Here is a 68,942-nt window from a genome sequence, read left to right as displayed (position 1 = left end):
ACATATGTCCAAGCATTTTTTTTTTGAAAACCAGTTTTTCAACAAAGCTTCACATACTTGTTTTTTTGCCCAGTACCATGGAGAAAACTTGTGGTTGAAAATGTTGTACAAGGAGTAAATGCTTCTAGGTCATGGAGTACTAGGGTTTCCAAAGTCTGGCTTGGGAAATTCAAGATGCGGGGATGGAGCCTGGGGAGAACGGGGTTTGAGGGAGGGGAAGGACATAAATGAGATACAGTTCCATACAGTCCACCTTCTAAAGCTGCCATCTTCTCCTGGGGAAATGATCACTGTTCTCTGGAGATCAGTTGCAATTTTGGGAGATCTCCACGTTCCTACCCTAGGTAGTCCGAGAAGTGGATTATAAATGGATATAACTTGGGACATCTCAGTTGTAAGAAGGTTAGAATGTTTGGGTTGGTATTTTGGAATGGAAAAAACCTGGTCTTGGATTCCAAATGAGTCACAGATGACAGGGTCTAATAGTAATTCTAAACAGAATTATGCTCCTTCAGAGTCTATTGAAGCTTGTAATAACTACATAAAATGGCTCTGTTATGCAACAAGTAGTAGGTGTGGGGAGAGGGCAGCTTCCCTGTCCACATCTTCTTTTCCCCCCTACAACTCTGCGTTATGTAGCCGTCTCACAGAGTTTAAATCGGGGCCATAAAACTGTCACTGGAGAAAATGGCTGCTTTGGAAGATACTCTATGGCAGAGGTGGCCAAACTTTGGCTCTCCAGCAGATGTCCATGGACTACAATTCCCATGAGTCCCTGCCAGCACATGCTGGCAGGGGCTCATGGGAATTGTAGTCCATGGACATCTGCTGGAGAGCCACAGTTTGGCCACTCCTGCTTGATGGCATTATACCTTACTGAAGACCCTTCCCTCCCCAAACCCCCCTCAGGCTTCATCCCCCAAATTTCCAGGTATTTCCCAGTCTGGAGTTGTTATGCCCCCCCCTCAACCAAACATCTTTAATTACTTATCAATATGGTTATTTTGCCATGATCACAACAACTATTTTAAAACTTTTAATAGAGTCTGGTCTGTACATGAAATGTAAAAACGTGACTTAAAGATAGCTGTCTCTTACACTAGATTCCTCAAATAGTATTTGTGACCTGCTAAAATGTCCTGCAATATTCTTTGCTGTGCATACTGATATGCCCAATTTTCTCCTCTCCCTCTTTGGGGGTAAGTAGGGAAATGAAATCATCTTACTTGAATTCATTTTGCAATACTTTTTAGCATTATGCTGAATCACTTTCTGCTACAAAGTCTGAAAACAAACAAATACCCCCCCCTGAAAAAAACAACAAAATTGCAATTCGTAAAAATTTCTGTTGGGTCTTATGTCACCACTTTATCCAGCTTCTGTCCCAAAATATTTTGGAGATAATCAGGCAAGCAGTTATGTAAAGGCCCCTTAGAACAATGTGGTCTTTGTGAAGAAGGCTGGGAAACAATAACTAGGCAGAAAATAATTCCAGCCTCGCCTGTCAGATTTTAAAACTAAGTAGGTTCAGGTCAGGTCAGAATATGGGTTAGAGTGTCTTATGTATAGGTATTGCAGAAAAAACAGCCCAGAATTTGACTCTTCACACATTACGGAGTACACAGGTTGGGTATGGGGTCTTCACCCTTTGTTAGATGTCACAATTACATATCATAGAATCATAGAGTTGGAAGGGACCTCCTGGGTCATCTAGTCCAACCCCCTGCACTATGCAAGACACTCATCGCTCATCCACTGTAACCTACCACCCCCTTGAGCCTTCACAGAATCAGCCTCTCCGTCAGATGGCTATCTAGCCTCTGTTTAAAGATTTCCAAAGATGGAGAACCCACCACCTCCCGAGGAAGTCTGTTCCACTGAGAAACCGCTCTAACTGTCAGGAACTTCTTCCGGATGTTTAGATAGAATTTCTTTTGAATTAATTTCATCCCATTGCTTCTGGTCCCAATGTGAGCTCCATGTTCTCTTCAATTCCCATTGATGCACTGCCTACTTGTACCACTTTCTCAACCTGAAACAGTTACAGTGGGTTGTTTTTTTGAAGAAACAAAACTGTTCCTGGGGAGGCACATGGGTTTCCCGGAGAGGCCCAATAGCACCCCTTTCTGATATTTTTTGGGACACAGGCTTGCCAACTCCAGGCTGGAAATTCCTCAAAACTTTGGAGGTGGAGTTCTGGGGTATGGAGGGACCTCTGTAGGGAAGAATGCCACACAACCTTTATATCCTACCTTATTTCTTCAGACTTAAGGCAGCCAATACAATATCAAGTACTGCCAAGATATAAAAACTCCTCTCTCCCCCCCCCAAAGAAAACTTAGTAAAAATGCCCTGTTAAAAATGAGGCCAAATCTGCAAAAGTAGCAGATTTTGCAAAAGGATTCCTTTCGTGTTTTTATCTCCATGATGCTCTAAAATGCCTTCATTGTATGAAGAATTATTTTCATTTCTGCTGTCCCCTTTAAATACTACAAAACCCACAATTCATTCATTCATTCATTCATTCATTCATTCATTCATTCATTCATTCATTCATTCATTCAGCATATATCCCGCCACTCCCAGCAAATTGGCATGTGGTGGGTCACAAACACAACCCCAGTAAAAACATACAATATAATCCCATTAAAACACACATTAAAAATCCCTATGGCAGCATCAGTTCAATACACTGCTACTGTGACAAAAATAGACTTATACTAGCACATTTGTGGCTTGAAGTTATTATGGTGATATAAAGTGCAAATCCTAAGAGTTACACCTAAATCCATTGAACTCAATGGTCTTAGAAGGGTGTAGCTGTGTTTAGAACTGCACTGATAACGCCAGCACAAAGCAAGTACACTGAAATTAAAATAAGGGGAGGGGGGAGCAGAGTTGTTTTTTTTGTTGACCCAGAAGGTTGTACAATAACCAACGGGTTGAAATTAAGACAAAGAAATTTTTATCGAAACATTATGAATAACTTCCTGACAGTGAGACGGGTTCCTTACCTCGGTGGAACAGGCTTCCTCAGGAGATGGTGGGTTCTCCTTTGGAGGTTTTTAAGGACAGGCTTTATGGCCATCTGTCAGCAGTTTAAGGACAGCCTATTTAAGGACAGCTTTCTGAAATTGGGTGATACTCCCAGAGGCACTGGGGGGGAGGGGCGGGCTTGAAGAGATGGTCTTTAAACTTTCTTTGCCTCCGGTTTTTGAGTATTGAGAGTGGTTGGGATTTTAACATTTCTATTTTATGTGGGGGTTTTATCTTTGATAGCAGCAGGTCATCAATCCAAACAATAAATAAATAAACAAACAAACCCTGCTGATTCTATGAATTCAGGCAGATTAAGAGAAGATGGACAGGAAGGGACGAGCCAGCGCTTGGCTCTCGTGGCCCTTTCTTCATTCCCCAGGGTAATGCTGACTCCCACTTTAGGAAATTTTCCTCCAGATCAGATTGGCCAAGGGATATGATTTTTTTTTGCCTTAAGCATATAAGCATGGGCGTGTGTGTGTATGTATGAGAGAGAATTTCCTGTATTGTTCAGATGGTTGGACTAGATGACCCTTTGAGTCCTTTTTAGTTCAATGTTTCTGTGAAGAGATTTTATGCTCAAATCCTTTGCTCCCAGAACATACTTAAAATGGAATTCCTCTTGCAGTTTGGAAATAATTCCACACCAAGTTCCAATGATCACCCTTAAGCAGTGCTCATTCAAAATGAGCTTCCTGGGTCCATTTTGTCTTCAAAGCTAGGCACCCACAGGATTGTTACAACAAGTTAGAAAGTTACAATCAACAAGAATTTAATAAAATCATTGTGCCGCTCCAGTTCACATGATGTTTTTCTCCCCAAGGCTTTGAATTTACTTTAATAGGCAATCTTCTACCAAATGTAATTTATTTATTCTAGCAAAAACTATTTATTACAGGATAAAACAGAAATGCCTGTCAGAATGAAATAAGAACGCTAAATGCCTGATAGAATGAAATAAAACCCACTGTAAGTTAGAAATCAGGAAACAGTATTGAATATTTCATAAGCATAGAGCAAAAATATTTGAGTAGCTCACATACAGTCTGAACATCTGTAGGCTTTAAAATCTGATGTTTAAATAACTGCTGGAAATATCCCATAAGAGAATCCGTGACATATTAATTCAAGAGTTGTTACAGCAGATACTGATTCAATCTGTATATTAACCTGCTTTTCTCTGAGTCAGACCACTCGTTCATCTATTAGGGGTAGTCAAACTGCGGCCTTCCAGATGTCCATGGACTACAATTCCCATGAGTCCAGCTGGCAGGGGCTCATGGGAATTGTAGTCCATGGACATCTGGAGGGCCGCAGTTTGACTATCCCTCCACACTCTTTACTTTAACCAGCAGGGGCTCTCCAGGATTTCATTTCCACCACATATTACTGGAGATCCCTCAGCTAGGTATGGTAGGGATTGAACCTGAGACCTTTTGAGTACAGAGTGAGCGCTGTAATGCTGAGACTAAAAACTCCTGGCACGGTTTAGTCTACTTATTGTAATGATTCTTTCTCTTGCATTAAGAGTTTTCTGTCCTGAAATTTACATTTGTGCATTAGCCCTGTGCCCATAGGATAGAAAAACATAATTTGCAATGAAACATAAGCCAAGTATGAGTGAGAACTGTCCTGCTCGGTTAGACCAAAGGTCCATGACTGTCAATATTGTTTCTTAAGGGTGGGGGTAGGGCAGGGGTAGTCAAATTGGGTCCTCCAGATGTCCATAGACTTCAATTCCCATGACCCCCTGCCAGCATTCACTGGCAGGGGCTCATGGGAATTGTAGTCCATGGACATCTGGAGGGCCGCAGTTTGACTACCCCTGGGGTAGGGGGATGGTTTCTAGATTGTTCTTGGGGCTAATTATGGTTCTCTCTGGATCAGCCATGAAGGATCTTAGATACTGTGTTACAAGTCCATCATTAGATACACAATTTCAAGGCACAGAGACCTAGTTTGGGTCAGGACCATGGCACATGTAGGAGAGGGCTGATGGGTCCTGAGTGACACTTTTTGATGTGATTGGCTACCAAGACTCATGTGAAGACTGGTCAAGGTCAATATTGGGATGCAGTAATCTGTCACTGTCTATAGATCCGCTTCCTGATGGTTTCAGGCAAGAAGCTGACTTGGTCCAGACATAGAGACTGGTCCAGACAACAATTGCATGTACACATTTATTTGCTGTTTTCATCTCTTTATTTGATCACTACACTGTTTTTAATCTTGGTTCTTGAGGTCTGACTTACTTCACAAAAAACCCACAATCCTGTTTTTAAGGTCTTCCTTTCTTTTCAGCAACGTGCATAATTTAATTGGAATGCATTTATGCAAACACCTGGGGACAGTATTTCACAAATGCAATGTTAATTAAAAGGGACAACACTTAAAATGCATTGCAGTGTGTGTGGTAGTATATGGATGCACCCTTCCTGTTTCTCCTGCTTGCCACAGCACTGATAAAGCTGTTCTGACCGAGCAGTGATATCAGGGCTCTCTTGGCCTCACCTACCTCACAAGGTGTCTGTTGCAGGGAAAGGAAAGGGAAGGTGACTGTAATCCACTTTGTGACTCCTTCGGGTAGAGAAAAGCAGCATATAAGAAGCAACTCTTCTTCTTCAATGCAGGAATGAATGGTTTCCTGCCATTTTTCCTTGTCACCAATCTAGTATTGCCCTCTAGTGTTCCTACTGATGTATATTACCAGAACACAGTTTTTCACCATCTGTCACTGAAGCATGTTTGTACAATTGTCTGTGTTTTCTTATGGTGGCCTGACTTCTGCTGGCAATTTTCCTGGCAAACCAGAAGCTAGTGTAATGTAGTAGCTAAGACAACAAGTTGTGGTCCAGGATGGCCTCAGTACAACTAGGTAAACTTCTTAGCCTGACCTCCTCACCTGTGGAACAGGGATAATAATAATCTTCATTTTTATATCCTGCTCTTCCAGGCAGTTCAGGGTGAGTTACCATATGTTAAAACAATCCATTCTAAAAAACAGCATAAATATTATTAAATATTTAAAACATTTGTAATTTACAGGAAGCCTCCTTTCTATACAACTTGGGGGATTCCATTGCTTTCCTTGGGAGAGAGGTTTATCTGTTTTTGCCAGCGAGGTCTGCTCTTCGTGATGTTATATCTGATGTTTTGTCTGGCCTCAGCTATAGGCCTGGTGGAGTAGCTCTTACAGTTCCACAGGGCCCCGATCTCCTGTGGCAGAGCAGTCCGCCAGGCCAGGGCCAAGGCCAAGGCCAAAAAGGTCCAGGCCATGGTGAAGGCCAGTTTCACCTTTTTTGGGCTGGGGATCCATTAAGCATGTTTTGGTCAGGTGACCTCAATGCTCTTGGTGATCGGCAGTCCTGCAGAAATGCTGGTCCCATACTCAACTGGGTAGCCATGTTGGTCTGAAGTAGCACAACAAAATCAGAGTCCAATAGCACCTTTAAGACCAACAAAGATTTATTCATTGTGAAAGCTCACGCCTTGAATAAATCTTTGTTGGTTTTAAAGGTGCTATTGGACTCTGATTTTGTGGTCCCAGACTGTTTAGGGCTTTAAAGGTTAATAGCAAAACCTTGAACCAGATCCAGTCTTCAATATGCAGCCAGTGCAGCTGGGATATCACGAGTGTCATATGTGCTCTTCACTCTTCTTACATCAGAAGAACTGTGAAGATGTTGAATAGGCTATGAAGATGTGTTGTGATGGCAAAGTGGGGATTTGAACCAGCTTTTCCTACATCCTAGTCCAACACTCTATTTATTAATTGCATTCATATTCTGCCATTCCCAGCGCTGTTGGCTCATGGCTGAAGACAACATGAATATACCAAATAAAACAATTTAAAACCACCCTCCCACATCGGCCCCAGCATGTTCAGCCCACCCCCCTCTGCCCCACCACATCACACTAAGATAATGAATGTTAAGTGCTTGGAAGCATTTGTGCTTTCCAAATGCTGAGTATTAAATGAATCTGCAAATGATTCCTGCATTTGTAAAGTACTCATTGTTTCTCTTTTGTTTATACACCAACATTTTCTGCACTGGGAACCCAAAGCTGCATACCTCATGGTTCTTCCAACTACTCCAGTTTGGTGTAGTGGTTAGGAGTGCGGACTTGTAATCTGGTATGCCGGGTTTGATTCTGTGCTCCCCCACATGCAACTAGCTGGGTGACCTTGGGCTCGCCACGGCACTGATAAAACTGTTCTGACCAAGCAGTAATATCAGGGCTCTCTCAGCCTCACCCACCTCACAGGGTGTCTGTTGTGGGGAGAGGAAAGGGAAGGCCACTGTAAGCCGCCTTGAGCTTCCTTCAGGTAGAGAAAAGTGGCATATAAGAACCAACTCTTCTTCTTCTTTTTATTCCTGAAAGATTTTATATTAAGAAATTTTCTACGATTAAAAGGGGGTAAAAGTACATAAATGGGCAAGGGGGGGGGGAACGCAAAAAGCAGACATGTCAACTTCCATCATATTTATCCCTTAAATCTTATATGAGGCCAAAGATATATCATGTTGTGGCAACTGTCCTAAATTGTCAGATATCTAGATGAATTAACAGGATTCCATTTCTCACTTACTTATTCCTATAGGACTGTTTTTATATTTAGTTTTCAAGGGATCTGGGAAGTTTTATGTTTATGGATTGTGAATGATATCTGTTCTTGGTTGAGCTAGTTCGTAAGTATGCTATTCAGCCTCATTCAGTTCAAATATTAGTCTAATATTAGTCTCCCCCCCTGCAAATTAGTGGAATGATATATCTCTGCCATTTTAAAATAAATTTTGCAACTATGGCTGCCATGATTGGCAACACTAATAACTATGGATATATCCTTTGCATTTCCACCCCCCCACTCCATTTCCTTCCCTGTGTTAAAATTTAGACTGAGTCACTGGAAAGGACAATAACGCTAGAAAATGTTAGAGGCAGAAGGAAAAGAGGAATAGTTCTTGGAGTAACCATAATGAGCCTCTGAATTGCTCTTTGGTAAAGATTACAGAAACAAAAGCAGGTGCCATTTTATCACAGTGAAGGTGGTAACACCAGTTTGACATACTGCAGTCACAGATTATGACTGCTATGGCAGTGGGGAAGGCAACAGAAGGCTTTGAAGGGAAAAGTGTGCTCAGGTCTCCCACAAATTATGCAAAACCGGACTATTCAAAAGAAGAAGAGCTGGTTCTTATATGCCACTTTTCTCTACCCGAAGGAGTCTCAAAGCGGCTTACAGTCGCCTTCCCTTCCCTTTCCCCACAACAGACACCCTGTGAGGTGGGTAAGGCTGAGAGAGCCCTGATATCACTGCTCGATCAGAACAGCTTCATCAGTGCTGTGGTGAGCCCAAGGTCATCCAGCTGGTTGTATCTGGGGGAGGGCAGAATCGAACCTGGCTCGCCAGATTAGAAGTCTGCACTCCTAACCACTACACCAGTGGTCCCCAACCCGCGGGCCGTGGCCCGGTGCCGGGCTGCGAAGGCCTCGGCGCCGGGCCGCGGCTCCTTCTTCCCTCCCCCCCCCGAAGCGAGAAGCTCGCCAGGCCGTGAGCAAATCGGCCGCCAAAGCGGCTGATTAGCTCACGGCCCGGCAAGCTTCTCGCTTTGGGAGGGGAGGGAAGAGAAGCTTGCCGAGCTGCAAGCTAATCAGCTGCTTTAGCCGGGCACAAATGGCCGTGTGCGGCCGCCTGCGCATGCGCGTTTGCGCTGGGGCTGCCGCGTGTGCGCGGGGCCCCGGGCCGCCCTCTCCCCCCACTACGCCACAGCAGTCCGCAGCAAGCGAAAGCTTGTGGACCGCTGCACTACACTACACCAAAAGTAAACTGAGTTGCAACTGTGCAAAATGTTCCAGAAACTTACTTGGATAAATGAGTAGAAACTGTAGTCTATACTAAAGTGCATTCATTACTTTAAGGAGAATCATATTGTGGAATTTTTCTGTACCACTTAATGTGCCCTGTGAATACTTAAGCTTGTTTCTGTTTCCTTCTGGTAGTTCCAGACTTCTAAAATCCTAATGTCATGGTGACTGAATGTCCCATTTTGTTGACTATACAGACTCACTAAGCGTAATCTGCCCTGGGAAACTATAAATAATGTAAACAAATAAATCAATCCAGGAGCACACAGAAAGCCAGTAGAGAGATTTACAATATGTGTTGTATTGTCAGAGAAATTATCTGAATGGTAGAGTACCAATACAGTATAAGGGAGCAGAGATGTCAACCATCAGATGGAAAATAGTAGGTCAAGTAGAAACCAGAAATTGGGAGGAGATAGAATAGAGGCCAGGTGAAGGTATGGGATTCAGTAGTTGGTTCGCCAAGATTTGGTGTGGTATAGTGTTGCCAGCAAGCCTGGAGAAAAACATCCTGCCCTCTTATCTACGATTTAATGCATGGAAGTAATCGGCTGAAGTTTTACATGGCATGAAGGAAAATACCAGGCAGATAGCAGCCTATTAAATGTTGACTAAAAGGGCAGGACTTTTTCTCTCTCTCCTAGCTGAGCTGTACAGTTTCAAGTGGGTAGCCGTGTAGGTCTGAAGCAGCAGAACAAACTTTTGAGTCCATTTTAAGACCAACAAATCTGTGTGTACTGTAAAACAAAACCAGAGTCCAGTGGCACCTTTAAGACCAACAAAGATTTATTCAAGGCGTGAGCTTTCGCGTGCAAGCGCTCTTCCTCAGACTACTGTGTTCTTGCAGTGAAAACGGTGTGTGTGTGGGGTGGAGATCCAACTGGATGGCTCCACTTCTGTTCCTGATTGAGGACCGAGACCAAAGTCTTGACTGCCGGAGGAGGCGCCGGAGTTGATGGGCCAGGCTGTTCGCGGGCGTCCAGGGGCGCAAAAAGGCGCCGAGGCGCGAAAAGCGGCGCAAACCCAGAGGCGCCGCATTGGAGCGACAGCAGAAACCTTCTCCATCACCGATTTCCTCTGCCTCGCCTGCTCCCTATCCCCCCCCCCCCCGCTCGCCCCTCTGTGTAACCTGACCTGAGCAAGCACACCAGCAGCTGCCGGCGGGCGGAGCTCCACTCCTGGCGCCGTACGCGGGCCGCGCTCCCCGGGGCCGCCCGCTGCCTGCCTGCGTGCCTGCCTTCCCCGGGGACGGGGCGGCATGGCCCCGCGCTGCGGCTCCGCCAGCGCCTTGCTCCTGCTTTTCGCCCTGAGCCGAGAGGCGCTCGCAGGTAGGGCTCGCCTCGACTCCCTGCTGCAGAAGCCAAGCGCAACAGGCAGGCGGGCGGGCGGGTGCGGACGGCGCCCTGGCCATCTTGCGCCTCCTCCCTGGCCGCCCTGGCTCCTCCCCGCCCGCAGGGGATTGGCCAGGCCCGGCTGCAGCTTGCAGGAATGCACCGCTTGGCGTGGCTTGGCATGGCTTGGCGGCGTCTCGTGCCAACTGTAGCCTGGCAGCCGCAGACAGCTGGCGCCGGGAGGGGGGGCACAATCATGGTGATCCGGGCATGCTTGTCGCGGCGGCAGTGCCCGTGCCAGGTGTGCGGTCTGGGGGAAGTGAACAAAATCAGAGTCCAGATTTAAGGAAGGGGCGAAAACCCCCAAAAGAATCTCTCTCCCCCTCCCATATGTTCGACCCCCGGTTTTTTTCTTGAGCAGCAAACCACGGGAAACCTTTTGCAAATGCGCTTGGGTGTCAGAGGGTGTCGAACTTAAGCGGGGCTGGGTGGATGGTTTACCTTTCTTTTAAAAGAGGCGTTTGGGAGTGGGGATCCCGAAATACTAGCCTTAAAAAAATTGAATCCCAGGAGGTTTGGGGTCACATTCAGTGTTTGGGGAAATGTGCAGGGGCACAGAGGCGTTCTTGAATACTGCCTCTTGTATTTAAGGGATTTGAAAACGGATTTTCAGACTAAGTGACCGCCTGGGCAGAAAAATTGGTACAAATTAAAGTCCGATTGAGTAACAGTTCAGAAGACGCTTGCTGATCCACAGCCTGAACCGATTAGCCAAGTTTGAGCAAATGTTTAAGGCATTATGGGTGCATGGCTATACAGTATTAAAGTTATCTTTATAATAATTGAGGGTAGTCCTTTAAGTCTAAGAAGCTTTCCTGGATGGAGTTAAACCCAACCAAGTCCACTGAAACCAACGAGATTGCATTGATACAATCCTAATTCCAGATGGGTAGCACTGTTATTCTGCAATAGCGTTAGCTCTCTGGCACTTCAAAGACTAACAGCATGCATTCCAACGTAAATTTAAACGAGTCAGAGTTCATTTCATGCAAGGTACTGTAGTATGAATACACCAGACCACTGTATATGCATAGTTTAATATTTATAGTCCCCTTTACCAAAGACTGAATCCATGTGCCCTTACATTATTGTATTTGTAGTTTAAGAGAAATAGGAAAAAAGAATGAATCTGAACAATTTTACAGTTCAGTAGACTGCTGGTAATTGCTGTTGCCAACATTCGGGTGGGGCCTAGAAATCTTCCACTATTACTGTTGATCTCTGGATCACTGGCAATCATCAAGCAGCGGTTGGACAGATCCTTATCCAGGATACTTTATGCTGATCCTGTATTGAACAGACGTTTGGATTAGATGGCTTGTGTAGCCCCTTCCAACTCTATGATTCTGTGATTCTATGACAGAGGGCAGTTCCCCATGAACATCCGGAGGACCACAGGTTGACAACCCTGCCCTAGGGTAACCAGCTCTGAGTTGGGAAGCACAGATATTTGGGGGGATGGACCCAGAGGAGGGCGAAGTTTGGGTAGGGAACAGATGTCATAGGAATCAACCTTCCAAAGTGGACATTTTTTTCCAGGTGAATTGATCTCTATCACCCAGAGATCAGTTGCAGTCCCCCAAGATCTCCAGCTGGACATTGGCAACCCTAAGTTCACCAAAAGGGACCAGGTAGTGTTCATGTCCTTGGGCTGCAACATTTTTTTTTATACACCACTTTTCACTGCCTAAAGGAGTCTCAAATTGGCTTACAGTCGCCTTCCCATCCTCTCCCCACAACAGACTTCTTGTGAGTTAGGTAAGGCTGAAAGAACGCTGACAGGACTGCTTGATCTGAACAGCGCTATCAGTGACTAACCCAAGGTCACCCAGCTGGTTGCATGTGGAGGAGCGGGGAATCAAACCCAGCTCACCAGATTAGAAGCTGCCACTCTTAACCACTACACCACATTGGCCACTACACCGAAAACACAGCACTGTCAATTGCCTGGTACAGCAGAAATCCGTTTTGTACATTGTGTTTTTTCAGTAGTTTTTGTGTTCTGGGAATAAAGTGTCCATTTGGTGCTTTGAATCTGAGCATAGTTCTTTCACTTACTACTTGATAGAGGGAGAATGGAGAATATAGGTAACATTTTCATGAAACAAGGCGAGATATTTCAACCTATCCCCCCCCCCCAGTTCATATCCTATTACTAAACAAGCTGCATTAGTGTGATAGAAGACAGAATTCTCCCTGAGGAAGAGTTAGAAGTATGCTAACCTCACTTGCACAGCGGGTCGTATCAAAGGCATCATTTGAACCAATTTGGCTCTTTCAATAAGATTGTCAAGTTGAAAAAGCAAGTACTTTCTTTGAGCCGGTCTGTGAATTGAGCTATTTTTGAGGCAGTTTTCCATTCTGAGCAAAGAATGTATCAGATCAGATTTCTAAGTAATGAGATTCTAAATTAAATCACGCTGTATATAGCCTTACGGTATCATAAATGACTCAATAACCTCTGGCTGTAGAGGATGGGATATCTGTTGCCACTTGCAGGCTAAGACGCAGAATGTAATTTAGTGCGCGTGCTGCCTTTGTTATACATAATTAAAAGACTTGGTAAGCAATCCAAATGTATTACAGTCACTGGTAGGGGTTTATTTTATCATTGGCCACAATGGGATTTGGATTGCACTCTTGGGCATGATTCAGAAGGGCAGCCCTACAGTCCACGGAAGTTGTTGGCAGTATTTTACTATTAACGTTTCCTCTCTCAAAGGCAACCCCAATTTGAAGTTTTCTTGTTTTAATCTGCTACATTTAAGGAGACCAGTGGAGTCTTCTGTCTGAAGAAGGAAACAGATTTATGTGTGTGTGGGATTTATTTGTTTGTTTCTTTGTTTGTTACATTTACATATACCACCTTCCCTTCTGGCTCAGGGCGGATACCAATAAACGTTTGCAGCTTGCACAGTTATGGTGTGCAGCTCATAGTACCTAGAACACAGAACACAATAACTGTTTGACCAGTTTGAATCTGTAACACTTTGAACATAACAGTCTAGAAAATATCAACAATTTCAGCTGATAACAATTCCGAAACTTAACCGCAATTTACCAGTTCATAATGTTCAGTGGCTGATCAGGCATTGCCCTATGTTGTCTCTTTCGGACATAACCGGTCATTAGGAGGGGGCTTCTGAGTTGTTGTTCTGCTGACCTCAACCAAAGGCTTGGTGGAAGAGCTCCATCTTGCAGGCTCTGCGGAACTGCTTTAGTTCCTGCATGGCTCTGATTTCGTCTGAGAGCTCATTCCACCAAGTGGGAGCCAGGGTGGAGAAGGCCCTGGTTCTGCTGGAGGCCAAGAATGCCTCTTTGGGGCCAGGGATCACCAATTTGTTGGTGCTCAAAGAGCATAGAGTTCTTGGGGGGGGGGATTGTGGAGAGGTGGTCCCTCAGGTACGCAGGGGCAAGACATTCCAGCTGTTCATACAGTCAGCCTCCAAACAGCTTCGTAGGCTTTAAAAACAGTTTAGGAGGGGCTTCACGGTAGGAAGAAGGAACAAGGTTGCTGATAGGAATAAAAAGGTTTGGTATATTACAGGGTAGCCAAACTGTGGCTCTCCAGATGTCCACGGACCACAATTACCACGAGTGCTTGCCACAGCTAGCAGGGGCTCATGGTAATTGTAGTCCATGGGCATTTGGAGAGCCACAGTTTGGCCACCCTTGGTGTATTACTTCTAGGGTTGCCAACCTCCAGGTGGTACCTGGTGATCTCCCACCATGACAGTTGATCTGCAGGTGACCCAGATCACCAGTCCCAGGGGGTTGTGGCATGCCCTATTCATACCACTGGTTCTTAAGAAAACACCAATGGTGGCTAAGCTAACTGGATGAGAGATGCGGCAACTATATTGAGTAAGTCTTCCTGTGATCTGATTTTCATGTTGCTTGCTGCCAAAAGTGAGCTCCAGTAGCTAATTCCTAGCATAGCTTGGCTCCCACTTGAGATATCAGCATTCCTGGCCATGTTTTGATTGTGAACACATGGCCAAGCTTCCTTAGCACCTTTCCAAGAAAACATTGCGACTGGCATCAATTCATATTTAAACCCAGTGTTACCTTTCTCCTGAGAAATCCCACTCCTTGGCTTATCCTGCTAACTGATTTAGAACAGATTTAACATTCAGAGAAAAATGTGGGACAGTCGCAGGAGCAGGCAGCTACAGGATGCGTGCCGGCAGGTATGCCGTGTCCTGTTTTTCTCATTGCCTCCAAGGTCTGCACAGCCGCCAGCCAAGTATAAGGTGAGTCTGTGAGATGCTGGTGGAGCTTCTAGGTGTGGCTTTCTGCACCTGCTCTCCCTCCTCTCCTTTGCTTGCTGACACAGCGAGATGTTGCTTTTGGATGAGGGGTACTTACTTTATGCGTGTTATATACATTTCTTAAACCTGCCAAAGCAGCGGTCCGCAACCTTTCGGCTGCCGTGGACCGCTGCTCCGGAGTGGAGGGAGAGGGCGGCCCGGGGGCCCGCGAATGCGCAGCAGGCCCCAGCGCAAACACACATGTGTGGACTGCCGCGCATGCGTGCTTGTGCCCGGCAGGGGTGCAAATGCGCGTGCGCGGCAGTCCGCGCATGCACGTTTGTGCCGCTGCCATGCCGGCGGCCGCGGCTCCCCCTCCCGGCCCCTCCGGGCCGCCAGCAAATTGGCCGCCAAAGCAGCCTATTAGCTTGCGGCTCGGCAAGCTTCTCTTCCCTCCCCTCCCGAAACAAGAAGCTTGCTTTGGCGGCCGATTTGCTCGCGGCCTGGCGAGCTTCTCGCTTCGGGGGGGAGGGAAGAAGGAGCCGCGGCCCGGCGCCAAGGCCTTTGCGGCCCGGCACCGGGCCACAGCCCGCGGGTTGGGGACCACTGTGCCGCGGGTTGGGGACCACTTTTAAGGTGATTCCTTCACATAATAAAAATGTAATATTGATGGAGTATGTGAATAAAAGTGCCCAGTGAAAATCTCTTGCTTATGGGGAACAGTGGTGGCAAACAGCGAATTCCGTTCTCAATGTCTACCTGGCATTCTTTCTGTCCACTGTTGTTGTTTTTTTTACGTGGGGACATGCAGATGACCAGTGTTTTAAAATGACAGACCTGGGAAGACAGTACCACACCCTTGAGCACCTGATCATGTAGTAATTGATGAAAGGAAGGATGAATCCATTGCCGGTAGTCCTTTGAATCTTGATGCAAAAGCTAAACGCTAAAATACTCACCTTTTGAGTGGACCAAGACAAGTATTTTGTCATTAGCCTGTTGATAAAAGGATGTTGCAAATCATCACTGACCATTGATGCTGATTCTCCTTGAATTATCTGAGACAAGAAATTCTGTATTTAGAATAGTAATTCTGGTAGACTAAGGGAGGAAACAAAGAATTAATGCTTACATGCAACACTAGGAAAGTGTGTTTTTTAAGCAAGCATTCTGTAAGTTCATCATTTGTTCTTTCCTTTCAGTGTCATTTTATGGTGCAAGTTATGTACACTTCGGCATTGCTGAATCGTCCTCCACAACATCACTTCAATTACGGTTTCGAACAAGTCGGCCAATTGGATTGCTTTTTCTTGCAGCGGGAACTGAAAGTTATTTTTTGGTGGAATTACGTTCTGGAAATATACAGGTAAGATAATAAGCAAATGAATTAAATGGCCATATTGTTGGCATTTCTGGTCTGCTGTCTATGGCTATCCAAGCTGGGCAGCCTCTGAGATCTTTTTAAAAGACATGCCAGGGACTATGTGCATGCAAAACCATTGGTCTAATACTGACCCCAGAGCTCTTCTCCATTAAAGTTGAAGGCTGCATTATTATGTGGTTGAAAAGCACTCTGCCACAAGCAGAACATAAGCCAAATATGCTCTGAACTGTTACAATTTCTGTAGACATGGAAAGCAATTCAATTCCATCCCTTTAATCTTTTAACTACATCCCCCCTACCTAACTATACTAGACCCTAACCTGGATGGCCCACGCTGGTCCAATCTCATCAGATCCCAGGGTCAGCCCCTGCAAGGAAGACCACCAAGGAAGTCAAGGGTTTCTCTGCACAGGCAAGCCATAGCAAATCACCTCTGAATGACTCTTGCCTTAAATACTTCACAGGGTCATCCCATAAGTTGGCTGGAGTTTACAGCACTTTCCACCTTTGTTCTTCTGTAGAGAAACTGCAGTGCGTCCAGAGGAGGGCTACAAAGATGGTGAGGGGGTTGGAGACCAAGTCGTATGAGGAAAGGTTGAGGGAGCTTGGTCTGTTTAGCCTGAAGAGAAGCCAACTAAGAAATGATATGGTAACCATCTTCAAATACTTGAGGGACTGTCCTATAGAAGATGGAGCTGAGTTGTTTTTTGCTGCCCCAGAGGGTCAGATCAGAACCAATGGGTTGAAATTGATTCAAAAGAATTTTCAGCTAAACATCTGGAAGTTGTTCCTGACAGAGTGGTTCCTCAGTGGAATTAGCTTTCTCAGGAGGTGGTGGTTTCTCCTTCTTCAGAGGTTTTTAAGCAGAGGTTACATAGTCATCTGACAGAAATGCTGATTTTATGAACTTCGGCAGATTGTGAGTGGGTGGGCAGGCAGGTATGTGCCAGTGTTTGTCTCTTGTGGCCTTTCCTTGCATACCCAGGGAATTGCTAATTAACACTGTGGGATGGCAGGTGAATTTTCTCCAGGCCAGGCTGAATTCTGGAGATGTTTGTTGGAGGGATCTTTCCCGATAGTACCGGATGAAAAAGTAAATGTGATCCAAAACTGCTAAGGAAAAGACTTAGCTCCAGCAGAAGAAAACTTCCTTCATTGAAGAAAGACTCCCATTTAGCCGAACAGAGTATTTGAATCTAGCCCAAAATTATTTTGTTTGGTGCGTGTAGTTCTTTTTATGCATATCTGTATTTCTTTCTTGGACTTAGTGACTTTTTAAAATAATTTTTGCAGGTGAGAATAAACCTTGGAGCTGGCGAGAGAGTTCTGCATTCCCAGAGGAACTCCCACCTAGATGATTCAGTGTGGCATCTAGTAGAGGTCCGCCATGAAACTGATGACGTCACAATGGCAATCGATAAACACCATCATGCTAGATCAAAAATGCCAGGCGTTCTGTTTGAACTGAGCATCCAACAAGGCCTCTATATTGGTGGCAGCGGCAGCTTTAACATCTCTTACCTTCAGGGGGCGCAAGTTAATTTCCGAGGATGCATTGAAGACGTGATATTTAACAAGCTCAGCATCCTCGAGTCCCTCAGACCTTCTCCGAGATTAAAAAACGTTCACGAAGTGTCGCTGAGCTGCAGTGATGAATTTTTTGCTAGTGAAGATGATCCCATTAGTTTCTTTAGCTCCAAGTCCTATGTTTCTTTTCCTTCATGGAATGTCCAGGAGGAAGGAATCTTGGAATGCGCCGTGCAAACCCCAGTTCCAAGGGGCTTGCTGCTTTACAGTTCAGGGCAAATGGGAGACTTTGTTGCAATGGAAATCGAAAATGGCCTAATTAAAGCTCATATTGGAAAGGGGAAGAGTAGAATCCAGCTTTCATCTCTTAGCCCTGTCCATGGTAACCAGTGGCACACCATCAAACTAAAATTTTCTGCAAAATATGTTGAACTCACATTAGAAAAAGAAACAGTGAAGAAGCTACTGCCTTTGAACAGTAGGCCCCCTATTCTGACTGGCCCTGTTTATATAGGTGGAGCAGATGATTATATACGGGTAGAAGTTATGAAACTAGGGCTAAGTTCATTATCTGGGAAATATGCACAAGGAGGCTCCTTCAGAGGCTGCGTGAGAGATTTGAAAATAAACTTGGAAAAGAAGTCTTTGAAGAATGTTGTTGTGACTAAGGATATTTTAGTGGGATGCAAAATGGAGAGAGCCTTTGATAACAATCCTGTTGCAGCCCCTGAGAAACAGCTTGCTGGAACAGTAGCGCCTACGTCTGCCGTTGGTCTCATGGACTTCAAACTTCTCAAGGACAGTTACGACCATTTTTTGATGGTCAACAACTTGATTGTTCCAGAAGGTGGGCAAGCCACACTCGAATCTAAGCACATTAAAGTAAATGTGGAGTTCAAGAAATTAGGGATTCGTCAGTCGCAAATTCTTTTTAAAATTAAAGAACAACCTTCCCATGGCCAGTTGAGGTTGGATGTTGAACCTGAGCGGGGGAAGGAGTTGACCTTTACCATGATGGATCTGTGGCAAGGCAGGGTTCTCTATATGCACGATGGCTCCGAAGAAAGCTTTGATTATTTCACTTTTACCATTTCTACAAGCAGTAAAAAAGAGATGCCTCTATATCTGCAAGGAAAGAAGGATTACATGTTTACCATTACGGTTAGACCAATAAATGACGCCCCTGAACTTACCCTCCCCAGTGGAAACTTGTTTATTTTGTTAGAACACTCCAAGAAATGTCTGAGTGTGAATTCAGTAAATATTTCAGATGCTGATACAAGTTCTGCAGACCTCAGTATTTCAGTCCTTGGAAATCAGAATATAGATGCAGGATTTCTAGAAAATGCCAAGAGCTCTGGAAAGGCTATCACTGATTTTTCTTATGAGGATTTAAAACATGGCAACATTTGCTTCGTCCACACTGGCGTGAAGAACTCCAGAATTGTTCTGCGAGCAAGCGATGGTGAGAAAGTCAGCAACACAGTTGTCTTGCGTATCATGGCTGTGCCTTTGGATTATAAATTGGTCAACAACACAGGCGTTGAGGTTCTGCAGGGTGATGCAGTTTTGATCACACTCAGCCATTTGGCTGTTGAAACCAACATCTTCCAACAAGAGCTGGAGATCCGTTATGAGATCATGCAATCACCCCAATATGGAGAAATTCAGAGACGCCATGCTGGTGGAGAATGGAAAAAAACATACTCTTTTTCTCAGCATTCCATTGGACGCAGTCGTGTGAGATACGCTTGTATCTTCAAAGAGATGCAGCAAGCTAATGCCTTAGAACATTTCACATTTAAAGTTAACATTCTCAACAAGACAAGTGAAGAGTTTCTGTTTCCAGTTACGGTGAGATGGTTGAGGTATAATCTCCAGAGAAATATACCATTAGTAATTGATAAAGCCAAGAAAGAGTACCTTAGTTCACATAATCTCCTCGCTGTGATAGAGGAAGTAGAAGTACCAGAAAATGAGTTTCACTACAAGTTGCAGTCCTTGCCTGAGAGAGGGAATATTCTGCTTAATAACATACCTCTACAAATCAATTCAACCTTCAGCCAACAGGACATTTCTGATTATAAAGTAGAATATCACTTAATCAGCAGGCCCAATGAGGAAACACAGGACTCATTTAGATTCCTCATTTCTACAAAATACGTAATATCAAATATCTTTGTTTTCAAAATCCACGTTAAAACAGACCCACGACACATTCTTGTGACAAACAGTGGCCTCACTGTTGTGGAGGGGGAAGGAAAACTGATAACAAGGTCGGAGCTGTTTGCACAGACCCTCAATAATAACACCTTCCAATATAAGGTTACACAGAGTCCTCGTCATGGGAAATTATCGCTTATTAATTTTTCAGATTCTCTGGCAAGTAACAGTAATCTAAGTAGTTTCACAAACAAGGACATAATTGATGGACGCCTTATGTATATACATGATGACTCTGAGACTGTGCGTGATGAGATTTATATTACTGCAGTGGCTGCAGAGTCTGAGGTGCAAGTGAGCTCAGGTGCAGAACCCGAACCCTCTTTATCAGCAGAGATCAAATTCAATATTTCCATCCAGCTGAAAAATGATGAGAAACCGGTACGTTTGGTGGATCAGGTATTTCATGTAGTTAGGAATGGGAAGAGACTCTTGACTCTGGCTGATCTGTGCTACCATGATCCTGATACTGATTTTGAGGATGAGCAACTGTTGTATACCAGACGTGGTATTCCCAATGGAGATTTGGTTCATGCCAATGAAACCTCTCACAGACTCTATCAGTTCAAGCAAGAAGACCTGGCCCAAAAGCGAGTCTTGTTTATTCACCGTGGGGCAGACTACGGTCGTTTTGTGCTGTTTGTAACGGACGGGAAGCACTATACGTCAACACTGCTAGAAGTGAGTGCTTCAGAACCCTACGTCCGTCTAGTGAACAACTCGGGTTTATTGATCCAGAAAGGACGGGAAGGAATGGTCACCGCAGCTAACTTGAGCGTAACCACAAACCAGGATATTAGAAGTGACCGTGAAATTGTATTTCAGATGTTTTTGTTTCCCAAGCACGGACAAGTCTTGGTCAATAATTTAGGACTGGGCACTTTTACTCAGCATGATCTCAATCGTGGGCATGTAATTTACAGACATGATGATAGTAGCAATTTGATTGACGCATTTAACTTTACAGTTTATGTAAAAGGTGTCCAGTTGGACGCTGGAATGAATATCCGAATGTACTTGGAAAGTCATCAGCGTCCACCTACAGTTGTACAGAACAACAGCCTTTTGGTCGAAGAAGGAAAACCAGTTAAAATCACTAAAGAAAAATTGTTGGTAAGCCCAAATTTTCATGTGTTGTCAGATTATTTATAGCATTCCAGTTATAGCATTTATAGCATTCAAATACATTTTCTGTTGTGTACTGTAGGGATGCCTTTGTTGATCCAGTAAGGGGGAAAGGATGTGACTGCCATGGGGGAGTACTAGAATCCCTTAGAGTGGATGGTGCAGTTCCAAGACAAAGGGTGGGGGCCTTCCTTTGAAACAAATAGCAAATAACAAAGAAACAAAATTATGAAAATGAAACGACAATAAAAAAAAAACCATGGAAGAAATGATGCAGACTTCCATACACAAGTCTAGTGGACACTCACAGTCTTGAGAGCCAGCTTGGTGTAGTAGTTAGGAGCACCGACTTCTAAACTGGCTAGCCAGGTTCTCAGTAAATTACTTAAACCTAAGAAGTCTCAGCTTGTTTTGTTGTTCTCTCTCTTGCACGCATACAGATTGCAGAGTCAGCTTGGTGTTTACTAGGTCTATTAAAGCTAGCTCTAGAGAGCCAGCTTGGCATAGTGGTTAGGAGTGCTGACTTCTAATCTGGCATGCCAGGTTCGATTCTGTGCTCCCCCACATGCAGCCAGCTGGGTGACCTTGGACTCACCACGGCACTGATAAAGCTGTTCTGACCGAGCAGTGATATCAGCGCTCTCTCAGCCTCACCTCCCTCACAGGGTGTCTGTTGCGGGAAAAGGAAAGGGAAGGCGATTGGAAGCTGCTTTGAGACTCTTTCTGGTAGAAGAAAGCAGCATATAAGAACAAACTCTTCTTCTGGACTAGCTTGTCTTCAGCTATGTTAAAGATAAGTTAAATCTCTTGGGATCGTTTTTAAGTTTCTCCCCTTGTTGGGTTGCTCTGAGCTTCCATTGGCCTAGCAGTCCAAATTTAAAGGGCAATATTTCTGTTTGTTTCAAAGAACAGGTCAAAAGGTCGGTAACACAGTCTTCTTGCCACTGTCTCTTCTGCACATGATTCTGCCACGTAACATCCATGTCCTGACTATTTTTGCATGTTGCATCGATCAGCAGTTCTGTTGTGACTTATAACTTCCACAAGAGGTTCCCCAATTTCCCAGACATTCACTCAGAAGAACCCTCAAGAATAAACTTCTGAACTCTGCCCAGTTTAACCACAACTTACTTTACTTCTCTGTTGCTTCCAGATACTAAACGGGAGCATTTTCCAGCAATGTGAAATTTAGCAGTCTTTTTTACAGCTTTCTGTAACCTTTGAGCTTTGAATCCTTCAGCCAAGTTTTACTTGGTTATGTGGTAGAGGTTCTTGGACCCTGTGGTTCCCAAGCTGTTAATTATTGTTGCTGAAGAAAAGTGACGGGTACCACAAAAGACCACAGTTCTTTGTAAAAGACATGCTCTGCTTGCAGAGGGTTGCTTATCAGTTGGTGTCTCCAGATCTTGGTATCTTAAAAAGTTCTCAGGTAGCTGGCTGAGAAATAGACCTTAGGTGAGACGCTTTCAGTCAAAATAGGTAATACTGGATTAAATGGACCAGTATAAGACTGCTTTGTATGATATTTTATTCCTGGCCCCAGGGAGGCATGCCTGGCCTCAACCAGGGCCAGGGCCTTCTCAGTCCTGGCCCTGACCTGGTGGAATGAACTCCTGGAGGAGCTACGGGCCCTGCAGGAGCTTTCAGCGTTCCGCAGGTCCTGCAAAACAGAGCAGGACCATTTGTCAAAATAGTATTTCCGATGTTTCTACAATGTCAGCAAGCAACATCTGCACCATTCTTAAAGGATCTAGCAAAATTCACATAATTATGTGTACCCTGTGCTACACTTGCTCAGGGTTAATTGTGCAAAATGGAAAGATAATGCTTGATGTATATTTTTAATGAACAGCTGTTAATTTCTTTTCAGGTTGTTCATGAAAACAGTTTGCCATCAGAGATGAAGTTCACAGTGATGTCACCTCCAGTCTTTGGGTACTTTCGGAAGTTTACTTCAGAGGAAGGTTACCTTGGAGAAGAAAATCCAGTTCTGAGTTTTACTCAGCAAGATATCAATGATGGACATATTGAGTATGTGCAGACTGTTTCTGACCAGCTGCAAGATCAGTTTTCATTGGATGTGACCAATGGCATCCTGGCAATCAGTGGAATAGGAATAGCTGTAGACATCATCCCAAAGCTCATCCCATTGGAAGTACAGAACTTCACAGTTGCTGAAGGGGGTTCAAACATCTTGGAGGAAGATTTTCTAAAAATTCCCACTAGCCATTTTGCAGGGCTCAATTGTGATTTTTACTTACTTGAACCACCAAAGCATGGGCGTATCGCTAATTCCCATTTCCCTGGAATGATACTAACTAAATTTAGCAGGAAACAGGTAAGCTTCTTCAAAATGTAATTGGTTCTTGTATGTAGATGATTCATAAATGTTTGTAATTTGACTAGGGAGCCACTGATGCAGAGCAGTTATTTCCAACCATTTGAGGATGAAGACTCCTTTTTAAGATCAAAAAATGTCACAGATCCCTATGTCGTTGTACTTGCACTATTAGTATCCATTGATTGAGAAAACATATAATGACAAAAAAACTTCTATGTATTCAGTAATGCTTTTAATGAATTTGTATTTTATTAATCACAACAGCCTTTTCCAACCTTTTGACTGTGGAGGAACTCCTGAAATAATTTTTCAGACTTTGAGGAGCCCTGGAAGTGATGTCAGCTGATCATGTCCCCTGCCACGCCCCCGGAAGTGACATCACTACCGTTAGGCCTCTTCTTGCTCCCTCCCCCCACCTTTGCTTGTACTGTGGTGGCTTTGCCTCGTGTTAAGTCAGAAAGAAGAGTAGGAGCTGAGAAGGCAGGCTGGATCCCCCCCCCAATACCACACCACTGCAGAGGTCCTGCAGAACCCCTTCAGAACTCCCATGAACCCCCAGAGGCCTATGGACTCCTGGTTGGGAATCTCTGTCATATAATATATACTTAATACATATATATGAAAGATACATTAAACTATATTCCAGATCCTTGGAAAAAAGGGTTTCTTGTAACTTCTGCCTGCTGCAGTGGACAATACAGAGCAATAAATTGACGCAGTATAAGGAAGCTTCATACTTTTATATAGTTTGGAGCTAATGGTGTATCTACTTAGTATTTAATCTGTACGCACAGGAATTCATTCGGATACCCAGTAAACTTTTTAGTCCTTATTGGAATGACGGGTGGATGCTTATTGAGATTTTTGCCTTGCTTTTTCATGGTAAGGATCTAACACAAATAATAATTAAAGTGGAATACAAAATATTCCTTTGGAAGGTCTTCTCAACTGTGCTGCATTCAGGCATGATCATGGGATGCCTGCCCACTCCCTCTTCGTGGCTGTAGCTATGGCACTTCCTCTCGTGAGGAGCAGCTCTAAGTAGGCAAGCAGCCCCAATGGACCTGGAGCACACTTGCGGGCCTCTGGCTGAGGCTGGCCCAAGATGGCTTGCCTGGATGGGGGCTCGGAGCAAGCAGGCCCAGATAGGGAGGCACAGCTGCACTGTGTCAAGCTGGGTGGCAGGTGCAACCCAGGTAGCCTGACAAAGGACTTGGGGCAGGGCACATGGCCACTAATGGAAGCGAGACCAGGGGGAAGCCCCAGGTGAGGGAAGGCAAAACCTGCCTGAGATGGTTGGATTCACAAACCCCTTGCAATAACTCTTAACCCACAAGGGGTCCCCATCACTGATCTAGACAATCATAGAATTATAGAGTTCGATGGGACCTCCAGGTCATCAAGTCCAACCTCCAGCACAATACAGGACACTCACAACTACCTGCCCACCGATGGTGACATCAATTTCATGCTCAAGTGATTCCCCCCCCACCACCAAAAATCTCCAGAATCCATCCTGGCCTGGAGGAAATTATATATGTGTACATGTGTGTGTATGATATGATATGATATAGTTCTGGATTCTGAGAAAATGTTAGTATTTTTACATCCAATGGCACCTTTAAGACCAAAACATTTTATTTAGCTTACCAATGGACTCAAAATTTACTCTGAGAGGAGTGGGTGTTTGAATGTGGAAGAAGAACTGAGTAGTAAAGTAAAATATGGGTTATTGAGCAAATGAACCGGTTGAGTTGTTAAGCTTTTACTTTTTGCAGCACGTACGAGATTCTCAACATCTTCACTTTCCCTCATTAGATGGAGCAAGGATTGATCTCCTACATTCATGATGATAGTGAACAGCTGCTTGACAATTTCACCGTGATTGTGAACAGCACAGAACTGAGGAAACAGAGCTTGCCCCAGACAATATTCGTGACTATTAGGGCGATAAACGACGAGTCTCCTGTTATAAGGAGGAACAAAGTACTCAGGGTGAGTAAATTTAATATCTAAATATGCCTGAATGCATGCAGGTTGCTCTCCAATCTTTGTAAATTCCTTAGAATTATCTCACATGTATAAAAACATTACTTGCCTGTTGGTCAGACGACTATTGTTTTGCCTTTCAGTAAAGTCCCTTGTATCAGATTGTCTTTCCTTTTATGGAAGTACAGCCGTGTTAGTCTGTTGCAGCAAAGGTTGACCAGGAAACTCATAGTACCTTAAAGAAACTTGTAGTCCAGTACAGTTAGATCTGACTCCAGTAACACCTCAGAGATCAACAAGAATCTAGCTGTTCTACTGCAGACCAAAACAGCTACCCTCTGAAACTATGGTCCAGTACTGATGACTGTCCCATGCATTCGCTGACCTTGTAAGGAGAGGCAGTGGGCACGTGTGAGCTGGCATTGCCCCCTGCCTCTACACTGTTTCTACACTGCACAGAGGAAGGGGCCATGCGTATGCCTCTTCCCTGTGATTTCTAACACTGCTTTCCAAATGTTGCTGATCACAAACAGTCACTCCCTCCACTTGGTCACACCTGTACACATGTTAGGCAGTCATATGGAGGAAGGGAGCAGGCCCACTTGCTCTCTTTCCCTGGTCATTCAGTGAGTGAGTGGGGCTGCCATCTGTACCTGGCTCCAGTCCAGGGAAGCTTATGCTAGGAGAAAATTGTATTAGTCTTTAAATGAGGGGCCCAGCAACCTTTTACAGTTAAAGACCCCAGAATGTCAAAGTCCAGTGATCAACAGAGTGCAGTAGAAGAAAGCCTATTTACATAATTTAAACTATGCAGTTTAACATTATGGATAATGTTGGTTAATTATCCATAAAGTTTCTGTAGACCAAATGATGATGCTGTGAATTCTTGATTAGGAAGTGGCACAGATGGAGTCTGACAGTAAGTAAAAATATTCACAGAAACACCAGTGTATGCACTGGCACAAACATGATTAATATTTCGGTTACTGGCACCTTTTCACTAGTGATGGGCAAAAAATGCAGTTTGATTAGTGGTTCATGGGTGAATTATGAAATGAACCATGAACTCAGTCAGCTTGCATAAGAACTGAACTGGGTTCGTGGGCGTGCCCCAAACAGCTGAGCCACAGGGAGAGTCTGCTCCCACTGCTCTGTTTTTTCCAGCTGTAAACAGCTGAGCTGTGGGAGCAGGCTGCCTCTGGGGCTCATGTGTTTCTGATTTAAATAACTGAGCTGTGGGAGCCTCATGCTTCAGCTTAGATTTGAAACAGCCAAACTACATAGAATAGTTTGATCCATACAGCGTAGCTGTTTAGAGGGGCTTCTTTGGGCAGCCAGAACATTTGAGTATCCCTTACTGGTTTACTATCCACCCAGTGGACCAGCAGATACCCTGCTGAAGCTGGCAGTGGCTGTCTCTGACTGGGTATTGTGTTTCTCCCATCTGGTTGTTTGGCAGGATTTAAATATCCATGCAGACTCCATTCTCACAGGAGCCACTTCAGAGTTTATGTCTGCCATGGTGGCATTAGACCTCTCCCAGGTTATTTTGTCCCCAGTGCATGAAGCTGGCAACACCCTAGATTTGATCATCTGTGTGTGTGTGTATGGGATAATCCAGTTCATGTGGAGCCATTGCAGTGGGCAGATCTTTTCCTCCTGAATCTGCCAGGGCAGTGAGCAAATGTATACTTTCCTGTGGGTGAGCTCATTGTGGCTCGGAATGCCAACCTCTGTCAGGCCATTGATAACATTGCCTCCCTGATGTCCCCTGTGTCCCCATTCTTCTGCTCTTTAGTATAGAAGAAGCAGAAGAAGAGTTGCTTCTTATATGCTACTTTTCTCTACCCGAAAGAGTCTCATAGAGGTTTACAGTCACCTTCCCTTTCGTCTCCCCACAACCGATGCCCTGTGAGGGAGGTGAGGCAAGAGAGCCCTGATATTACTAAAGAAGAGTTGGTTCTTATGTGCTGCTTTTCTCTACCCCAAGGAGTCTCAAAGAGGCTTACAATCCCCTTCTTTTTCCTCTCCCCACAACAGACACCCTGTGAGGGGGTGAGGCTGAGAGAGCCCTGATAGCACTGCTCGGTCAGAACAGCTTTATCAGTGCTGTGGCGATCCCAAGGTCACCCAGCTGGCTGCATGTGGGGGAGCAGGGAATCAAACCCGGCTCGCCAGATTAGAAATCTGCTCTCCTAACCACTACACCAAGCTGGCTGAGGAATTGAGAGATATGAAGAGGGCCTTGGATAGCTAGAGCAGCTCTGGCAACGTACTTGTAACAAGGCTTCCAAAACACTTTATAGAGCCTCAAACAAGGTTGTGTGAAAGATTATAGGTAAGTCTCTAGGCTATAAGTCCCTTTGCAGTTCTTCAGGTGTTTCTACAGTTCTTCCCAACATACTAGCTCTTCTGCCACATAGGTTAGCTGGACAGGGGCTAGTTAATTAATTAAGTAATTTATTACGTTTTTATACCGTCCTCCCTAGCGGTTCAGGGCGATTCACAACATAGTCCGATAGACACACTCCCAGGAATAAAGCTGGTATTCATAAATATTGCATCATTGCATCAATATTATTAAACATTTAACCACTACTACATTTGAACCATTACAGCCAATATTGCAAAACTGCATCGATATTATTAAACATTTACACCATTACAGCCATTTAAAACATTTAACCATTATTAAACATTTAAACCGTTTCAACATTTAAACCATTATAACCAGTATTGCAAAACTGCATCGATATTATTAAACATTTAAACTATTTCAACATTTAAACCATTATAACCAGTATTGCAAAACTGCATCGATATTATTAAACATTTAAACCATTTCAACATTTAAACCATTATAACCAATATTGCAAAACTTGCATCGATATGATTAAACATTTAACCTTTTCAACCGTTTAAAATGGATGGGTTTGTCTCCATTTTAAAAAAAATCCTCAGAATCGTAGATCTTAATTAAGCTTCCCTTCACCTTCTAGGTGTACTGGAGAAATAATCACTTTTAGGGAATGTCTCAGTAACCCTTTGTAATTAAATGGACCGTGTCATCTTAAATTATTGATACATTGACCTCTTGGGGAGTGATTAATATACGTGGTCTGTGTTTTGGATTATTAAAACATCTAACGCTTCCCTTCTTGAGTGGTTCTTTCATGTCCTTCTTGCACTAAATTAGCAAACATGCCAGTTATTTCTTTCTGACCAGGGTTTACAATCTTTAAACACAATTACTGTCGTTCAGCTGCTGTGTGGCATTATAACCACCAGGGGGCCATAGATTCATGTTTGTGGAAGCATTTCCATTCATTAAAAATTGTTCAAGTTCTGGTAAGCATTTAATTGAATTGCCCAGTAGAGAGGAATTACAAAACATTGCAAGCAGTTAAGATAGTAAACTAAAAGCATTTGTGTATAAACAGATTCCATTCAAAGCAGGGGACTTGTTGGGAAGCAATGATCTGAAAGTTTAAAGTGTAAATTAATCAGTCAATTGGACTGTGCATACATGGTGACGTACTAGTCAGTGCGTTTTAGACCTTCAGAAAAAAAGGCCTAAAATAACCTTTGTACCTTTTTTATTCGAATTGCTTTTCTATTTATATGCTGCCCTTCCCCATGGGGATCTGAGCGGCTCACAACAGTTATAAGTAACTCTTAATAAAATTATATAGAATCAATAAAACCAGATAAAGCGTAAAATTACCGATGCTACAATTAAGTCTTGCCATTTCAGACAGGCTGTTTCTTTCTCTTTAGAGCAGGCTTTCTCAACCAGGGTTTCACGAAAGCCTGTTGTTGTTGTCGTTGTTGTTTTGCAGCCCTGGAAGAGTTTCCTTAATTGGTGGGAGTGAATTCATCTTTATTATATTTTAAAAACTTGTTAAACATTTATCAGACGATGTGACAAGCCCCCTTCCCCAAAATGGCCCGTGATGGGCCTGGAGAGTGTGAGAAGGGGAGGGGCCCCAAGAGGGTGTGTACACAGCTATGCATTCCAACAATATTCTACGCCAGGGGTAGTCAACCTGTGGTCCTCCAGATGTTCATGGACTACAATTCCCATGAGCCCCTGCCAGCAAATGCTGGCAGGGGCTCATGGGAATTGTAGTCCATGAACATCTGGAGGACCACAGGTTGACTTACCCCTGCTCTATGCTATGGCCTGACTTCTGGGGTTTCTCGAAGCCTGAAGAATGTTTCAGGGGTTTCTCAACAGTGAAAAGGTTGAGAAAGGCCGCTTTAGAGAGAAGGGGGCACACTGAAGTGCATCCTTTGATCGTTGAGGGTGCTGTTAGTCAGTATATTGGCTGTTTTAGGTAGGGAGGCCAGACTTTTGATGTTCTTTCCTGTCCTCAAGTACAGGCATTACGTATGATGCTGTTAGATGCCCACTTATTGTATTTGACCAATGCGAGCGTCAAAGCAGAATGAGCATAAAGGAGAACAGATGCTAGTTGTGCATTTTTTGTGCTATTCTTCGTAAAGATGTTTAGGCCTCAATGGAGTCAGGAAGCAGCCTGTCTTCGAAGCATTCCCAATATCCTGGAGTTCCCCAGTCATAGAATCATAGAATCAAAGAGTTGGAAGGGGCCATACAGGCCACCTAGTCCAACCCCCTGCTCAACACAGGATCAGCCCTAACGTTTGCTTGAAGACTGCCAGTGGAGCTCACCACCTCCTTAGGCAGCCTATTCCACTGCTGAACTACTCTGACTGTGAAAATTTTTTTCCTGATATCTAGCCTATATCGTTGTACTTGAAGTTTAAACCCATTACTGCGTGTCCTTTCCTCTGCAGTCAACAGAAAGAGCATCCTGCCCTTGGCCAAGTGACAACCTTTCAAATACTTAAAGAGGGCTATCATGTCCCCTCTTCATGTCAATTCCTTCGTTTTCCTACTGCTTACCTGGATTCTTTTCCAGTAATGATAAGTTTTTCTTTAATTGCTACCCAAGCTTTCTCCCATGATGGAACTCAAGTTGATGTCAATAAGTCTGCCAGAAGGTCTCCTACCCAGGTTCTAACCGGGCCTTGACCCACTTAGCTTTAGCAAAACCACCAGGTTACACATCTTCCAGTTTATAGAGATTATTATCAGCCTCTGAAGCCCTGGAAGTTGGAATTTTGAGTGGAAAATAAAGCAAAATCCACTATCCATGTGGAGAGATTGGCCTGCTATTCTAAAAACGATGGTCTAAGGAGCTCATGGGAATTGTAGTCCATAGACCTCTGGAGAATCACAGTTTGGCCATTTCTGCTCTAGTATCTCAGGTGGAGATATTTCACCTCACCTTAGCTATTTTTAGATGGAGCTGTCAGGTACTGAACCTGGGATCTTCAGCATGTAAGACAGATGCTCTACCAGTGAACCGTGCCCCCCCTCATTTATTTTAGATTGGTTTTAAAAGAAAACACAGGTAAATGGGACCATGCCCTGTTTACTGCTTATTAGGGACAAGGCACTGGACATCCCACCGCTGAGTTTGAAAAAGCAGTCTTTCCAAAATGTTGTAAAGATTTTATAGGTGAGATTAAATGCAACTCAAGCGCAATGTCATTTTTACTCACAGAATTTTCCCTTTAGTTTTGGAGCAAAAAATGGCATTGCATTTCATTTGAATTTAATCTTGCACTTTAAAGGCTACTCAGGGCATCAAGTGGCCCAGCTACAGCTCTCCTTGAGGGAGACAAATGCTTACCTCTGCAACAAGAAACCAGCTTCCTGTCATGAGCCAGTATTGCAAAATTAAATGAGCTCTCCGTCTGTCTGCTCTTCTGTGTAACCGCCTATAGTTCTTTCCTTTGTTCTTTAATATATTACCCGAAAACACACTTATGTGATTGAATTTCACTGCTAAAGTATCTGTTTTCCCCAAGCAAAGGCTTCATCAGATAAGGGTTTCCCATCTAAAGGTTCAACGTAACAGCCTTTTAAAATCTGTTATGTTACTTAGAGGCAAGGAGATCAATAAAATAAATGGGAGGGGGTAAATACGTAGAAAGATATAAGAGGAAGGCAGTGGAAGCAATCCTAAACAGACCTGCTCAGAAGTAAGTCCTCTTTTATTCAACACAGTTTACGCTCACGAAAGCAGATTGCAGACAGTGGCAGTTTTCCCTCTGATGTCTGATCCTTTTGTGCTACAGGCTATGTGTTGAGATTGAAGTGGTTATGGCCAGAGAAAGTGGATGGGCAGTAGATTCAGGACAGACGAAAGGAAATGCTTCTTTACACAGACAGTGATTAAAATATGGAATTCATTGCCAGAGGATGCACTGACAGCCACAGAAATACACAACTTTATAAGGAGTTTAGATAGATTCATGGAAGATAGGTCAGTCAGGGGCTACTAGTCATGGTGATTGAGGGGAAAATCGACATTCAGAGATTCTAAACATCTGAATCTGAGAGCCAGGAAGCAATACCAGGGGAAAGTCTTGGCTCTGTTGATGGCCCTCCAGAGGAACTGGTTGGCCACTATCTGAGACAAGATGCCAGACTAGATGGGCCACTGACTTGATCCAGAGGGGCTCTGCTTAAAGAAAATGTATGTATTTTATTCATTTTTATCCCATCAACCCCATTCTCCTCTCTACCACTTTATCCTCACAATAGTCCTGTGAGGTAGGTTACTCTGAGAGAGCGTGACTGGCCCAATGTCACCCAGGCAGATTCCACACCAGCGACACCACTCTGGGGCGCTGCCATTGCGGTGCTGAGGAGCTGCATTCTCAGCAGTGTTCTGCGTCCCCACAGGGGACATATTTCAGCAGGACACCTGGTCCACCACTGAAATGTGTCCCCCCAGGGAGATGCAGCCATGATGGACAGGTTCCACCATGAAGGGGGAGGATGGCAAGGAGGTTATTTTGCAAGAAGGTGGGATTGCATGAGAACCAACCCCCCCCCCATCAAAAAACCCCAAACCAACATATATACACAAGGTAGACAATGGATCTTCTTGCCAGTGTGTGCTGTTGGTCAAGTTCAGGTTTTAACTAATTGGATCTGGCAGATGGGATCTAGCAGCACATTGGTCAATTACATGTTTGCTTGGAACCTGCCCTGGACCTGAAATTGGTCCTTGGCAGATCCACAAACACAACAGTGGAGTTCACCAAAGTTACTTTAGTGGACTTCCTGATGGACTAATTTTTATATACCCTGTGATATTTGGACAAATCCTGAAGGGCACCAGTCTCCTTCGACAAACTATTCCACTAGACTGGGACCACGGTGGAAAAGGCCTTTGCCCTCATTGCAAAGGCAAATGAAGGCCCAAGAACTGCTGAAACGTCACGTGCAGTAGAAGGAAGACATTGCAGGGGGGGGGGTCATAATGGGGGAGGCAGTCCTTTAGGCAGTGTGGTCCCAGACTGTATTTTAGATGTTAAGCCACCCAGAAAGAGAGCATAAGAAGAGGCTGCTAGATATGACCATTTGCCCAATCTAGCCTCCCATACTGTTTCACAAAGAGGCCAGGCTATTGCCTGGAGGGCCAAATAAACAGAGCAGAGAGGTTGAATTACTCCTCTATGGCTGCCCTGGTATTCCATGCTTTGCTGCCTTTGTGGATGCAGATTCCCTCCAGTCACCAAAGCTGGTAGGGCATTGATGTACCTCTCCTCCATACATCTAAGCTGCTTTAAAAGCTACCTGTGCTTGTTCAGGCAGTCATCATTTACTTCCACTGACTGTGAATTCCACAGTTGAATTACTCATTAAGTAAATAAGTATTTCCTTTTGCTTGCCCTGAACCTATTTTCCAAGGATTTCGTTGGGCACCCCTGAGTTCTAGTATTATGGGAAAGGGAGAATAAGATCCATGTATCCACTTTCTCCACCCAAGAGTTCTTTCAGAGGGACAGGAATACTCTCTTAGCTCCCCAGTGACTGTCTGAAGAAGGCAACAGTCTGTGAGAATTCAGAAGCTGGACATCCCTGCTGTAAAGTGTTTAGAAAGTGCAGTGATTAGGATTAAAAAGGCATACAAGGGATGGGTAGGGAGAGACTGCAGAGTTACAGTAAAATCCTGAGACATTCTTGGCTATTTTGTTTAACTATCTTCTGGATCAAGTTGAAAGAAAAATCTCTGAGGTTTTACTAGTCTGAGAATCCTGTCGAGCCTTTATAACACTGCTTCTTTCTTATGACCCAATTTGCAAAGTGCATCGATCCATTTATTGCTCTGCTCCTTTCAGTCATAGATCAGTCTGCTCTCCAAGACTGCAATGAAACCACAGTCAGTACTAGGACTAGCAGCTATTTAAGTGCTCCCAGAGTGCATAATACAAAATATCTTGGCAACCATTGACATGCTCCCAATACTTTGCAGTTTCTTGTCCTGTTCCTTCAAATACCAATTCTTGCAGGGTGTATTTTAATGTCTGAAATAAATGTGTGCAGAAAAAAGGGCATTTTTGGGGGGTTGGCTATATTGGACCTGAAAAATATCATCAGTACTTCCTGATATTCCTGAATCCCAATAATGTTATGGCATTGGGATTCAGAAAATACTCAGAAAAGCTGAATTTTTCAGCTCTGAGGCATTTAAAGGGACTAAGAGTCATTTAAATGCCTCAGCCCCCCCCCCCCCCGAGCCTGCCTAACAGCTAATTCTGCTGAGAGAACTCTCTCTGCAGGATGGGCTTGTGACTTGCTAGAGGGCCCATTTTGAACTGCCCTCCCCCGAGACTGCCAGCTCCCAGCCATTTAAACTTAACATCTGATAGCTGAACCCGCCAAGCTGTTAAGGAAGGGAAGTGAAAAGGATTGCTGGAATGACTGCAAGCCGTTCTACGAGTCCCTTTGGAAGGGAGGAAGTGAAAGGGTGGGCAGGCCCGTCATACTGGTCCAGCTGTTAAGTTTAAATGGTCAGCAGCCATTTCAGCAGTATAGCTGCTGAATTTGCCTGAATAAAAGCCAAACATTTCTATACCAGTAGCCAAAACTGATTAGAGAAGGTATTTTATTTGGTATTTTTTTGGTTCAGGTGAACCGAATGCACATGTCTAGTCTGAAATTCAGATAGCACAGGCCTAAAAACAATTACATTCATCTAAGCCTATCAACTTTAATGGAATTTGAAGGATTGTATTTAGGATTGTACTTTGAATTGTATTAAACACTAAATCTCATATGCTTCCTCAACCCGTTTCAGTCCTGAATATATATAAGTACTTCTGATAACGAAAATCAGTTTGTGTAATGTTTTATTTCTCCTTTCGAAGGTCTGGATGGGCTCCGTCACTGAAATAACTGTGAATGATCTCTGTGCAGAAGATCAAGATTCCTCTCCTGCAGAACTGATATATTCTGTTTCACCTCCTAATAATGGTCATTTGGCTCTCAAGTCTTCTCCAAATAAAAGTATCCTCAATTTTACTCAAGCTCACATTGAAGATAGACAATTAGTATTTGTCCATAGTGGTAAGTAAGTGGAAAAACTCCTATGAGGATGATACAAAGGTTTTTAGTTCTATAAAGAATTCTAGTGAAATAACTGAATTTTATTAGGTCTCGTAAAGCTAGCTCTAGAGACCCAGCTTGGCATAGTGGTTAGGAGCTCCGACTTCCAATCTGGCAAGTTGGGTTCGATTCTGCGCTCCCCCACATGCAGCCAGCTGGGTGACCTTGGGCTCACCACAGCACTGATAAAGCTGTTCGGACCGAGCCATGATATCAGGGCTCTCTCAGCCTCACCCACCTCACAGGATGTCTGTTGTGGGGAGAGGAAAGGGAAGGTGATTGTAAGGAGCTTTGAGAATCCTTCTGGCAGAAGTTTTCAATGGATGTTTTGCTCAGCTGACTCATTAAGAAAAAAGACACCTTTTTATAGTTTGGCCTTCAGCTAGTGGTCATCACAAAGTGGGATGATAGTTATTGCCTTCTGTGTTTTTAGCATATTGGCTAGACGGCACTGACTGGATTCACATGCCGAGATCAGATCATGTTTTTCCATTGACAAGACAGAACGTGCAAGACTTGTGCTTTCTGGCCCAGCATGTTGGCCGGTTTTCTCCGTTATCAAATACTCTTTTTTTTAAAAAGAAAAGGAAAGAAATGTGATGCAGTGTTGGAACAAACAGTGTGACTTGCTGAGTTTGGGGACCATAGTAGGGGTATACAGAAAACAAAACAAAAAAAACTGGGTACTCTTAGGGTTCAGGTATATTGAACTTCAAAAATATTTGTATTTTCCAGTATTCCCTAATCCCAATATGAGTATGATATTTAGATTAATAAAATATTTGGGAATGCTACATTTTTGGCTCCTTTATAGCCCATGGCTCCATTATAGGCTGTAATGGAGAATTGATCTGAGGTTATCTGGAGTGTTGAGGGGTACTGTTTTGTAAGGTAGCTATGCTGCAAATTTGGTGCCTCTCCTCAGCCCCTCCCCCCCAAGTTTGAAAAAGTGTAGACCTCAGAAGGTTCCTCCATCCTCTATTGTTGCTGATGGAGGAGAAAAAGGTATTTAAACTGTAAGGGGAACATGGTCCCTTTAAAGTTTAAATGCCTTTTGCAAGTTTTGGTGATGGAATGTGTTAACTACAGAGGAATTTAAAGGGCTCTCAGTTCCTTTAAATTCCTTCTCTAAGCTGAGAGTACTCCAAAGGCATTTAAAGGGACTGACAGCCCTTTAAATGTACTTCAACTATGGCTCTCCAGCATTCCTAAAAGTCCTAGATACTTTCAGAATTTTTTGGGCTCAGCCATTTCAGATAACTAAAAAAAAATAGCCCATCCCCCAGTACATATGAATAGCAATCAGGTATTTGGGGAGTCATTTATTCAGGCCTGGAGAAAAATGTTCTGCCCCTTTAACAGAGACTTAATGTTTGGAAGTGAACATCTGACATGAAGTGAACATCTTTCCATAGCATGGAGGTAAATCACTCCACCTTGTTCATAACATCCCATCAAGAGAGAGATTCTCTCTGAACCTCTAAGAGCGCCTGCCTGCGGCTATAGTCATGTGGAATCCAGCCATGTTCACTCCCTATGTACTGACCTCTACTTTTCAATCTCTGTTTTGGTCTTTCTAAACATTAATAATGGAGAAAACTTTGGAACTCCCTCCCCAGGAATTTTCAATTGCCTTTATCAGTATCTGCTATCAGAAGACTCTTGTTTCATTTGGCATGTATCCCTAATAAAGCTGCAGGGTATAGCACCATCTATTCTGATCACCCATGGGTATCAAGACACAGGCTGCTGCCCAGTGGGCACATTCCTGTTATAAGCCCCATTGGCACTTCCTTGGCCAGTTCCCACAGTGTTACAAATGGTCACCATAAAGTATGGAAAATGGTATCTGAATCTATATTTCAAAAATGCAAGATTCACTTCCCTGGTCCACATGGAAGCTCCTCTGTAGTTATCCCAAATGGACGACATTAAGTTACTTAAAAACAAAACCCCACACATGTCCTAACTTACACTGTCAAACCTTTCAGTGGAAAAATGTTTTGATGAGAATGGATTGCTCTTACCCTTTTAGGAGCCATGTCTGGAGGCTTCAATTTTCAAGTGACAGATGGTGTGAACTTTGCACCTCGACAAATTTTCAGTATCACGGCTCAGGCTCTCATAATCTACCTACAAAACAACAATGGCTTGGAAGTCTTTCCAGGTAGGACTTTGTATTTTATTTTTATCCAGGAAATTCAAAACCAGAATTGTGGACATATCTACCAGTATTAGGTAGTAACTCTGTGCAAGAATGTACAAAGACATAACTGCAATATTGAGACCATTTCCACATGAGGAATTTGCCCCTGCCTGGTCTCTCATTGTTTGCGAATTTTAATGCTGCTTCGTCATGACGGTGGCAGCAACCCGTGGCTCTCCAATGGTTGGCGGAAGTTTTTGTCCCTGTTGCCCCGCGATAACAGAAAGCAGGAGAATCTGCTTCCCGTTTCTTGTTGCAGCATAGAATGAGGCAAAAACTTGGGCTAGCCTGTTTGAAAGAAGAAACACACAATAGTCTCAGTAGTATTCTGCCTGCCCTCGCACCCGCCCTCCGCTCTCCCATTTCTAGATTGCAAAAAAATATTTTTTTATGGTGCAGTCCACGTTGCAACGGGAACGCAAACTGACATGCTCCTGTTTCAGTGGAAATAAAATGTGCTGTCATAGTCTCTTCAGAGTGAGCAGTAATATATTGGCAGCGGTCAGCAACCCTATCTGAAACACATTCATGTTTTTGTTTTCTGGTGGTAGGGCATGAATGGGGAAAAATGGGGGTGGGCGTGTTATAAAGCAGACCTCTCCCTATTAGAATGGTGTCCATTATTCTGTATTATGAACACACAATCCTTGGGGTCCAATCACCGTGGCCAGCGTGAGCCCATCAGAAATCTAACCAAACATAAATCAAGACCATATTTAAAAGAATCCTGAAAAGAAATCACGGAGAATGTTTTATTGTCGTGTCAGGTCCCCATAGCAATGTGGAAGTTTTCTTTTTTTTTAAATTAATTTCGGGTCTGTGGGGGAGTTTGGGTCCCCAAAACCACCACCAAGCGGGGATTGGTGGCTTACGTTGATTGACAACTCGAGAAGCAGGGGGAAACCTGCAGGTTGTCCACACTTCTGGCTTCTCCACTGCCTCGTTGGGAAGGGAAAAGCCATGATGAGATGGCAAGATAACGCGGTAGGAGTTTCCCATCAAGAAGCAACCAAACACATGGTTTACAATAGCGCTTTTACAAGTAGGAGGCGGTGTGCATTGTCCGCCTCCTTGCCGAAATGATCGACCTTAACTGCAATATTGACTTACTCTAAAAAAAACTGCTTTCTAAACAGATGCTGAGGTTTGAGCTGGTTTCATCATATATCATCGTCTGACCACTGCCTGTTCAAGACACTGGGAAATGTAGTACCGGTACTCTGCAAGAAGGCCGGTCAAATGGTTTTTCTGATGGAGACTAATGGATCCGACTGATTTCACAAAAGCCCTAGGGGATTTTCAGGTCCCAACAAACAGCTGTGCTGAGGCCACAGTAAGAACATGGAATAATAAGTTCTTGGAAGCTATTGATATGGTAGCTGCTTGTCCACTCCCATTCTGTAGGCGGAATCCAGTACTTCAGTTTACTACTGATTTGAGTGTCTTGAAAAGGGCTGGGACACCTGGAACAACTTTGACAGAAATCTCAAACCAAATAGCACAGAGTGGACTGTAGGGTTTATTAGAAGACCTATGAAGCAGCAGTGAAGGATGCAAAGAAATCCTACTTCTCTGCTGTCTTTTCATGAGCTAATTCACAACCAGCTCAGCTGTTCAAATCCTGAAATCTGAACCTGCCACTCCTGAGATATGAACCTGTGAATTCATAGGAACTAATGATTACTTATGACACCTTTGCAAAGTTCTATACTGACCAAATCTCTCAAATATGTTCTAATCTGACTGTTGAGGCAGCTGCATTGGTTGGTGTAGTGGTTAGGAATGTGGACTTCTAATCTGGCACGCCGGGTTTGATTCTGCGCTCCTCCACATGCAGCCAGCTGGGTGCTGATAAAACTGTTCTGATATCAGTGATATCAGCACTCTCTCAGCCTCACCCACCTCACAGGGTGTCTGTTGTGGGGAGAGGAAAGGGAAGGCGACTGTAAGCCACTTTGAGACTCCTTTGGGTAGCGAAAAGCGGCATATAAGAACCAACCCACCACCTCCCGAGGAAGCCTGTTCCACTGAGGAACTGCTCTGTCAGGAACTTCTTCCGGATGTTTAGCTGAAAACTCTTTTGAATTAATTTCAACCCATTGGTTTTGGTCCGACTCTCTGGGGCAACAGAAAACATCTCTGCTCCGTCTTCTACATGACAACGCTTCAAGTATTTGGAGATGGTTATCATCAGTACAGGGAAGAGAAGCCCTGGCCCTCTCAGTGGGAAATTCCTGCAAAGGCAGAAAGCCTGGAGGACACAATGCAAATGGTCTGCAGGTCAGAACAGGATTTTCCCACCGCAGTTGGAATGGCTTGAATTGTTCTCTATAAGTTGGACTCAGAGAGTTACTTTTGGAACTCAGTTGTCACCACAGTGGGACTTGCTTTGTGGGATTCCACAAGGTTCAGTGGCAGCACATGCCATTCAGGCTCCTCAGCAGAAGTTTTGGAGCAGGCTGTCATCTATATCAGGGGTAGTCAACCTGTGGTCCTCCAGATGTCCATGGACTACAATTCCCATGAGCCCCTGCCAGCATTTGCTGGCAGGGGCTCATGGGAATTGTAGTCCACGGACATCTGGAGGACCACAGGTTGACTACCCCTGATCTATATTATTACACCCAGATCTACAATCCTTACTCCTCATTGTCTGGTGGTTATTAGTCTTGTTCTCCGCTCCCCTAAGAGTGCATGAATGCAAAGCTGCCTAATGTATTGCAATTTTTTCTGATTGTGGAATTTGGATTTTAGAGTGCGGATTCTTTTCAAAGTGAAACAAAAGCAACCAAGTCTAAGGCTTTGATTTCCTTTGGAATAAATGTGATCCAGTTACAGCGTGCTTGCAAAGATTTTCAGTAAACCGCTGTCCCTGCAGCAAGCAAGATAACTTCAGTCTCAAGCTTTTGTTAGGAATTTTTATAGTTAGCCAAAGACAATTACAGGCAAATGATGCCTGATGCATTTTTTAAGGCAGAGTCATTCCTTTTTTTCTGCCACTTCTCCCACATTAAAAGAACAGTATTTCTCTCAACGCCTTAAGTTATGCTGTGCCAAGCCTGCAATAGCTGCTGAGATTTCTTTCTCTCTCTTGAGTTAGGAAATTGCTTCTATAAATTAAAAACAGCTTAGGCTTCACAATTCACCTTACATTGCCCTGGATTTTGGGGGCTTCTTAGCTGTCTTAATTCCCCTCCCCCTTTCTGCTTGAGTGTTTTATTTTTGTTTGTTTATTTGCAAAGGGAAATCCTGTTCTTAAATGCTGAAACCAATGTGTTGACGAGTTCCCACCCTAATCATGTCTGCTTATTATCATGGGTCTCGATAAAATAATTCTGTTGGGTCATTGACCTTGATTCTGCAAGTCACATATGCTGGGAAGAAGAAGAAGAGTTGGTTTTTATAGGCCACTTTTCTCTACCAGGCAGAGTTTCAAAGCGGCTTCCAATCACCTTCCCTTTCCTCTCCCCACAACAGACACCCTGTGGGGTGGGTGAGGCTGAGAGAGCTCTGATATTATTGCTTGGTCAGAACAGCTCTATCACTGCTGTAGTGAGCCCAAGGTCACTCAGCTGGTTGCATGTGGGGGAGCGCAGAATTGAACCGGGTATGCCAGATTAGAATTCAGCGTTCCTAACCACTTTGCCAAGCTGGCTCTCCAGAGCTAGCTTTACTAGACTCTGCAGTCTGTATGTGTGCAAGAGAGGGAACAACAAAACAAGCTGAGACTTCTTAGGTATAAGTAATTGATTGAGAAATGACATTTCTAGATTGTGCAGGAGAGAGGCAGAGTCCTATCTAGGATGGAGGCAGATGCAAGAGCAATGCTGGCATCCATCATGCCAAGGAGGGAGAACTCTAGCGGTGTGTGCTAGAGAGGGTGCCATAAAAGAAGTAGGAAGGACCTGAGAATTATCAGTCTACAAGTCAAAAGGGACAGGAATAAAAGTAGAGACAAAGAGAATGCTAGGGCACGAACATCAACCTATAAAACTCTCTCATAGCCTTAACTGAAGGCTGAAACAAAGAAGAAGGGTAGGGTTTTATACCCCACTTTTCACTACCTGAAGGAGTCTCAAAGTAACTGCATGGGGAGGAGGATTGGGGACTCGAACCCGGCTTCCCAGATAAGAAGCTGCCACCCTTAACTGCTGCACAACATTGCAAGTGCTTCTCTTCCAATACTTGCAACACTCTGCACAGAATTAGCCCTGTTGTTCTCTACACATTGTTTTCATTTACATCTATGGAAAAGCTATTTTCTGATGGTGTTTCCAAGCACGGACGTACCATTCACAACATTTGTTTTCTGGTAGTGTCGTCAGTGGAGGTGCTCAAACTGATAGTCTCCGTGTTAACTTTCTTCTATTTGTTAAGGTGAAATTTAGGCAGGCCTGAGTCAGTGTGAGGATTCATGGAACCAGGCAGGTTGCGTGATTTATTTTTACATGATGTTGGTGTTGAGTCTGGGTCATATGGTGAGAGAAATCCTTGTCTGGCTTTTGGCATCTCTATTTAGTATTGCTGTCTCAATCTGGCAAAGTTCCTTTATTTTTTAATAGCTTTGCAATAGCTCAAAGAGGTGGAGCTTCCCTTCTGTCTTCATGCCTGTAAAATCTGGTTGCATTTCCACTTTTCATGCCTCTGTTAAAGGAACCTTAGCTCATCCAGAGCTGGAACTTTGGAGATTTTGGGCCTATTGTGATTAAGGCTGCCAGCTAGATAGTATTTTTACTGCTTTGACCAGCAAATCTGCTTTCTGTCAAGTTAGCACGTTTGGGGTTTAAAAGCCAACAGACTAGACTCTACCTATGACTCACCATAGTCTGTCCTCATGCTGATCTTTCTGGTCTGGCCTGAGGGGAAGTGGCACTTTTGAAATCAAAACTGAGCAATTGTAGCTACGATGAGATCACTGGGTAGGTTTCTATAAATATTCACGGATTCCTTCCTTTCCACAGCAGATAATTTATCCCCTCTCAGTCCAGTGAAAGTAGCTTAGATTGAAGTTAAGTGACCAAAGTTTAGATGTCGTCAACTGGTCATTTAGTTGTTCCATATTCATTTATACTGGTGCGGGGAGGTGTCATCAAGTCACAGCTGATTCATGGCAGCCCTGTAGGGCTTTCAATGCAAGAGAGATTCAGATGGCAGTCTTTAGACAGCAGCTGGACAGATACTTATCCTGGATGGCTGATCCTGCGTTGAGCAGGGGATTGGACTAGATAGCCTGTATGGCCCCTTCGAACTCTATGATTCTGTGTTCATTTCCTGCCCTTACATAACAACCCAGGACTTCTTCAGTGGTTTCCCATTCAAGTACCTTCCAGGGCTAACCTTGCTTAGCCTCTGTTATCTGACAAGATTTATCTGATAAAGGTAGCATCCCATCATTTAAGAATACTGACTTAAGAATTCATATAAGCTGTTTGGGGGCAATACCAGATGACTTGAGTTTTCTTTTTTTCATACTTCTCAAAGATTAAATAGTTAATTTCACTTTTTTTTGTTCTTGCTGACTGTTTAGTAAGTTTGGATGGGTTCCTGGTTCGGCTATTTGGCCCATTACATAACAACCATCTGTTGAGCACATGACATAACAACAAAGAAATTTTACTTCTTAACTACACAGTCTTGTATCTTATAACTGGTGAAATCCATGAATTTTATTTATATTTTGCTGGAAGCCGTACATTAGTCAGTTTTTTAAACTTTGATTTCATCCATCCCATTTTTAGACTATGATTAATTTCACAGTGTTAGACCAAATTACTTTGCGTCAGTATTCTAACCTTAGTGGCAATGTAAAAGGTACACTAGCTAATAACTCCCCAGTTGACATGTTCCCATGAAACTCAACGTCTGCTAGCAAAAGAGAGTATTTGAACAGGACATGTGGAAGAGGGTGTGGTAAAGACAATTCTGGTCTATACTATTAGATGAAGAAAACGTACTTTTAATATTCTACAAAGAGCCTCTTGTGGCGCAGAGTGGTAAGGCAGCAGACATGCAGTCTGAAAGCTCTGCCTATGAGGCTGGGAGTTCGATCCCAGCAGCCAGTTCAAGGTTGACTCAGCCTCCCATCCTTCCGAAGTCAGTAAAATGAGTACCCAGCTTGCTGGGGGGTAAACGGTAATGACCGGGGAAGGCACTGGCAAACCACCCCATATTGAGTCTGCCATGAAAACGCTAGAGGGCGTCACCCCAAGGGTCAGACATGACCCAGTGCTTGCACAGGGGATACCTTTACCTTTAATGTTCCACGAATGCCCTGTATATGGGTACATCAGGGATAGGGCTAAGTCATAGCTTTTGTGTCTGGCTTACAGAGGAAAGCATCAATTTAAATAATTCTAAATGGCCCATCAGTGGGTACTTATATACTTAAATGAAGGCAGAAAGACAGGGTATACATTTTGTAAATATGATAGATGAATGAATGAATGAATGAATGAATGAATGAATGAATGAACGAATGAACGAATGAACGAATGAATGAATGAATGAATAACAAACCCTGGTTATTTGCATTCAGGATCTAGGAAACAAATTACATCCCACAATCTGAAAGCTGTCACCAATGATGTGGCCGGGGCAGAAAACAGAACTATAATTTTTACAGTGGCCGTTTCTCCAAACCTTGGGAGACTCATCAGAGTACTTTCTGATAACAGCACTCAGAATATTTCCAGCTTTACGCAATCCATGGTAAGTGTTTGTTTTACGACGAGTGTTGGTAATGTGCCTTTATTATACACTTATATCCTAGTTTCCATTATTTGCATGAGCTTACTGAAGGATGATTATTTATGACGATCTTTTGAAAGGAAAGTTATTGTGGTTTGTGTTTGATCAATATGGGAGGAGACCAACCAGGAATCCCAACATGTAGCAATCCAAATATAACAAAAAAAAGGATTGGCTGGACTATTGTAAATAGCTACTAGATTCCAGGAAGAAGGCAGAGCACAAAATTAATTTAGAGAAAGTCAGTAAAGGCATAGAAACTGGCCAAGCTAAGTCATCATGTGTAAACAGTTCTGTTTTAAGCACGGTTACTTTGTGAAGGCTAGAGCCTCTTGTGGCGCAGAGTGGTAAGGCAGCCGCCTGAAAGCTTTGCTCATGAGGTTGGGAGTTCGATCCCAGCAGCCGGCTCAAGGTTGACTCAGCCTTCCATCCTTCCGAGGTCGGTAAAATGAGTACCCAGCTTGCTGCTGGGGGGTAAACGGTCATGACTGGGGAAGGCACTGGCAAACCACCCCGTATTGAGTCTGCCATGAAAACGCTGGAGGGCGTCACCCCAAGGATCAGACATGACTCGGTGCTTGCACAGGGGATACCTTTACCTTTACCTTACTTTGTGAAGGCAGGATTCGGTTTGCAGATGGTCCTTCAAATCCTGATGCTGTCTTTGAGATGGGGTGAGCAGAATTGCACACAGTATGCCAAACACAACTGCGTATAGATTTATTTAAATCACTTCTGAAAGCACCCTTTGATTAAATCTCTAGGGTCTCCAAGCACTCATCTCTTGTAAGTCAGTGTGTTTGTCAGCCAAAATGAAGGCTAAATCTCTTGGATAACACAGAATTAAGACGTTTGCAGTTTGCAGCGTTCCTGTACTATTTGCACAGGATTATAGGTTTTAACCCTGAGATTTGGCCAAATTCCATATGTGAAGTAATTCTTTTTCTGTAGGTCAAAGATTTAACAGGAAATGTGTTTAGATCTAATTTTTCTGCCGTACCTGCTTGTTGCACTTTCCTTTTTTGCTCTTCCCCATGGCAGGTAGATGAATGCTTGGTCGTCTATGAGCATACCAAGAAGGAGGACACCGGGTGGAATGCAGAAGATCATTTTACTTTTACAGTCTCTTCCCCACCAGCAGTCCTGGTTCACCAGGTGTTTCATATTAATATTTCTTATGAACTTAAAGGGCATGATCATAGCAGTCAGCTACTTGCAAACACAGGTAAAAATACTGTACAATTTTTAATCGTATTTGTAGCTCACATTTTCCTGAAAGAGTTCAGGCAGTGCATATCCCTGTATAATTATGGCTTTGTGGGGAGGCAGCATGAAAAAGATGTTTCTGGACTGTGTTTGTCGTCCTCTTCTTGCATGCCAGGGTATAGTTTGGGACCTGTGTTAGGTGGCCTCTGGAAACCAGCCCAGGATCTGTTTAGTTATTGTTTTTGTTTTTGTTGTTGTTGATTAGCTGAATTATTTGCAAAATAGTGCTTTTGTATTTTTCTGTCCTCTGCTTTAGGTTCCTTTGGGAAGAAAAGCATTATTCATATGCCATAAACAAACAAATAAATTATCCTTTCTTATCTTTAAAAAACCCTAGTGGTGATGTCTAGCACTTAAAGTTTAGAAGGCTTCTTTGGTTCAATTCATTCGATGTGATACACCTTATTGGGTCCCTGCTTTGTTTTCTTTGCCAGTTGCATATCCTCTATGCAGATCAGAAATAATAGATCCTCCAGCATTTTTGTGGGTTAAAGGATATCTGTTCATAGACTGCAACTTCCTTGCCTTCTCCCTTCTTCACCAACCCCCAAATCTTGCTCCCTGGAAAATCTCTGGGGGATCTAACCCAATCTATTCCTTCAATCCTAATAACAGTCTAGCTGGTTTCCTAAAACTTCTTTTCCAGCATTTGTCAGTTGCAGGACAATATTTTCCAGTCCCCTCTTGTACTTGTGTTCAGCTTCCATTCAGGAAAAAAAAGATCTAAATAATAGTCAGTCCACTACAGTTGCATCCATCCAGTTTTGTTGTGTCTCTGTGCCCATAAGCCTCCTTACCCATTGCACTTATATTCTGGGTCAGTTCTATCAGTTTCTATCAAACATTGGCTAAGATAATGAGCTGTAATCCGGAAAGCTGTGATTCTTATATCCCTGTGGATGTCAGCTAGTGTCATCAGGGACCTCACCTCTGACAGTCCCTTCTGTTTGGGAGGTTCATTCCACTGTAACACATGCATGTTCCTTTTCAGCAGCTGTGCCCACACTCCGGGTGATGGAAAGGAAAGCTCCTGTATTTTCTGGCTTCCATAAAAAGTGCAAAGATTCATTTTAAAACACCTTTAGTGAAACTAATGTTTCAGGCGGCTGGTGGTGACAGTATTTTAGCCTGGATGTATTTTATGTCTTTTAGCTGTGTTTTGTAATTGTATTTATCTGCTGCCTTGGTACTTGTGGAAAAGCAGGATATAAGTGTTTTTAATAAATAAAGTCCAGGTTCAAGACTTACATCCACCATGAGCTCACAACGCAATCCTAAACAGAGTTACATTAATCTAAGTCTAAGGGAGTGTGCATGCTCACCTTGAATAAAACTTTGTTGGTTTAAAAAGTGCCAATTTTCTTCTGCTGCTTCAGACCTACGTGGCTACATGCCTGAATCTAGGATTGTACTGTTAGTGAGGTAAGCCATCCATGTGCAACATGGGGTTAAAGGTTCTAGGGATGCTGTAAAGCAGGAGTAGTCAAACTGCGGCCCTCCAGATGTCCATGGACTACAATTCCCAGAAGCCCCTGCCAGCAAATGCTGGCAGGGGCTTCTGGGAATTGTAGTCCATGGATATCTGGAGGGCTGCAGTTTGACTACCCCTGCTGTAAAGAATGCAAGATAAAGTATGTGAAAACCCTTTGAACACTGACATCACTGCATAAACTGTAAGTATTCGTATCACCAATGAAAAAGCTTTTGAAATAATTGTTTTCCTTTATTGGCAGGTACTCTTGTCCGGGAGGGAGACAAAGTCTTAATTGACAGAACAAATCTGGACGGATCAAACCTGTTGTTTAAATTACCCGAGGCTCTACGTTCTGCTTATGAGGTATGGTACCAAATCACATCGTTGCCGCAGCATGGCAGAATCATTGCGGGAGAAAGGAACATTACAAAAGAGAAGCCCAACTTCTCTCAATACATTATTAACAGGTTTGGAATCACCTATGCCCATGATGACTCTGAATCGCTCGCTGATCAGTTCACTTTTGCCGTGTGGCTGAATCAAAAGAGCAAATCTGCAACAAAACCGGAGAATGAATTTTTAGAAGAGACATTTAATATAACTGTTGTTCCAGTGAACGATCAGCCTCCAGAGCTGAAGACCAAAAAGCTGTATTTGAATATTTTACAAGGAGATACAGCAGTTCTGGGTCCAGAAAGCCTGAAGGTAGAAGACTTAGATAACCCCCCAGACGAGATCAAATACAACATTATCAGCGACCCCCACAATGGCCACCTGGCATGGCGGACTAATTTGAATGAATCTATCCGTGATTTCACTCAAGCTGATGTTGATGCTGGCAGGGTTTGGTTCATACAAGACGGAAGTTCTTCCTCTGGGGTTTTCTACTTCAGTGTGACAGATGGAGAACACGATTCCTTATACAAAGCCTTTACTCTTGAAGTAACGCCCACCTCTGTCACCATGGTCAACCTATCTGAAGTGGTGCTTCCACAGGGACAGAATACGGTTGCGATTACAAATGCACACCTTTCAGCTACAACCAATGGGAAAAACACAGATGTTGGCTTTGAAGTAACATGCCCGTTCAGTTATGGGGAACTACTGATCAGTAATGAACGAGTAACTAAGTTCTGGCAAGCAGATTTGCATGCAGGAAGATTGTTTTATAGAATGAAGGATTTCTCCGCATCTAGAGATACGCTGGAATTTACCGTGTTTTCCTCGGATAGTAATCTAACAGGGCAGGTTATGAACCTTACAATAAAGCCTCTCGTACAAATGATTCTTGGCCTGAACATTCCCAATAAGGTGGCTTACAAGCTAAAACCTAGTGACTTGGATGCTACCCAGCTAGCAGCTTTAACGAACAGAAATCCCAGATTTGAAGTGATTGCGCCTCCAGCTCATGGCAGAGTGGTCAGGAAGCCATTAGCCACTGTTAAAAGCAAAGGGCTGCCTGCGTTCACACAGGAGGACATCGAGAACGGAGTTATATTTCTGGAAGCAGATGCCAACTTGACAGGTGTCGATGTGCTAAATGACTCCTTCGTGTTTATCCTCCGGGCGGGAGATGTGCAGCCTGCAGTGGGGCACTTTCATTATGTCATTGTGCCGCAGGATCCCTTACTGGCCCAGACGTTTGCTCCCGAGGTGACTTTCGTAACTGGTGCAAACATTTTAAAGAGTTACAGCGTTGCGAGGAACGAACCTTTGCTTCTTACAAAGTATGATACGTACACTGAAACACCAGGGCATGCAGCACAGACTGTGTGGTACAACCGGAATCGTTGGGGGCATCAGAAGGATAAAGATGCCTTGCTTAAGGAAGAATCTGCCTGGTCCGAGACCACGATAAAAGCAAATTCCAAAAGCGCCTTGGTTCTGTCTCAAGATAGCAACAATAACCAACTGTTCATCATCATACCACTCATCTCAGCGGCTCTTTTATTCATTGTGGCTGCCCTTGCTGTTTGCATCTTCCTCATGTGCCATAAGCCGCAAAAGGCAAAACCTCTCATTGCAGGCCAGCCACCAACAGTTCTCAGTAGTCCAAGTTTTTGTCCAGAAAGGAGCTTAACAGTTCCTACCGTCACAGTCACACCCCTGTTAAAAGCCTCTGGCAACACAGTTACCGTCCCGTTCATGGCTATCAGACAAGAACAGCTTTGTCCTGGGCCAGTTGATCTAGCTTCTGCATATCCTCTTCAAAGCAGTTGGTCCAAACTTGACCCAGAAATGATCCAGCACTGTCGAACAACCAACCCAACTCTCAAACGCAATCAGTATTGGGTGTAGTGTGCTCCTGCTGCAATTGGAAAATGTAGCCGGCTTGGTGCAGTGATTAGGAGCAGGGACTTCTAATCTGGCAAACTTGGTTTGATTCCACGCTCCCAAACATGCAGCCAGCTGGGTGATCGCCACAACACTGATAAAGCTGTTTTGACCGAGCAGGAATATCAAGGCGCTCTCAGCTTCACCTCCCTCACAGGGTGTCTGTTGTGGGGAGAGGAAAGGGGATTGTAAGCTGCTTTGAGACTCCTGTTAGAGAAAAGCGGCATATAAGAACCAACTCTTCCTCTTCCTCTGCTACTGCTGCTGCTGCTATTATGGACTGAGGTTTTTGAAAAGGGAATATTCTTTGTCATGTTTATTTATTTTGAGTTAAGATCTCATCTGCTGATGGTTCCAGCATTAGAATCCTGGGGAAGTCAGCAGTAGCTCTCATAGGGTTTCGGTGGCACTCTCTGGTCAGTCACTGTACATTGAATAGGATGAGATACAATGAAGACTATGCCAACTTTCGTTGTTGTGAAAATAGGTATGCTTCAGTTTGGTGTAGTGGTTAGGAGTGCGGACTTCTAATCTGGCATGCCAGGTTCGATTCTGTGCTCCCCCACATGCAGCCAGCTGGGTGACCTTGGGCTCGCCACAGCACTGATAAAGCTGTTCTGACCAAGCAGTAATATCAGGGCTCTCTCAACCTCACCTCCTTCACAGGGTGTCTGTTGTGGGGAGAGGAAAGGGAAGGCGATTGTAAGCTGCTTCGAGCCTCCTTCGGGTAGGGAAAAGCGGCATATAAGAACCAACTCTTCTTCTTCTTCTATATGGCTTCATGCTATATTACTTGGAATAGCTACCGTGTCTAAATGTAGTTTCCTACACAGTGTGGAAAGGACCAGTGACAGAACAGTGGGATTAGAACACGATTGAAAGTCTATGGACTTAGTCCTGCTTGCTTTGCTTAGGATGCTGCTTCATAAGGAGCCCTGTAGCCACTGTGTCACGCACACTGAAATCCATGGGAATAGAGGGGAAGCAGACATGAACATGCTGGCCCCATGTCTTGCCTATGTGCGATTGCCAGTTTGGAAGCATATTCTACATACGTAGGAAGTGTATGTGCATAGGCACCGTCCCCTGATCTACTTATGATTAAAGTGAAATTGTGGTCTACTTATTAGATGACCCATAAGGTCCCTTCCAACTCTATTATTCTATGGTTATTACACTTTGACTTCTTCTAGCAACAGAAAACAGGGATTCCCATTGAAAATAAACAAAAAAAACCCAACTCTGGTTTGAAATACTGGTTGTGGGTTTTCTGGGCTGTGTGGCAATAATCTGGTAGTTTTAGTCCCTGGTGTATCACCAGTAACTGTGGCTGGCATCTTCAGAGGTAGGACACAGCAAAATGGGAATCTCTCTGTACAAGATAAGATGTGATGCGCTGTACATACATGCCCCAAAAGTAAATAAAATGCCCAGTAACTGTTTGCACACTCCACGCTTTGACATGGCAGTCCACACAACCTGGAATCAAGATTGGATTTACATGAAAAGAGGCCGAAGGCTATTCCACTTATGTGGCCCTTTCACCTCCCATTTTTAAGTTTGTAAATTACATGAGAGATAATAAAATACATCATTACTGTGATATATATCAATATGTTAAACGAAACATGTTGTGATTGGTACTAACCTTTATAAAAAATGTAGTATAGGCCCCTCTTGATCTTGAGGTCCTAGGCTGAAGCCTAGTTAGCCTATAGGAAAATTCGGCCCTGCCTGGAGTAACCACAACAACCAGTTGCCTCTGGCCGTGAAAGCCTTCAGCAATTCACTGGATTGCTGGTACACTGAATCTTGCATGTCAGTGCATATCAATTTGGGTCCAGTATTTTCTGGTTATAACTTTAGAATGAGAATGCCGAGCGTAAGGATGCAGTCGGGCTCAAAACTCTGCGTTCTTACTTCTACAACCATATGGGAAGGTGTGTATCTGTTTCCACGGAAGAATATTACTTCAAAAGGCCAGGCAAGATATCAGGGGTTTGAAATCACCTCTCACATCCTGTGCTCACTTGCTCAAGCAGATGTGGACGTTGTTCCGAATAACCGAAAAGTTGCTAATCTCTGCTATGTCAATTTGACCTCCTCACAGTTGAAGGCAAGTGGTAAGACAAACAACGCTGTGATTATTTTGTCTGGGTCACTGAGCAAGAAATCCAGTATTCTCTCGAGCATTTAGAATGGGTAATGTAAACACTTGCTACCTTGTGTAGTAACTTTTCTCCTTACTTACTGTTTTAAACCGTGGGACTTGGACTGTTTGTGTTGAATGCTGTTTAAGAATGCATGCTTCACCTCTCATCCATATGGTAAATTCCGTGTGGCTGCCAGCCAGTCTGCCGCATTATCTTTATGTTTACGGTCTTGTCTCAAGAAATGTATCCTCGAGTCTTTCACTGAGTCAGGGCCAAAATTCTGTCTGGGTCACACAAGTGGAATTAATTCATCTGGAAGTCAGTGGGCTCAGTAAGAGGTTTGTGTCAATGGGAGCGGGAATTTCTACCTGTTTCTTTTCTCCAGAATTTGCTTTGTCAAACTAATGAAAATCACTTTTCAGAACAAACCTGAAAAGGGAATAAATAACTTATCACAGGCCTGTAGAAGTGAGATGCTGAAGGCCTGTAGAAGTGAGATGCTGAAGGTTGTATCTTGAAGACCTGCCTTGGGGTGTCCCTTTGTGTTTTTGTAGTTCAAACAAGAAACTAAAAAGAAAGGTTTAACAACTCTTGGTAAGCCACCATCAGTGTCTGGTGGGATATATACAACTTGATGGGTCACAACTTGTATAGGACTAGCTTAGCATTATTGTTTAAAATGGTGTGTAATAGTGAAGTTCAATCCAGCTAACTTTATTGCCCAGTTTTTCTCCACATTACCCTACACCTGCCCCTGTTCTACGTGGATTTAGTCTGTGCAGGTCCCATAGCCATTCGGGTGGCCAAAGGGCCCCACTCCCTCTTCTTCACAAGGGGAAAAGCTGGCCAGAGCTAGTTCCCTGTATAGCTCAGCAAGTTTGTTAAAAACTTGCTTAAAATTGCAAATCGGTAGAAATTATCTTTTTAATAAAAGAAATAGATTTTTAAAGGGAAAATTCAGACCAGTATAGCTTGAAGAGTCCAGTCTCTGTCTAATAAGCTAATAAGAAAATTGTGCTGGTTTCAGAAGGTGCGGAAACAAGCATAGGTGCTTTTGCATACACAAAAAGGTAAAGGTATCCCCTGTGCAAGCACCGAGTCATGTCTGACCCTTGGGGTGACCGTGTCTAGCGTTTTCTTGGCAGACTCAATACGGGGTGGTTTTGCCAGTGCTTTCCCCAGTCATTACTGTTTTACCCCCTGGCTCATACAAAGTATTCTATCAACTTATAAAATGTCAGAATAGGTGCAAGGAGGGATAGTTTTCCAACAGTCAACTCATGGGTCATATCTAGTAGGAGGCGTCTGTCTCTGTTGAATGAGAGGGTGAAGAATAATTGGCACTCCCACTTCATGGCTTGACATGCTCAGGTTTTCGTAAGTGCATCCGATGTAAGATGCTCCATATGAGGCATGACCTTTTACATTCTTGCATCCAAATGTGAGAATTCAGTGCGCATCAGTGCAGCATTAATTTGGGGTCCATGGCAGGTAGCATGGTAGTAAATCTGAAGAGGAGGAGTGGGGAAAATTGCTAGAGATTAGAAGCAGTGGAGGATTTTTCACAACTTGAGGATCTGTCCACATGCCCCTAAGACAGTGAATGTGAGGAGACGGCTTCTTTCTCCTTGCTTTTCCTGCTTGGTAATCTAGGGATCATACTAGGCATGATGGGAGTCATAGATCTCTAACAAACCTGTAAAGGCAAGGACGGGGAAAGCTTAGCCCTACACGGTTTCACTTATTGAAACCAGACCCCCTGACACTGTTATCAGCTTTTGAAAGGGGGGAAAGATGACTCTGTTTTCCTTTAAGCTTCTACGACACAGCAAAGGGCCCACTTTATATCTGTGAAATGTGTGGAGGTGACAGGGTTAAACCTCTCCTCCCAGCACCACATGGCTCTGATCCAAATTGGGACCACACACATGAAGAGAGAGAGAGAGAGAGAGAGAGAGAGAGAGAGAGAGATCGGAAAAAACCCTCTGAGAAGATTTTGAGGCTATGAGGATTGTGGCCAGACCACTACAACAGGGGATTCGAAATGGTTGAGGGGGGTTTGTTTTTGTTTTGAAAAATGGCAGATGAGGAGATGAGAGCAGAGAATGAAAACAAAGAAAAACCCTGTTTAAACAAGGCTAGATGTAAGGAGCAGCCAGTAGGCCTGGGTTATTGCTGTCTAAGGTGGTAGAGGGAAATCACATTTTTGCAGCCAGCCTGCTTCCAGATGCTTTGTGGGTCCTGTGAGAGGAAACAGAGGGATGCAGGACGTTTGCCCTTCACACACACAAACACACATACTAACCCGGACACAAGAATTTTAAACAAAAGTAAAAAATGTTCTGAAAAGATTTCAGAATATGTGAAAAATGACAACCTCTGCCCCATCCCGACCCCTTTCTACACATAGACACTCTTGAGTCTACACGTCTGCCATTTATACGTACTTTATTAAATGACTTCAGTTCACATTGATTCCTTGAGGGGCGGGGAATGGGAATTGCATGAACCTACTCAATGAATACAGAGCCTCTTGTGGCACAGGGTGGTAAGGCAGCCGACATGCTGTCTGAAGCTCTGACCATGAGGCTGGGAGTTCGATCCCAACAGCTGGCTCAAGGTTGACTCATCCTTCCCAGCTTGCTGTGGGTAAAATGGTAATGACTGGGGAAGGGAATGGCAAACCACCCCGTATTGAGTCTGCCAAGAAAACGCTGGAGGGCGTCACCCCAAGGGTCAGACATGATTTGGTGCTTGCACAGGGGATACCTTTACCTTTACTCAATGAATCTGTGTTTTATCTGGGATTTGTGGGGAAACCAAATCCAATTCCATTTCTGTGATGAAACATTGCCTGGGTTTGGGGAGCCAGGCATGGAATTGTGGGAAGTCCTACAACCAAAGAGAAGATTAAAGTGGGGCTGGATATGTAGCTAGCATACATGGCTGATTCTCCCTTGCAGTACTTCTCTTGAGAATATGCAGTCAGGAGTGAAGAAGCTATAGAGTAGACAGATTGGTAGCCACTTTTCCTATAAACTTACTCTCAAGCTGCTTTTCTTCCTTCACAGGGTCCTAGGCCCAATATATCTATGATTTATCTATATATCACAGACACTGTATTTATCTGGAACCTGCTGGGTGTGGAGAAGAAATCTGGGGGCGTCCTTTCTTCCTTGTGTTCCTAACTTCCAGATTGGGCCCGGAGATCTGCTGGAATTACAGCTATCTCCAGATGACAGAGTTTTCCTGCAGTAAATAGCTGCTTTCCCAAGTGGGTTTTATAGCATTTAACCCCACAAATGTCCCTCCCCAAACTCTGCCCCCCTCCCCCAGGCCTCATGCCCAGATCGGCAGGAATTCCGCATCCTGAGGTTGACAGCCCCATTTCTGCCTCTTCCAATCAACAAATCACACTCTCGGGGCATATTGCAAGGAGGAAACAATGGCCAGGCTAATATTGCATGTAGCTGCAGTGGAATTTTAATTAGGTTCTGAATTCCTTAGGGAAAAGGATGGCAGGATGCAAATTTAATTAATTTATATCAGCCATAGCCAGCCTGCTGACCTCTATACCACAGAGGTCATCCATTACTAAATTGTGCAGAATTCACTTACTGATGCTAGACACAATCCTGAAATGATCCCTGGAGCCTGTTGGAGCATATTTGTCCTATTGGGGAAACACATTTTCTGAAGCCCTTTCACAGTCCTGATGCAAATTGGGCATTACAAGAACTGGAATTGAAGCCCCCTAATTCATACTGTACAGGAATTCAGGACCCTGAGAGGGACCTTTCTCATGTACTGTGTTAGGCAAAGCAAAGTTTAGAGCCACTAGGTTATAGTGGTTAAGAAGGGTGGCCTCTATTCCTGAGAAGTAGGTTTGATTCCCTGCTCCACATGCTGCCAGCTGGGTGACCTTGGACTAGTCACAGTTCTTTTAGTGCTGTTCTTGTAGAGCAGTTCTCTTGGAGCATTCTCAGTGCTACCTACCTCACAGGGTGTCTGCTGTGGGGAGAGGAAGGGAAAAATGTGAGCCAATTTTGGACATTTTTGGGTACTGATAAGCAGGGTATAAAAAAACAGCTGTTCTTTTTCCCTGGTACTATTTACATCCTAGATGTTTTTTTCCTAAGATTTGCAAAATTTAGCATTAAAAAAAAAAACAACAGCTAGCCGATTCCCAAAAAGAAATATTTTGCGGTTGGTGGCTACCATCCAAAGATGCATGTGGCTATAGCCACATGTAGCAGTTTGCAGTAGAGATTGTGCAGAGCAGAGAGGTTTGTTCATCATTTCTTCGCTAGCGCCCCTCCCCACTTAATAAAGGAAAGCAGCTTCCTGCATTGCAAAGCCATGGTGGATAAGACAGGCTGGAAGAATGCCCTAATATATACTACTGTATGTTAAAGCACATTAAATCAATGCCCCCTCAAATTGTTTAACTGTGGCCAGATTATGCCTTTTCTTCTTAAACTGTATGTGTACATATTCCCCTCTGAACAGGTATTTTAAGGTACTCTTTGCTTTACTAGTGAATTACAGCACTGAATTTTGGTACAGGTTTTTTTTAATTATATTTTATAAGACAGAAAAAAATGCTAAATAACTTATGAGAAGTAAAATTGTAACGACAAGATTCCGTATGATTTTATTGTGTCACAATAAAAACTATAATATCAAGTGTCTTTCCCTTTTTGAAAGGATAGACTTCTAGAACCCAAGGCAGAACTTACACCCTTCATGTCCTGTGCCAAGGGTTGTGGTCTAGACCAGGGGTAGTCAACCTGTGGTCCTCCAGATGTCCATGGACTACAATTCCCATGAGCCCCTGCCAGCATTTGCTGGCAGGAGCTCATGGAAATTGTAGTCCATGGACATCTGGAGGACCACAGGTTGACTACCTCTGGTCTAGACCCAAGCCTGTTATGCCTGTGTGGGCTGTTCTAATTCTGACTTCCTTTGACCCATAGATGAGGGAGCATATAGATCTCTGACACCACTGATGCTCCAGTTGTGCCTATCTATCTCACTGCTTCTTGCAGTGACAATGACAAGCCTCCCAATATCCTAAACCACCTTCTTTTGCCTCCATGCCGAGGTTGATGTGAAAGTTTTATGGCTGCCTTTCCATACCTTCAGTTTGGGTGCCAATCAACAACTCAGGCCCGGCCTTGCTTGCTGCCTTGATTGCTGCCACTGACCGTAGCAGGTAACTTCTTAGAAAACATGACCAGGCTTCAAGAAGGACGTCGATAAAATTGAAAGGGTACAGAGGAGAGCGACGAAGATGATCTGGGGCCAAGGGACCAAGCCCTATGAAGATAGGTTGAGGGACTTGGGAATGTTCAGCCTGGAGAAAAGGAGGTTGAGAGGGGACATGATAGCCCTCTTTAAGTATTTGAAAGGTTGTCACTTGGAGGAGGGCAGGATTCTGTTTCTGCTGGCTGCAGAGGAAAGGACACGCAGTAATGGGTTTAAACTTCAAGTACAACGATATAGGCTAGATATCAGGAAAAAGTTTTTCTCAGTCAGAGTAGTTCAGCAGTGGAATAGGCTGCCTAAGGAGGTGGTGAGCTCCCCCTCACTGGCAATCTTCAAGCAGGGGGTTGGACTAGATGGCCTGTATGGCCCCTTCCAACTCTATGATTCTATGATTCTATGAAATCAAACAGTGACAATTTCAGCCTTTTCTAAGGCTTCATTAAGGCTTCTTTAAGGCTCTTCCTTTTTCTTCAATGAAACAGAACACAGACTCTTCCCTGAATATCTCTATTTTATACAAAATTGAATGCATGTTTTGAACTGGCTGAGCATCATTGTCCCTGGCAAGCACAATGGGTACCGTTATTAATCATAAACTTGATTCAAAGATTCAGATGAAACACAGCAGCTCCTGCCAAAATGGCCTATCTAAAATTCTTCAGTCACGGCACAAAGCATTCTTTCACTGCAGTCTGTGGAACCCCTGGCTAGAAAACTTTATGGGGGGAAACTTTGTTACAAAATCCCCCCCCCAAATGTTAATTTCCCCCTTCCTTATTCCTTTGTTATGTTATACCAACTGGGGGAGGGTTGGGGGAACCCTACGAACTGCTGATTAAGCTGTTTGTTTGAGGGTTGAAAAATTCAAGCTGAGTCATGTTTCCTTGACCTCACACAGTATGAGAGACTTTAAAATCTCAGGCTGTAGGGAAAAAAACACTGAGAAGATTACATCCTGGAATGGAGTGTAACTGGCATTTTTAGAACTTCTTGGAAAGGAAACAAACGGCTGTCAAGTTAAATGAAATGTGTGGAATTCATTGCACACGACTGAAGCTAAGCTCGGTGTGGTCCGCATTGTAATCCCACATGATTTGGGCTATATCAAAACATAAAGAAGCCTGGAGGACTTCGGTGAAAATTAGGTTAGAAATAGGTTTAATAAATAGAAATTAACACATTGGCTTGGATCCAATGGAGCATTTCCTTGGGAGAAAGTATTCCTGTCCATTAAGGGTAACTTCCTTGCCTACCTCTTCCTATTGCAGAACCAAATGCCCTCCACACACAATGCTATCTGTTCCCTGGGCAGGAGTATCTTTGGACCCAGTGAGATAGGAGAAGCAAGGTAGTTGGGCTCTAGACTTAGAAGTCCTCCAGCCCAGGAAAGTGCTCAGTTGGATTTGGCCTGTATGTTTGGGGAGAAGGGGGAGATGAAATGGAACAAAAGCAACGAACTGCAACTTGTATTTTTGTTAGGACAAGTTGTGTTCTTGTTAATAAATGAAAGGCGAGTCAATATAGCACAGGCATTGGACCTGCACTGCTGCAGGCAACAAAACCAATTTCTTGGGCTCTTTTCACACTAGAAGTTACATGATTCATTCACTCAAGCCTTTGCAGAGAAAGTGAATGCCGTTGTTTCTGAACTGTTGCACTCCAGTATTTTTCTGCTTGATGCTTCCCTAAAATTCAGTAGCCGTCTGCTGACCCACTAAGAAAACCAGACAGCTCTTCTTCCCCTTGGAAACGTCATTCTTCTTCAGAATGAATGCAGTTCTGACAAGGGTTTTGATCACAGGACTAAGTGGCAGAGGGAAGTGCCATCAGGTTTCAGCCAGTTTATGGCCCTTCTGTAGGTTTTTCAAGGGAAGAGGCAAACACTGGTTTTCCATTGCCTGGTTCTGCACAGCAACCAAGGTCAACCTTTCCAAGGTCAACCTTTTTTACTGTTGAGAAACCCCTGAAACATTCTTCAGAGTTCCAGAAACCCCAGAAGTGGCACAATCATGCAGAACATGGTTGGAAAGCATAGCTGTGGACATGCCCACCTGGAGCCCCTCCCCTTCCCACCCCTTTCAGGCCCATCAACGGCCATTTTGGGAGGGAAGGAGGGTTGACAAGACCATATCTGGTTATATCACCTGATATGTTTTTAAGACGTTTTAAGAAACATATAACAATTAATTCCTACCCATTCAGGAAACCCTTCCAGGGCCATCAAAAAACCCCAGGGTTTCATGAAAGGAAGACCTAGGTGGTCTTCCATCCAATGATTGACCAAGGCTAACCCTGCTTAGCTTCCAAGATCTGATACGATTAGACTAGCCTAAGTTATCCAGGTCAGAGCTCATAGCAGCTAGCTTTCATAGAAGTATGTGGCATCAGTAGCAGCACAGTGTGAATTTGCTGTCCTTCAGGAAACATCCCTGCAAACCCATGTTATAATCTTCAGATCGATAACCAGTTAATCATGAAACAATGCAACAGTATTAGTGGCATATTAATGGGCTTGATGGGGGGGGGGAGATTCAGCTTGGCCAAGCATACAAGCAGATAGGAATGCCATCAGCCAGGATACATGAATCCAATTTAATAATGCGGATGCAGTCTTTAAGGAAAGCTGATAGCAATGTAGGCAGTATAGATCTCCTAGAACCCACATGCCGTTTCCCCTGCACTTAACTGCAATCGCTTTCTTGTCTGGCGTTCTATGATAGAGAAAGGATGTCAGAAAGGCATTCAAATATCCTCCTGCCACATTTCCTTGATTTATGCCAGCTGTGATCACTCCCATTTCTTTTCAAATTTCCTATCCGGTGCTGTTATTTTTCATAATGACCACAGGGATGAGACTGCTAAATACAACCCACTCCCCTCAAATAAAACTCAGAGGCAGTTTCATAGGATTTTGTTTCCTTTGGCTGAGAGAGCGTTTGGGGGCTCCTGGTGGGTATGTATGATCATTTACAAACGCAAAAGCAGAGTAAATGAAAGAAGCACGCAGGCTTTCAAGCTCTCTGCTTCTGCCTGTCTTCGGTTCAAAACTGCTTCTAGCTTCCTCATCAGCCAGCCAGCCAGCCAAACTTGGATGCATGCAGCATTTGGATTTACAAAACATTAAAGAATGCTTGGTTTTGCCACTCGGACAACCTACTCATTCAGGGGTAGTCAAACTGCGGCCCTCCAGATGTCCATGGACTACAATTCCCAGGAGCCCCCTGCCAGCGAATGCTGGCAGGGGCTTCCTGGGAATTGTAGTCCATGGACATCTGGAGGGCCGCAGTTTGACTACCCCTAGACAGTACCACAGTTATAACCTCATTCACAGTAATCAAGGCTGCCAAACTCATATAAGCTCAATATGTCTATCAAATCCTTTTTATCATCCTACTTCCATGAATACAGACTATTTAACCCCCATCCTGTTTTTGCTATCCCAATGTGCCATTTTTGTATCAAGGAAATATGGACCGGAGGAAGACACCCATAGAGGTTAGCCTGTACCAGGGATTCTCCTCTATGGACCCAAGAATGTGTGAACATCAGTGCAGTGCAGTGCAGTGCAGCAGTGGATGGGTGGGTGGCATCGTGACCAGGCCTCTGAAACAACAGGGCTCTGACCTCCTGAGCGTCGGCCATTTTAGTCTGTGGGCCGTAGAAAAAGCCAGGCTGCACAGGGCAAGAACACGGTGCTGCGTCAAGCAGGCCTCTGAAGATGAGACATGAGAATTTCTAAATAAGCCAAACCACAGGGGTCCTTGTGAAAGCCTGGGTGAGGTGGCTGTGGTATTCTATTACTTCATATGACCTGCACTGCACAGGGGCTAATTCCTCCCCCTCTAATACAAGGGTGAGGTTTCCAAAGCAAATGGAGAAGCTAGGCCTGAACTGCGTGGCCTTCTGCTGAACCTGGGTGGGGGCCACTGACCGATGGCACCCATTTAATTGTGCTGGATGGCCTGCTATCATGCATTAACTGGGAAACTAAGCCGTTGCGTTATTTGTGATGATCTGTGTAAAAAAAAAAAAAAAGCACACACACACACACACACACACGCATAAAACACCAGTATATATCCTAACAGTATTAATGATTCAAAGGCCTTTTCAACAAATGCCTGGCTCTCACACAATCGGTTTGTTGCTGGGAGAACGATCAGAGGTAAAGATCTGTGTCACACAAACAAAACCTGCCCCAAATTAGGCTGACATTGTGCTAGCCTCTCTGGAGCCTACGTGGACAGCGCATAACACTCTCATTCCCTTTTGTTAGCAGTTTGATGGCGTAAGCCTTTCCGGGTTGCAACCGTCTTGCGTTGCTCTTTTATGAAGAAATCTGCCGGGTTGTGCAATCTGGACTTGTACTCTGCAGTCAAGGCTGTAGCAAACGACAGACTGTTGTAATTTGCAGCTGGAATGTGCAGTTTAGAATTTCCGGTTTCATGCTGCAGATTCCCTTTCCTCTCTCGGTCTTAACTGAAGAAAGAGAAAGAACATTGAAAGAAGAATAAAGGAACACCCCCCCCCCCAAAGAAGGAATAAATTAAACCAAGAGAAAAGGAAATCCAGAGGAGTGTGAAATTATTAATTTATCTTTGGAATGTGTCTGGTTCCAGAATTCTGACTTTCAACAGCTGTTTTGCTAATGATTTATATTAATTGGTGGCCTGCCAGTGGCCTTGATTCCATAGACACCAAATCTCAGTGGCCTATTATTAGTACTAGTACTAGGGGCCAAGCCGGTTGCATTCAGGAATACAACGGGCGCTAAATTGGAGGGGTGGGTTGGAAGAACTCTGCGGACGGCCTCTCCCTCCCCCTAGTACCTGGAAAGGCTGCAGGCAGCTGTTAGGGAACTCACCGGCAGGGGCAGAGGGATCTGCAGCCTTCACACCTCAGAGGGAAGTGGAAGGAGGAGGGGGTGGTCAGGGGTGGGGAACGGAAGGCAATTGGCTGGCTGCTGGACAGACAGGCAAGCCAGTTGGAGGAGGAGGCACTCAGGGGCGGGACAGCTGCCCTGAGTGGTTGTTAAGCGCCGAGTGGCACTTAAGCCATGAGACACTCTCCTCCTCCAAGGCATTACCAGAAATATTAAATGGAACAGATTAATATTATTATTTGATTTCTAGACTGCATCCCTCTCATAGGGCTTGAGGTGGTTTACATTGTAGTTAAATATATATAGGTAATATACTTTATTAATTAAATTCAAATTCTAAAATTATAATTTTCTGAAATTTGCTTGTGGCAGGCCAACATGGACGAAGAACAAGAAAAAGAAGAGTTGGATTTTACAGCCCACTTTTCTTTAAGGAGTTTTAAAGCAGCTTACAATTCCCTTCTCTTTCTCTCCCTACAACAGGCGCCTTGTGAGGTAGGGGGGGATGAGAGAGGGCTGAGACAACTCCGACTGGCCAAAGGGCACCCAGCAGGTTTCCTATGAAGGAGTGAGGAATCCAACCTGGTTCTCCAGATTAGAGGCTGCATCATCTGAATTGGGGCAGCTGGTAGGGCTGCCAGCTCTGGGTTAGACGTTACCTGGAGATTTTGAGAGTGGGGCCTGGGGAGTATGCAGTTTCAGGAGGGAAGGGACCACAACAGGATCTAACATCACAATGTCTCCCCCTCTAATGCAGCCATTTGCTCCAAGGGAACTGATCTTGGTCATCTGGAGATTAATTGTATTACAGGGGCCTCTCCAGGTGCTCCCTGGAAGTTAGCAACCCTAGCAGCTGGGCTGTTAGGCTTGAACACACTATGTACTCTTCTGCACTTTAGTGTTGCCAGCCGCCAGGTGGGCCTGGCTTTCTCTTGGAATCGGAACTGATCTCCAGAATACAATAGATCACCAGAATACATTTCCCTGGAGGAAAGGGCAGCTTTGGCGGGCAGGTTGTATGGTGTCACATCCCTGCAGAGCTACCTTCCCACCCTAAACTCTGCTTTCCCCAGGCTCCAACCCAAATCTCCTGCATTTCCCAAACTAGCTTTAGCTACCCTACATCTTTCTAGGACACTCTTCAATGCAAGGATAGATGTGTTGGTGTCACTGCAACATGCCACATCACTTCAAGCGCAAACCTCTATGGCAGAGGTAGTCAACCTGCAGTCCTCCAGATGTTCATGGACTACAATTCCCATGAGCCCCTGCCAGCAAATGCTGGCAGGGCTCATGGGAACTGTAGTCCATGGGCATCTGGAGGACCACAGGTTGGCTACCCCTGCTCTATGGTAGAATTTGGGACAGATCCTAGAACGTCAGCATAGGGTTGCCAGTTCTAGGTTGAGAAATACATGGAGACTTGGGGGGTGGAGCCAGGAATGGGTGGAATTTGGGATCTACTCTCCAAAGCAGCCAGTTTCTCCAGGGAACTGATTTCTGTCACCTGGAGATGAGGTAGAAAACCTGGGGTTTCTCAGGTCCCACCTGGGGACTGGCACCCTTACAGCAGCACGATGTGATGACATTGGACGGCACGGACTTACCCGTGCCGATTGTTGGCGCGGTGGGGGGTGAGGGAAGAAGACGGCGGCGTTCGCGGCCGCAGCGTGGGTTCCCGGGGGCGCGCAGCAGCCGCAGCGCGCACGCCGGGGGAGGCGGGTCGGAGAGTGTCCCTTTAGGACGCTGTTCTGGCTGTTCCCGCCTCTTCGCCTGAGCTCAGGCAAGCAACCCACCCTCCCTCCCTGTTATGATTGGGGTTTTATTGTTATGTTTGTTTTGTCACAGCGGGATTTGCACAAGTGTATGAGCCTAATTGATGGGAGCCGGTGTGCGATCGGCCTCCTTGCGGGGAGAGGGGCCTCCTTAAGGGGGTGGTGGTAACGAGCCGCAGGCAGACTCAATGGGGTAAGCTTGTGAGCTCGTTCATGACCGGATGGATCCAGAGGTAACCAAGGTGGTTTGCGCCCTTTGGCCCTCTCAAGGGACCATCTCCCTAATCCAGGATAACCCAAGGAGGAGTTCCGTATTCCAGCGGGGAACTGATGGACTCCTTCTTTGGGTAGCGTGCAGTGCAGTCGGCGGACTGCTTAGCTTTGGGCTCATACCCTTGTTGCCCCAACCCTACATGCGTGTGCATTATTATTAAAGCTGTGGCCAATTTTACGCCAATGAATGGTGTCGCGTCTTCCTTCTACAAAAACTAGCCTCCTACCAGCCAACACTTCCGGTTTTGTGCTGGAAGTGATGCAGTGTGTAATACTGCTAAGAAGGGGCAGGGAGAACAGGGGCTAATCTCAGGAGATTTCCTGCTATAGCAGGAAACGTAATCCTTTTAAGCACCTTGCTGCTTCCTGCAGTGAATCTGTACATGTCTGTTAATGTGCATTTGAGTGCTACTATTAAAATATTCATCATAAATGCTTGATGGCTTTGTATTTGTAGAACTGTAGCTGTAATGCACAATTGGTGTACATAACAAGTTTTGGCAGAGTACCTTTTAACTCCTTAGACCTGGTTGAGGGATTAGACAGCTCTTAGTAATTGCTAGTACCCTCTGAGCAATTTGGAAGAAGGATGTTTTTCTATAAGCTTTTGGAGGCTGGTAAATATGTTTTTCTATTTTACAATTTTTGCTTAATATATAGCTAATCGGTATGCAGTTTTCTCATTAATTTTATATTGTTTCATTTACAGATATGGTCATAGATTCTGATGAATTAATTTGAAAACAGTTTTATACTGGATGCCGTTCAGTTGTGAACATTTACTTTTGAGATTGAATGCTTCAAGTCTCTAATTTATATATTTTATTTTATTTTATTTTATTTCTTGGATTTATATCCCGCCTCTCATGACTTTTGTCGCCTCGAGGCAGCTAGCAAGTAAAACCATAACAATTTCCCCATAAAAACCCCTTAAAACAATAGCAATACACATTCTGGAACAGGAATGGTACTCTTATTGAGTCCTACCAGTTCTATGTTTGATCTCTTTGGCTCTTCTGTTCATTTTTCTGGAAGTAGAGCATGAAATATTTTTCAACATTTTACCTCTCATTGGTTTTCATATTTTTGATGTTCAGGTGTTAACTGGAGAGCTCCCACTATTACAACTGGCTTCCAGGTAACAAAGATCAGTTCACCTGGAGGAAATGGCCACTTTGGAAGGTGGACAATAGCATTGTTCCCAACTGAACCTCTTCCCCTCCTCAAACCCCACCCTCTACGGGGTATTTCCTAATGCTGAGCTGGCAAGCCTAATGGTTGTATCGAGGCTAATGTCATGAGGTTGTGCTGAAGTTTGAACTTTGGCCTGTGTATTAATGTTTCAGCCAGTGCCTCATGGTTAAAGTTGCCAACCTCAAGGAACCTGTAATCAATAAAGATGTGGCCTAATTTCCCCCAACTTGGTGTGGTTATGTTGTTCCTTTCCCCCTCTCCAGTTTTGTCCTCACTCTGGACACAATGGCATCCTTCCAGCATACCAAATGTTCCTTCTCTCTTGGGAACATGCCCTATGGCATCAATTTAGAACAACATGAATACATTATGTGTGGTTATTGGGATTGCGGCCATTCAGAATAATGTGTATTAATAAATGGGGCTGTGTAAGAAATGGTCTTTAAACCCATGAGAGCAATATGACAATCACTGTACAATGCTCTTAAGAATTTTCAGATGCATAGAACTTCGTCTACTTTGGTGTGTTAAAACTCTGCTCAGACATTAGGCCAGAAACCTAATATATGCTACCACAAACCACACATAGAGAGAATGAAAATAATAATCTTTGGCAGAATCGTGAAACAAGGGGAAAAGTAGATAGAATAAAGTTGGATTTCAACACTGAAAGAAAACAAGTCCTTCAGATATGATTTTCTTGTGGAGAACATGGATTCCCAATCAGGAAATCTGATCTAAGATTATGCTGTTTTTGAAGCTACATGTTACATTATCTTCTAGTAGGTCATAGGGGAAAAAAAACAAGAACAAAATAAAAATTTAAGAACATAAATAGATGGATCAGAGCAGTGGTCCATTTAGTCCAGCATCCTAATCAATCAGAGCGGTGGTCCATATAGTCCAGCATCCTGTCTTACACAGTGGCCAATGTGCTTTTCTGGGGGACCAACAACAGGTCATAGAGGCTGAGGCATCCCCCAATGTTGCCTCCTGGCACTGGGATGCAAAGTCTGCTAGCTTCTGAAAGTTCCCATAAATCAGATCTACATATTGCAAGGGACATGTGTTGGTGTTGCCCTCAAATATCTCTCTGATAATGTCTAGAGAAACATGTTTCTTCAAGCTGAAGCTAAACAGCCATTAATCTGCCCTTTGGATTTAACCCAGAGGGTCAAATTAGATGGCCTATCTAGAGAGCCCTTTCCAACTCTAGGATTCTTGGATAGTCTCACATTTGACAATTTCTCTGGAAACATCAACCAAATTGGAGCAAAACTAGGAAAGAGTGGACATAGTGTTCTGATGCTACTGGTTTATTGGTTTACTAGACCATACAATGGAATTGCACCATGAAATATGGGTCAGTAGTAGCTACTCATCTTCCATAATGTCTAATTATGCCCTGAAACATGAACACAAGGGAGTCTAGGCTGTAAAACCATGCAGGGATTTCCAAAGAATGGACAGCACAACTGACATGTTCTTAGTGCCCACTCTGTTCTCATTAAAGTGAAAGGCAGAAAATGACGTTGAATTTCACCCATAGATTTTAATGGATGGGAAGATTTATATGAGAGAAGGTGCTCACTACATTGTGTAGCATTACATCCTATAGGTTTGTTACATTTTGCTTGATGACATTCTTCTAATCATCTCCAACCTCTGTAATGAATCATAGAATCATAGAGTTGGAAGGGGCCATACAGGCCATCTAGTCCAACCCCCTGCTCAACGCAGGATCAGCCCTAAGCATCCTAAAGCATCCAAGAAAAGTGTATATCCAACCTTTGCTTGAAGACTGCCAGTGAGGGGGAGCTTACCACCTCCTTAGGCAGCCTATTCCACTGCTGAACTACTCTGACTGTGAAATTTTTTTCCTGATATCTAGCCTATATCGTTGTACTTGAAGTTTAAACCCATTACTGCGCGTCCTTTCCTCTGCAGCCAATGGTAACAGCATCCTGCCCTCCTCCAAGTGACAACCTTTCAAATACTTAAAGAGGGCTATCATGTCCCCTCTCAACCTCCTTTTCTCCAGACTGACCATTCCCAAGTCCCTCAACCTATCTTCATAGGGCTTGGTCCCTTGGCCCCAGATCATCTTCATCGCTCTCCTCTGTACCCTTTCAATTTTATCTACGTCCTTCTTGAAGTGAGGCCTCCAGAACTGCACACAGTACTCCAATGAACATTGTTAAAAAAGAAATCTTCAAACTTGGGTTCCCCATGCAGTGTTTGCATTGCTAGGGGCAATAATAGTGGGATACATTTTCATTGCAGAGGTTGCATCTGCACAGAACGCTGAGTAAATAACAGCAGTTCTGTGGTTCTGGGCTGTGGCCAGGATGATGTCATTACAGCTCAAGACAACAATGGAAGCTTAGAAAATGCTTGACGGGTGGTAACAGCAGAGCCACAGAGGCCGGGTGTCTGCGGGGAAACACGATAACATCATTGGAGGACTTAGAGGTCCTGCAATTTTACCAGAAAGGGTCTCATAAAAATGACTCACGGTAAATAGGCAAACAAATGCACACTCTCTTCCCTGCTGTACTAAACCAGTGGATTTGTATGTAAGGTACAATACTCACATGTGTCCGTTTTCTTACTGCAAACAAGAAGGAAAGTCCTGTAATAATGATCCTCTTTGTCTGTTTTTTTTAAACCTAGATAATAGAAATGGAGAATGAAGAAAACAGACCGTTTCAATTGTTATCTTTCCCCATGTGCATCGGGAGAAAGGAGAGTTGCCAGCTACAGGTCCGAATATACCTGGAATTTTGGGGTGTGGAGGCTGAGGAGGGTAGGGAATAGAAGGACTTCAGTGAGGTTTAATGCCATACCCATGTTTCAAGGCCCATGCTTTGTTTTAGCCCTGCACTCTCAGGCCACGGCTGAACTGGCCTAGTTAACAGGCATGTGCAACACTGGCTCCTGCCATTGGTAGGCAATAGGAACCTTCTGGATTGGGAAGGCCTCTAGTATTAAAACTAGCAGCATGCCAGGCTCCTCTTCTCTAGTCCATTGTGGAAGTCATGTTCTCATAAACCTTGACCTATATTTCAAATAAAACATAAGGTTTCTGTTTATCTATAAATAGTAATCTGATGGAAATGCTAATTTTATGAATTTAGGTAGATTGTAAGTGGGTGGGTAGGAAGGGATGTGCCAGTGTTTGTCTCTTGTGTCCCTTCCCAGGGAATTTCTGATCGCCAGTGTGGGATGGTAGGTGAATTTCCTCCAGGCCAGGCTGGATTCTGGAGATTTTTGGTAGGGGGATCACTAGGGTAAAGAATTGGGGTCACTGTGGGTGGGTAGGTAGTTGTGAGTTCCTGCATTCCACAGGGGGTCAGACTAGATGAGCCTGGAATTTCCTTCCAACTCTATGATTCTATGAATCTAATTGTGACAATGCCACAGAAATGGTTTGTTTACTTTCATGCTAATATTTCTATATTTATTACAGTTGCCAGCTCCAAATTGGCAAACATCTGTAGATTTTGGGGGTGGAGCTTAAAGAGGGTGAGGTTTGGGGAGTGTCCATTTCCCCCAGGGGAATTGATCTCTGTATGCTGAGACCAGTTGTAATCCTGGGAGATCTCAAGTCACCACCTGGATGTTGGCACCATTAACAAGTGCGTTTCCATGCTTGCATTTATTCATGGTGGTGGTTCCGGAGAATCAGGCTTGCTCTGGTCGAATGGTTTATCAGTTCTAGGAGTTGTTGCTGTGGCTGCGATACACAAACACTTGGAAACCGGGGAAACTCTCTTTGGCCAAAACTGAGAAGTGGCTTTGGATTAAGTGCCGTTAAAAAAGCAGTCCTCCCCCCTGCTGAGGGAGTTATCCAGAACAGGCAGGAAGCTCTTGCAAGTCTGAAATAATAAGCAAAATAATAAAAAGTCATATGGGCTAGTCTGAAGAATGTAAACAATTTGAATGTGCCACTTGCCAAATGGGTGGAATGGAAGCAAAAGAGAGGAAGAAATGGGAAATGGTGCCAGAGGAAACAAAGGCTAAAACCTTGCCTACAAGCTCTTTCTGATTTACTTCCAAGAACTTTAAGCAGTCTTAAATGCAGGGTACTTATATTATATCTTCTAAAACGGGAGGAAAGGAGAATTGTCACCCTATATTATAAACAGGGCCCTGATCTGAATAGCCCAATTGTGCCAGATTTTGAAAGCTAAGTAGGGTAAACCTTGGCTAATCATTGGATGGGAGACCACCAAGGAAGTCCACGGTGGCCAGCAGCAGCAAAACATCTCTTGCTTTGAAAATGCTACAGGGCCACCATAAACTGGCTGCAACTTAATGACACTTTTTATCACCATTGTGTGCATGCATACAAAAGCACCTCTGATGCATGAATTGGGAACATTTGGGAAAGAGCAAAGATCTAGACTTCACTGTTTTCGATTTCTTCTTTAAATCCATCCACTGGGTTTTTGATCAATGGGTTCTCCATCTTGTGAAGATCCCATTGTGCCAGGCACAAAATGGGCATTATGGGTAGAAGGAATAGGCCAGTTTGGTGTAGTGGTTAGGAGTGCAGACTTCTAATCTGGCATGCCGGGTTCGATTCTGCACTCCCCCACATGCAGCCAGCTGGGTGACTTTGGGCTCACCACAGCACTGATAAAGCTGTTCTGGCCGAGCAGTGATATCAGGGCTCCCTCAGCCTCACCCACCCCCACAGGGTGTCTGTTGTGGGGAGAGGAATGGGAAGGCGACTGTAAG

The 68,942-nt window shown here is 44.1% G+C and overlaps 1 protein-coding gene across 2 annotated transcripts; it reads left to right on the top strand.

Annotated features, from left to right (window-relative positions):
• Positions 1 to 10,077: 10,077 nt before the first annotated feature.
• On the top strand, positions 10,078 to 55,493 carry LOC143842234 (chondroitin sulfate proteoglycan 4-like). 2 transcript variants are annotated; one of them, XM_077347110.1, is made up of 10 exons: positions 10,078 to 10,235; positions 15,751 to 15,914; positions 17,226 to 20,795; positions 22,678 to 23,145; positions 24,967 to 25,143; positions 34,390 to 34,588; positions 36,663 to 36,794; positions 43,369 to 43,541; positions 44,622 to 44,805; positions 46,580 to 55,493. In XM_077347110.1, the coding sequence occupies exons 1-10, from the start codon at positions 10,166 to 10,168 to the stop codon at positions 48,616 to 48,618; spliced, it is 7,176 nt and encodes a 2,391-aa protein (XP_077203225.1). In that variant the 5' UTR covers positions 10,078 to 10,165; the 3' UTR covers positions 48,619 to 55,493. The 2 variants fall into 2 exon arrangements, with proteins under 2 accessions (XP_077203225.1, XP_077203226.1); XM_077347111.1 differs by having other exon boundaries at positions 44,622 to 44,735; positions 46,580 to 46,814.
• Positions 55,494 to 68,942: the final 13,449 nt, after the last annotated feature.

Source organism: Paroedura picta, chromosome 7 (assembly GCF_049243985.1).
Source record: "Paroedura picta isolate Pp20150507F chromosome 7, Ppicta_v3.0, whole genome shotgun sequence".
Lineage (NCBI taxonomy): Eukaryota > Metazoa > Chordata > Lepidosauria > Squamata > Gekkonidae > Paroedura > Paroedura picta.
Note: the sequence above shows the minus strand (reverse complement) of the source record. Positions and strands in the feature narration are given on the sequence as shown.

Bases quoted from the DNA above. Each gene is read 5' to 3' on its own strand.
- LOC143842234 (XM_077347110.1), top strand. From the start codon at position 10,166: ATGGCCCCGCGCTGCGGCTCCGCCAGCGCCTTGCTCCTGCTTTTCGCC. The intron at 15,915-17,225 runs GTAAGATAATAA...TAATTTTTGCAG, and splicing joins TACGTTCTGGAAATATACAG to GTGAGAATAAACCTTGGAGC. The intron at 25,144-34,389 runs GTGAGTAAATTT...CTCCTTTCGAAG, and splicing joins GGAGGAACAAAGTACTCAGG to GTCTGGATGGGCTCCGTCAC.